The 72,089-nt window shown below is 31.5% G+C and overlaps 3 protein-coding genes across 13 annotated transcripts; 2 read left to right on the forward strand and 1 right to left on the reverse strand.

Annotated features, from left to right (window-relative positions):
- The first annotated feature begins 13,557 nt into the window (after window positions 1–13,557).
- On the forward strand, window positions 13,558–20,107 carry LOC129314327 (protein NCA1-like). 2 transcript variants are annotated; one of them, XM_054957738.1, is made up of 8 exons: window positions 13,558–13,724; window positions 14,376–14,718; window positions 14,814–15,042; window positions 15,443–15,588; window positions 17,335–17,422; window positions 17,527–17,673; window positions 18,865–19,014; window positions 19,699–20,107. In XM_054957738.1, the coding sequence occupies exons 2-8, from the start codon at window positions 14,390–14,392 to the stop codon at window positions 19,768–19,770; spliced, it is 1,161 nt and encodes a 386-aa protein (XP_054813713.1). In that variant the 5' UTR covers window positions 13,558–13,724; window positions 14,376–14,389; the 3' UTR covers window positions 19,771–20,107. The 2 variants fall into 2 exon arrangements, with proteins under 2 accessions (XP_054813713.1, XP_054813714.1); XM_054957739.1 differs by having other exon boundaries at window positions 13,571–13,658.
- Window positions 20,108–28,875: 8,768 nt separating this feature from the next.
- Window positions 28,876–44,535, forward strand: LOC129313057 (CO(2)-response secreted protease-like). The gene is made up of 11 exons (XM_054955887.1): window positions 28,876–29,097; window positions 29,202–29,290; window positions 29,424–29,521; window positions 32,420–32,581; window positions 39,787–39,898; window positions 40,679–41,216; window positions 41,662–41,762; window positions 42,197–42,439; window positions 42,918–43,032; window positions 43,152–43,368; window positions 43,826–44,535. The coding sequence occupies exons 1-11, from the start codon at window positions 29,002–29,004 to the stop codon at window positions 44,374–44,376; spliced, it is 2,322 nt and encodes a 773-aa protein (XP_054811862.1). The 5' UTR covers window positions 28,876–29,001; the 3' UTR covers window positions 44,377–44,535.
- On the reverse strand, window positions 40,533–47,015 carry LOC129313058 (U11/U12 small nuclear ribonucleoprotein 31 kDa protein-like). 10 transcript variants are annotated; one of them, XR_008593846.1, is made up of 5 exons: window positions 45,793–47,015; window positions 43,798–44,103; window positions 42,888–43,304; window positions 42,225–42,517; window positions 40,533–41,746 (listed from the first exon to the last, which is right to left on the reverse strand). XR_008593846.1 is itself a non-coding variant. In XM_054955889.1 (3 exons), the coding sequence occupies exon 2, from the start codon at window positions 46,581–46,583 to the stop codon at window positions 45,825–45,827; it is 759 nt and encodes a 252-aa protein (XP_054811864.1). In that variant the 5' UTR covers window positions 46,584–46,702; window positions 46,782–47,015; the 3' UTR covers window positions 40,533–41,746; window positions 45,793–45,824. The 10 variants fall into 10 exon arrangements, 5 of the variants coding, with proteins under 5 accessions (XP_054811864.1, XP_054811866.1, XP_054811867.1 ...); XR_008593844.1 differs by having other exon boundaries at window positions 42,888–43,335; XR_008593847.1 differs by lacking the exon at window positions 43,798–44,103.
- Window positions 47,016–72,089: the final 25,074 nt, after the last annotated feature.

Raw genomic sequence — 72,089 nt, forward strand, 5'->3', positions numbered from 1 at the left:
TTTGAATTGCTATATTTTTATCTAATCTCTACTCCATTTTATCAACCGTTTTACTGTTGTCATGTTCTTTAAGCCCTGACATGTCGTAATTATATCTCCTTTTACTTTTGGAGGTGTTGCCCATAGAGTAATGATAAGTAAGCAATTTATAGGATTGATAATGATTGATTATGTGAATGTGCGCCTTAGTACAGTTGCTACGGCTGGTAAGTCTTCAAAAATTTTCCCCCAATTGCTGCCACAAAGAAATTGTTTTGCTAATGGCTGTCATGTTTTATACTTACAATTTTCAAGCTTTCTTTCTACCATATTCATTAAGTGCACATTTTTTGTTTTGTTGCTTTGATTTTGATGTCTGTACATATGGGAGCTTAGTAGTTCAGCTTGGTGCTTTACATCAACAAGAAGCGAAATTTTGGTTAGATGCAACTGTTATCTCCTCTTTAGATGCCCACACACAATGTCAATTGGCAAAATTTTACTCATTATCTCTTCTTTAGACTTTCAAACGCAGAATCTAAAGCCTAAGCCACCATATGATTAGACCGACATTATAGCTCACATTGGATATCATGTTCTTGACAACCAGAAGCAAAACACTTGTGGTCTATGGAAGCTGTTACATGTATTTTTATTGATCGATTTGAACAATGTTGTTTGTGAATGTCTGAAAAAAATTATTTTAGGGAGGATTCTGTATTCTTGCCTTCCTGGTATAATTCAATCCCTAGAGTGCTTATTTATGAATAGTTTTGGAGGGACTATTATATTTATCTTTATCAAGAATTTATTGATTTTTCTTCACATCTAAAGAATTTTTTTCAATTTAGTTTTTTATATTCAACAGCATTATGATTACAATAATGTTATTTAGATTTTAGATGCTTGGTACTATTTATAATATATGTTTATAAATCACTCTTTGATTGAATAAAATGTAAGATTATGCTTCTATGAATAACATAGGGAGTAAATGCTTTGCCTACTATAATAATTTATCCAACAATAATACATTTATCACTTTTATTTGCTAGATTAAAATTCTCTTATCAAACATTTTATCACATACTTTGTGTGCATTCGAAATCAAATAATAAAACAATCATCTTAAGTTTTAAATTTCTTTCCCAATAATTTTCCAGTCATCATCACTTAAATTTACTATGCTTTTTAAATTCATTTCTTTGTCAAAATTATATTTAAATCCAACAAGAATAGGATATAAATTCCTCATACACCATGACATGCAGACTAGAAATGAGGGACCAAAAGTGCTACATACATGAACATAACAAAGAGAAAGGAGAAGAGTTTTTGAGCATACCCGCACACCAAATCATGCTAGAGAAAAAGAAGGAAAAAAGCAAAGCTCTCATATCTACACTGGAACAGAGGCGATGTGAAAAGGGGAAAAAGAAGTTGCGAGCTGAATGAAAATTTGAAATGGCAAATAGATGGCAATGAGAAGGAAGAAGAATTGGAGGTCCCTCACTCACACCAAACCAGTAAAAATGTTGAACAAGGTCGGGGAAAGAAAAAGATCTCCAATGTTAGGATTTCATATTTTCATTTCTTCTAGCACATGTATGTTATTTTCATAAGTTAGCATGTTTAATTTTTGAGTCAATTATAGGAATGTGGCATGACCCTAGCATGAGATGAATCAGGTATATGGGAACAAATTGCACCAAAATCCAATATTGAATGAGTACAATCTGATTTTCTTTGCCTCTTTCTCTCTTCCTATAATAATGCTAAATTTTAAATTAAGTAAATTCTCTTTCAATTGATATTTACTTTATTTATTTCAATTCTATGACAAGTGAAGAGTAGAAATCTAGTGAAATTTATACTGATAATTTATATGGGGGGTCTAGAGTTAAATATCATTTAAGTCAAAGGTTTGTTTTAATTTTTTTTTTATATGGGAAACTATTAAAGTGCCCATTGCTTCTAATATATAAACATATTATAAATAGAATATTAATATGATGGGGCCTTAAATGGTAATTTTTTTTTCCAACTAACTTTGGTTTGATTCTGTAATTTTCCTCATAAGCTTTATATTTTATTTCTCCTTTATCTTTGTCGGTCTAATTGGCAGACGAGAATGAGAGAGAGTTCACGAGCATTCTCTATTTTTCTTCTCTTCTCCGTCACTCGAGCTTCATCCTTACTGTTAGTGGATTTGACTCCTCACCATCGCTTGAGCTTCCTCGTTGTTCTCTATTTACTTTTAATTGTTAAAAATTTACTTGTTATTTTTTTAGATAAATGGCTACCCTACTTGAAAAGAATAGTGATGCTCCACCCAGTGAAAAAAAGCATTCAAAGAGGTTAAACGGGGTGAAATTATTATGAAAGCAATGATACAGATTTAAGCAGCTGGTCATAAATTACCAGTAAATTAGAATGATAAGGGCCGACTAGTTAAGTCTTCTCAATTGGTTAGTTATATCAGGGTATTAGCTTGTCATTAAGTATAATGTTGCATAGTAGATTAGAGAAAGAAAAATGACCTGCAACTTGAAGAAGCAAAAAATAATATCTAGAAAGATCTTATAATATCTTTTGACCTGGATGAGAGTCATAGGCATTACATCATGAGAAAAGCAGCATATGCTCATAAAAAATTTTGAGCTACTCGTACAACATATCATCTCAAAGATGCAAATGAAGAATTCAACCCTCATCCTCTTGAAATGTATCCAAAGATCCAGCAAGAGTATTAGGATGAATTTATTAAAATGCGCCAACAGCCTAAATTTCAATAGATAAGCCAAGTCAATCGCTTTAGAGCCATAAATACTCCTTTTCAATATAGAGCAAGAAGAAAGAGCTATCCAAATATTGAACATGGTTTGGTAAGTTTCAATTAATATAATCTATTAATATTACTTATATATATATATATACACATATAAAGGAAATGTTTTTTTAATCATTCTAATATGTTTTTTAAATAAAAGGAAGAAGCTGGACCTAATGCTCCAATTTCTCAAGCTCTTGATAAAGAAGGTAAAATACTTGATGAGTGCACTCACAAAGTCAAAGAGGATTGTGTAAGTACTAATATTTTAGTGTATTATTTTATTTATTTTTTACTTAATAATCAGTATACAATTTGTTCAATAAGAAGCATTATCACAATCAGTATTAAAAGATGACGCAAGTGAACATGTGGATGTCCTTGGTAAGGTATTAGGAGCTCCAGAGGTCTCTGGTCATGTTAGAGGAGTCAGATTCGGCATTTCTCAGGGCACCTACTTTGGACGTCGGTCTAAAATTTTTACCGAAGATGATTTTAATACTAGAAAGGCAGAAATGGAGGCAAGAATGAAAAAAAATGATTCAAGATCATATGGAAAAGAGATTTGAGCAATGATTGGAGTCGTAAATGTGCCACAAGCTAGCCCCAGTGATAAAGATAGCTGCTCATTCCATACTAAAGAAAGTTTTTCTAAAGTTATAATTTTTCTTTATATTATCTTCTCTTTATTTACAAATTATGTTTCATATTCTCTTAAAATATTAATTTTTTGATTTTTAGGTGAGTCTCAATATTAATTATGGTTAGAATCACTACCTTGTCATGTTGTGGCACTCGAATCTGTGTAAAATGATAATAATATTACTATATACTCTAGACCATTGCTTGTTGATCACTTAAAGGTAACCATAACTATTTCAATAAAAAATGATGCTGAGTTGCCAGTGTAAATAGCAGATGAGGACATATTAATGATTTTTATGCCATTGAAACTTTTGTAGCTTGACCTATAAAGCTTATTAAGCTACAGGTACAATAATTAATGATTTTTTTAAAATCATTCATATTTTCTTTTGATCTTATCAATTAATTTTACATTTTATAATCCTTAAAATCTAAAGAAATCATAAAGAAGCCAATCAAAGTAAAAGAAAAACCATCGAAAGGATCTACCTTTATAACTAAGGTAGGGAAGATCGACACAAAATCTACTCGGCTGAAATATCCTCATCAAAACACACTTGAAGTGATTATATGAACAACATTTAAACATAAGATCTAGGAAGTAGAATTTGAAAAGTAGATTTATAGTGAAATGATTAGCAAAAAATTAGCTGCTGAAAATATTAATAAGATTCTGATTAAGGATTGGTTACAAACTATACAAATTAGTTTATATATCAGGTACTCTCTAAATTCTATTGTTTATTGTAATATTTATTTAATATTAATTGCGAATGTTTTTATTTTTTTATTTTAGGTATTTGTATCATACTTTTGTGGAGTGCACTCTAATAACAAAATTTTCATTTATTAGCCCTCACAACACTAGTACCTACAGTGTTGAATATCATTCTCAAAAGAATACTGATGCATTCAAAGCTAAAGGCAAGAAAAAAACGTTTTATTTTTAGCTCCTCACAATATAGGGTAATTTGTTATTGTTATTTATCTTTAAATTTAGTTGACATTTTAGCTAATGAAATATTTTATTTTTTTAGGCAATATTAGGTGCTTGTTTGTATCAATCCACTCCTCTCTGTGATTTATTATCTTGATTCATTAAGAGATAGTGACTTTAAAAACTAGAGATCTATGAGGATATTATTTAATCAGAAAGTTTTTAGTTATATATTCTTTATATATGTTTATTATAACAATTAGTTTTTACTTAGTATGCTTAATTTTTATAAGGCTATAGCACGTTATCGGTGGTAAAGGTCTCCCTCTAAACACTGAAAAACCTGATCCTGTTAAATTTTATACATAGAAAAGAATAAAGATTTGTATTATTTTTTTAATAAGACAAGTTGGTTTGTATTATCTAAATGATTATTTGATTGATATTTTATGTTTGTTATTCTGAATATGCTATTTTGAATTGATTCAGAATTTTTGAAAAATTCTGGAATGTCCAAGTTATAGGGAAGACTTTGTTGGATTTTTACCAGCAAATATTTGTATTATATATATAATTTCACCCCTAAAGTGTTTTAAATTAAGTTGAAATTAGTTTCTACCATATTTTGATAATGACATCTTTTATTATTTTATAGATACCTACACGAATACAAGGTTGGGGGTGTGGATACTATGCTATGAAGTTTATGAGAGAAGTAATCACATAACAAAAGTTGATCATTCCTGAAAATGTAAGCCAAAAGTTTTGAAATTAAATTAATGTAATGTTAATTACTTATATATTGCTTTCATATCTTATGTATTATTTTGTTGGAGCAAGATTCTCGTATTTTACTATAGAGCAAATAGAAGATTTAATTGAAGAATGGTTAGAATATATTATTAATTGTTTGTGATAGGTATTTAGATTTCAATGTTAAAAAACTACCAATAGTTTCATTTGTTACACTTGTTAGAAATTAGACTAGCTAGTTTGGAAATTGAAATTGTTGTTTTAATTTTAAGTTCTTTCCTTATATATAAATTTTTATGTTGATACTTTTTCTGGATTAGTTTTTGATATTGAGATTAGTCATATAAAAAGGAGAAAATTTAAGAAAAAGAAAATTAACAAATAGAAATGGCCTACGGGAATGCTCATTAGGGGTGGCCAGCGCTCCTGTATATGAATATACAGGAGTGCTCCTATATGGCCACCCTTATGGGAGCACTCGTTTAATGAGGGCTCCCGTAGGCCATCTCTAATGCTTTTTTTGTTTATATATATGGGAGCCTTTTTGAAAAGCGCTCCTATATTTAAAACATATAGGAGTATATTCTGGAGCACTTGACACAAGAGTGCTTCAAAAGCGCTTCCTAAGGCTTAAAAAAGTGCTCCTATAAGCTTATTTTATAGTAGTGTCCCTTCGCCACTTTCATATCCCTCCATCACAGACCATCCTCCATCTTTCCTCTCCCTCCATCTCAGCCTCTTCTCCTACTTCCCTCCTTTTTGTCTCAGCCCCCCTCCCTCAACTCCTCTATCACCTCGGCCTCCTCCTTCCAATCCTTCACCTCCCCTCCTCCCTCCCCCCTCTTCCCTTGGCCTCTACCATTACAAGTCGGTCTTCCTCCTCCTCCTCCTTTCCTCTCCATCCAAGTATGATTCGTTTTCCTCTTTTTTTTTAAATTTTAATTTATATATATTAATTACTGTTTAATTTCATTTTAATTTTTAATTTTAGTTTAATTTAATTTTAGTTTCTATTATATATTTTGGTTAATTATTTTTAATTATTTTCTATGTAGAATTACTTATTGGGAGTACCATTAATAGTTGCTTAATGCCTTAGATTGTTGTATATGTGATCAAATTGTTGTTGTTTGAATTGTTTAGGTATAGAATTGTTATTTTTTGCTTATAAAATTTTTGGATGTCTAATTTTTAGGGAAAAATATGCCTAAATTTTTTGAATTTCATTCTTTTCCCTAAATTGCTTCAAATTTAGTTGTTATTGATATTAATTATTACTGGGAGTATTATTAGTGGCTTCATAAAGCCTTTGGTTATTGCATTTTTTATTTGTTTTGTGTAAAATTATGAATTTTCTCTTGTTTTTTAAAATTTTTTGGGAGATATAATGTTTAGGAGAGACTTTGTTGAAATTTTTTAAACTTATTATTTTTCCTAAATTACTTAAAATTTTAGATTAATTAGGAATTTATATTTTTGAAATAGTTTGAAGATGATGAGATGCACAATAGTTTTATTCTCCTTTAAGTAGTGACATATGGATCATAGTTGGATGAATGCTAAACAAACAAACAATGAATATGATAATGGGGTGAAGGAGTTTTTGAAATTTGTTAAGAAAAATGTTGTTAATAATAGTAGAAAGTTCTATTGTCCTTATGTAAATTGCTTAAATGAGAGGAGACTAAGTGTTATCGAAATAAAGGCCAATTTGCGGTTGATAGTTTTTTTTAATGTGGATTTCTTCTAACTCACTCTATTTTGTAAGGACTACTGGTAGCTGATTGTTCTTTTATTGAATAGTAACATAGTCATCTTCTTATACTCCCTCCATTACAAACCAAATAAGGACATAAAGAAAACGATAGATTTGTAAGTATGCTTATACAAAAACTCTTCAATTCAATTTTTTATGGATATATTGAATACAAATCTTGTGATATTGATCATAAGGCAATGAAAACATACCAAAAAATGGTCCTAAAAAAGTATGCACATGAACTCAAGGATCCTACATGGATCGAGCCAAAGGTAAGTGAAACTAACACTTTATTAACCTATTCAATATTAAGAATTATTGTCAATTTCTTATGTATATGTTTTCATATAGAGTTGTAGAAAACTATAAAAGACTAGTTTGTGCAGTGTATATGTGATGAGGCACATGTTCAACATCATCATATTAGAAATGACTAAATTTACTAATGAAGTAAATATATTTTTGAACAGCTAATGTTATTGTTATTTGAATTAGTTAATTAATATTTTAATTATAATTTTATACTTTAATTTAGATGTTTGACATGATAGATCCATTCTCCGAGGAAGAGATTGATGACATCCTCACATGCTAGGCATAATATTTTACGGATGGCATGTGAGGTTTACGTAGTTTTTTAGGAAATTATATAGACAAATTTGAATTTTATGTAATTTCTATAAAATTTTATATTGAAATTTAGATTGTTTAAATGTGTTGCAACTAGCTGGCTGGCAATAAATTATATAGCACATTTTGATCTGCAGGAATTAGGGGAATAAGTAGAAACAAATTTAATTTTTTTAAAAAAATACTTTTAATAGCAGTTATGATTATAACCACTAGTAATAGTGAACTTTTAATAGCAGTTTTTACTATACCTGTTGTTAAAGCAATTGCTATGATACCTATTATTAAAAGTCCCACCTTTTTTCAAAAATTTAAAAATGCACATATTTCAATTACAGACTTGGAATCACTATTGAAAGTTTATTTTTAACAGCGATTGGACAACTGTTATTGAAAGTCACAGACTTTTAACTTCCCTTGAAACAATAGCGGTTATATAATTACTATTAAAAATATTTTTACTCGTTATTAAAAGCCTATTACACTCATCAAAATTTCCATAAGTGTGTATAAAAGAAAAGGACACACGTTTTTATGATGGAATTAGTTGATGACCAAAATGGTGCACCTCTAGTGGAGATTCAATTGTTGGAAGGTGAAACTGACAATTCATCAACCTCATTAACTACTAACAATCCTATTATTTCAATCAATGTTATGGATGGCACGACAAACTACAATATTATGTGCATCACTTGTAAAATTGGTAGAAATAATGTTCATGTGTTGATTGATACTGGTAGTACCTATAACTTTTTGAATGCAAGGTAGCTTGGGAATTTCATGTTCAATGTGACACCATTCTAGCTCTTAAGGTGACTATTACTAGTGGCAGTAATATAATGAGGATTTAATGCTTTCGAGACCTCATTTGGCATACCTATAGCATTGATTTTCATGTTAATGTATCGTTATCGCCTTTAGCAGGTTGTGATATGGTGTTAGTTATGCAATGGCTGCAAGAATTGGGTCTGATTTAGTTGGATTATAAAAATTTGATGATGACTTTCTCGTGGCACGGTCAACTGGTAACTTTAACAATTTGCAACGATGCCTAAGAGTCATTTAGTTATTGAAGATGTGATGATCAAGTTGTCACATGCACCAACTGACATGTGGGGCATGTAATTCATCCCATATTCATCAGGTGTGGGTTTCATACTATTCAGGTGATGCAACTAAATGACTTGCTTTATGTGGTTAATAGTTTACTGTTGCAATTACGTGAGGTGTTTAATAAACCTAAGACTTTGCCTCCTAAGAGAAGGGGCCATGACCACATAATTATATTGAAGGAAGACCAATCCCATTAACTTGAGAGCTTATTAGTATCCATCTTTTTAAAAGGATGTTATTGAGAAGATGATCAAAGACATGCTTTGACTAGGGCATTATATAGCATAGTTCATCATTGTTTGCATCACCAATAATTCTAGTTAAAAAGAAAGATAGGAGCTAGCAGATGTGTGTTGATTATTGTACTTTAAATAATACTATAATATGTGATTGTTTCCTTATTCCTTTAAATAAGGATTTATTGGATGAATTGGTGCAAGCTTGAATTGTCTCCAAAATGGTCCTCTCTTTCCTCTTCATAGCAGCTTGCTTGATGTTTTCATCATCTCAATACACTAATGCATCCTTTGTCTTAGCAACCTTATCACTATTCAATGGAAAGTTTTGAAGAAATATAATCCACAGTGATAGGGTAAAAAAATGTCATATACACAAGGCAATCAATGTATACAAACAGTCAAATTATGCTACCTACCATCAAGAAGGAGAGGCAACCACCAACGTATGATATTTTCTCCTTGTTAGTCAAAGCCTTCTTATAATCCTCAACCTCCCTTATTAACTGCTTAAGAACAAATCTGCTTAAGAACAAATTCACTCTAACTATGTGAAGAGCTGCTTTCTCCTAACAAATCATCTTTACCAATTGTGAACTCACTTCTCTCATAGAAGGACACAATAATGTACCTAATATGTAGAGAACAAGCATAAGCTCAAGCATATCTTCTTCCTTATCTCTAATGATCTTGTTTTTTTTATCTTAGAAAACCTTAATCCAAGAAACTTTCCCTTCAATTCCTTGAACAACTCACTTTATGGATCAACTTCTTCCACCACCTCCCCTCCTTCGTTAGGTAAGCCCATTAGCATGTGCACATCATTGGTATCTACTTGTTGGTTACTTCCATATAGAGCATGATTTATCTACATACACTTAATAGGTAAATAATCTTTCTTCATATGCTTCATTGGATGAAGGCATACATGCTTTGTGCACCCTTTCCTCTTGAGCGATTTTGTTGAAGTGGGTCTTCTCTTGTTGTGACAATTTCTTCCAACCCACTATTGCAACTTCAGCAGGGTTTTACAGTCTCTTCACCTTGCCTTTCTTTTTGAAGTTTTGCACATACAAATGCAATCTACTTAGCCTCAAAGGACCATCAGTACCACCCCCAATCTGGACATACCATCGTCGTCTATCTGTCCAAGGTGGTGGAGCTTCTCAAGTCTCAACATTTCAGGCTAGGGGTATCAAATGTGCCCTTCTTTAGTTCTACTTATAATGTTCCAACTTTTCAATTTTATTTTCTTTTTTCCTTGGATAATTGGTTTTTGCATAAAATAAGAAACATTTTGATATTTTAAAGTCCCCAAATGATGAATATTTGTATTTTCTACCATTTCGAACCCAGCTTAGATTTCTACTAGTTAATTCTATAGCCCATCAATATCAATAATATTATCAATTTTAATATATTATATATATATATATATATATATAATGGTTGCCCTCCCCCCTCCGGATTACCATGTGAATGTGTTCGTTTGGCACAAAACAAGTCATCTCTATTTGTTATTTTCCTTTTGTCAATATAAATACAACCTAAGCTGGTAAAAAAAAATATAAAATGAAACCTAAGGGTATATTGGATTGCAAATAGTTGTAAAACAATATAGAAAAATGATAGAAAAATCCTCCTAAAATATATAAATGATAATAAGGTTATGTAAAATGTGATATTTTTTTCAAGACCTTTGGAAGTTTTGTGACATTGATATATGTTATGAAATGACTATAATGACCCTGATTTAAAATATTAATGATTATTTTGATTTATATAATGACTATTTTACTTTTGATAATAACTAAAATGGGATAGTAAATGACAAGTTATCTTCTAGAAATTTTTTAATTATTAAATTTCAAGTATTATAAATATTAGTAATTATTTTGGTTTAAATAATAATTACTTTTTTTGCAATAATTAAAACAAAACAAGTAATTACATATTCCTTTTTGCAAATCTTTTAATTACTGAAATTTAAATATTATAAATATCAGTAATTACTTTAGTTGAAGTAATGACTATTTTTTTCTGCCAATGACTAGAACAAGATATCAAATGATAAGTTCCATTTTGCAAATTTTCTGATCACTTATCCATTTCTTTTTTTATTTTAAATTGGGAGCATTATATTTATTTAACAAAAGACATAAATGCCACAAAGGTTTAAAAAATAACTTGAGATTGTTTCTTTTTTTTTGTTTTAAAAAATAAAAGTTAAAAATAGTTTTGAAAATAATTAAATAAAAAACACTTTTTCATACAAGTTTTAAAATTTTTCTGTTTCAAAAAATAAAAAAACAGTTTTCATAGAATTTTTTTTAAAATGTAAAAACAAACGGACCCTAACCCTCTATTTGAATGGGAAAAAAGGTTAAAAGGAAAGAAAATGAGAGAAAAGAAAATGGAGAGAAGAGAAAACTGAAAAGAAAATATTAACACTCCTTTTGTTTGGATGGACAGGAGAAAATAGGGAGAAAAAAAATGAACAGATATCATAATAACTATAATGTTCTTATATCAAAATATATCATGTTTTATGTAATTATATTTGTGAAAATAAATTAAAAGAAGAAATTATATTAAAATTAACATAATCAAATTAATTTAAAATCACATTATTTGTTAAAAATATATTTTATATTATATTTTAAAATCAAATAATTAAAATTAAATTAATGTAATTCTAGACACTTGATCTAGCCAATGACTAAATTATTTAATTAATAGTTAAATTAATGTAATTCATAACTATAAAAGTTAAAAATTATAAACCAAACTATTTAATTAAAATTAAATTAATGAAATTAAGTAATCTCCTGAAAATTAGAGCGCGAAATAAATAAGAGAGAGAGAGAGAGGATAGATAATGAAAAAAATTTTACTTCCAAAATCTATTTACTTTTGGAGGGAAAAGTTGAAAGGAAAAAATAGTGAGTCATACACCTTATTTTTCTCTCACTTTTTCTTTTTTCTTATTTTTTCTTTCCTATCCAAATAAGGAAAAATCTGTTTTCTTTTTTGTTTTCTCATCATATTTTCTTTCCTCCCATAATTTCTTCTCAACCAAATGGAGCATAAGTTTCTGACTTTTGAGGCATTTTCCTTCGTGCTGTCTCTCTCAAAATATCTTCATTCATACTACTTTTTTTTTTCCAAATATTATTCAATCAATTAAACTTCCAAAATCTTCAGCTTGGTTCCTTTGGTGGTTTGTTCGATTAAAGTTTCTCATAAATGGTTAAAACAATGAATGCAAATGTTTTGAAAGGGCGACAATGAGAAATGACAACTTTAGTCCGACTATTAACTAATTAACCAATATGAAATAAAAAATGATCATTTCTTTCTTTGTTTTTTTTTGTAAATTTGTAATCTTATCCTATATATATAGTAAAATATGAAGTTTTTTCATTGTCCATGGAACAGTGAAAACAATAATATCATGGATCCGCCATTCTTTTTTTAAAATTCAATTTTTTTTGTTATGCTTATATTTTTTATTTTGTTAAAAATCAAAGCATGTTTGACTATGACTAATAATATCTAAATTTATTTTTATATTATATTTTTGAGATGTAATATTAACATATTTTATATTTATATAATTTTTACATTATTCTTTAGTTTTCTTCACAAGTAATAAGTTCAGAAATAAAATAAGGTGCCTATATTTTTAGCAAGCACAAAAGTAAAAAGAATATTATAAAAGATATAATAAAATTTTTTTATTCAAAAATATCTCCTCTTGAAAAAAAATTTAAAACACGGTTAGATATTCATGTGAGCACTTTTTTAATAGGATTAATTCCTTCTAATCTTCTACTATATCTATCTCTCATTCATAAAAGAATAATAAATTGTTATTAAAATAATTTATTATATGTTTGGCGGCGTGTGGATCATGAATCTTATTGGTGGGGTTCTTTTTTTTTTTTTTAAGATGCAGTAGTTTTTTTCACATTTTTTTTTTTACGATCATAATCATTTTCACTTTGTTTAAAAACAGTTATAATATATTATGACCTATTAAAAATAGACAATATAATACATACAATATAGGACTCAAGTTTTATCAAGTCAGAACTTTACATAAAGATACATATTCATGTGAAGTAATTTTTAGAGACAAATAAAAAAACGAGTGAATTTCTTCTTAACCCTGTGTATCCCACGGGCCATTTTATAGTTTATAAATGAATAAAAAATAATTACTTCGGTTTTGAAAATGGTTATTTTAATTGTACTTAATTGATAAATAAATTTGTCAAAAAATCATTTTTTAATTCCATTTTAATTAATAACTCAATTAAAGTAGTCTTTTTTTCAAAAATAAAATATCATACAAGCCATCTGAAACTAAATAATAATTGTTATATTTTATGATACTTAAATATTATTTATATATTTTATAGGTATTTTTTTATCATTTTCTGAAGTTTTCTTAATCCAAAATTAATATAAAAATTACCAAATATTAATGGAATTGGGTACGTGACTGATTAATATTAAAATTGCCACAAGAGCGGTGTCACATGTACTGGCTTTGCCCTTTGCATGATTAACTGAATATCTGTTTAGAATAAAAAATAAGAAAGATTATAAAACTAAACCAAATTAATTTTATGTTTCTACTTAACTATCTATATCCATTAGAATGATGCACTCCCTTCCGCGTTTCCAAGGATTTTGCGTTTTGCCTGCAGGACGAAGCACAGACGAGAGAGAACGAACAGCCCCAACGCTGTGACGACGTCATTGAACGTGAGAGCATCGGCGATCCATTTCAGGCGAATCTTTCATTTTGAGGGCTTTAAAGTTCTAACTCTGGTTTATCTCTCTCCCTTCCTCACGTTCGGTTCTGTGATTTGATTTTTCTTTTCTTCGACGACTTAAGAAGTTGGTTAATTTACGGTTATGATGCGTATTTTGTATACCCAATAGTGTTCATGTGGTAATTTGGAAGTTATGTATGTCTATTGAAATGATCTTGATGATATAGCTTGTTGATTATTTATTTATTTATTTATTTCAAAAGAGGTAGGAAAGTGACCTATACTTTGCAAGATTTAGATGCAAATATATTTTGTTGTACAATTGGATTCGTGATGATAACACAGTTCAATTCTAAAAAAATTTTGAAGTTCGGAAAGATTGTTGAAAAGCTAGCCTAGTACCCAAATGATTGCTGTCCATTCCACTTTGCCTGATTTATGAAAAGTGATAGACGATGTGGCGCGGTTCTACGGAAGCTTGAGAATCATAAAAAATTTATACAGAATATGATTTGTTGGTAGAAACTCGAAGGATATTGTTTTTGCAGTCGAAAACTATTGAGTTCCTTTTCTTTTTTCCCTTAACGTAAAGTTGATGCGCTTGTTATGGAATTGATCAATGATGCAGTTTTCATAAGCGTTGTAAATTCAATTGTACAGAAAGTTGCTTCAAATTTGAGTAATTAAACTTATTGTTTTTGTGCAGGTTTGCAATCTAAGATGACGCCAGTGTGCCCTTTTGTCAAAGCTGCTCGTCCTGATGATACCTCTTCAAAAAAATCTGGGGAAAATTCAGTTAAGCATCAAGCTGCGTCTGAGAGTAAGGCCAAAAAAGATTCTAACAACTCAGCCGGTGCTTCACCAAAATGCCCTTTTGGATATGACTCCCCAGCAAAAAAAGAGTCTGACAGCTCAGCTAGCGCTTCTCCTAAGTGCCCTTTTGGATATGACTCCCAAACATTTAAGATTGGTCCTCTTAGCTGTATGATATGCCAGGCACTCCTATTTGAAACTAGCAAATGTGTGCCCTGTTGTCATGTTTTCTGCAAGTATGCTTCCCATGGCTTTTCTTGCTTCTTTATTAACATTCTTATAGCTTGTTTCTGATTTTTTTCTCTCATTTTTTTTATATATTTGAAATTAGGGCATGTATATCACGCTTTAAGGACTGTCCGTTATGTGGGGCTGATATTGAGAAAATTGAGCCTGATGCTAATCTTCAAGGTACAGTTGATCGCTTCATTGAAGGTCATGCTAGGATCAAAAGGTCTATTAGTTCAGACAAAGGAGAAGAAACAGAAGAGAATAAGCCAGTTATATACGAGGATGTATCTTTGGAAAGGGGTTCCTTCTTAGTGCAACAGGCCATGCGGGTAATTATGGCTTTTACAAAAATGCTGCTAAGCTGCATACTGTTATATTGCAATGGATAGAATGGAATTGCTCCTTAATTTTTCTTTTTTTTAGCGGCATGAAAGTGAGAAACTTTTCATATTGCTCCTTCCTAGTTTTCATTTATTTATAAGTTATTTATTATCATAATGGTAATGGACAAATGATGACAAAGGTGACAACGAATAATGACCTTAAATTATAATTACTCTTGCTGCATGCTATTCTGATTGCTGTGATTGGATGTTTTGGAAAGCATCATTGTGGGGACATACCATACAGGCAATGGGGGGACATTGCTATGATGAGCTTTTCTGTATGATTTGGGCAATGTTATGCTGCCTGACAATGAGAAGTTTGTTGCTTGATATTCAACTTCAGGCATTCCGTGCTCAGAATATAGAAAGTGCCAAATCAAGGCTCAGCCTCTGTGCAGAAGATATTCGTGGCCAATTAGAAAAGATTGGTAACACATCAGAATTATGCTCACAGCTTGGAGCAGTATTAGGCATGCTTGGTGACTGCTGGTGCGAATTCTATATTTTATCTTTCTGTCTCTTTTTCTTGTCCATATGCTTCTTATATCACTTGATTTTTTTGGCCAAACTCTTATCTTCCTGTTTGTGTACATATCAATCTGCTTTGTTTTCGTTGTATTCTGATTTTCACTTTTCCATTTGTTCTTTACCTGGATTTATTTGTAGGATATTTTCACTTTCTTCCATCGGACTATCTTTCAAAATTGATACCTTAAGAAGGATGAAATTTTGTACGAGTATAAATATCAGGCAGAACTCCCATTGATTGAGGAAAAGGATACAAATAACGATAGTTAGAGGTATGAATGCATGTCTGAAAAATGATGAAATGATTCTAATAAGAATACTTCTTTTTTTAATATAAAAACTCAGCCAAGGCCTGGAAGAAGTTACAAAAGAAATGAACCAAAAATAAACTAAAGCCTAGATAGTGCTTTGCAAATCTGGAAAGAGACTGAGTCATCCTGGGGGAACCTCATCGACCAATTTAATTACATGATCAGACTGATGAGTATTTTTGGCCATAAAATTGGCACAGGAGATACTTTCATGAAAAGCATGGTGTAGTTCCACTTCTCAGTTATTCTAACAGGAATACTGGATGGAATTAGACATAGACCAAAAGTAGTAGTAAGTAGTGCTTCTGTAGTAGTTGGTTCAAGGCTGTGTTATTTTGTTTTTCTCAAGTATCTTTGCAACTAAAGGCCCATGAATAGCTTTATTGAAGTGTGGACATAGTACAAGCTCAATATGCCTTATGTTGAAATTTCATTTGATTATGTATGATTAAAGCACCAAAGATTGAACTCTTAACTACTTGGTTACAACGGCTTCAGTACCATGCCAAGGATTATATCAAGTGAAATCTTAAATTGTTATGTGAAGGCCATGAATAGTTTTAGTTATTTGCTAACAGTTATCATCTTCGCACCTGCCTCTGCCTTCCAAATGAGTTTGCCCCCTTCTTTTTTGGGTTTCATTATTCAAAAAGACAACCACTATTTTAACAATTTATTTGTGATGGTAGCCCAAGAAGATTCCTGTAAACTTCCGCCAGTAATTTGGGATTTTATTATTATTATTATTATTATTTTGTATGAAGAAATGAGGAGAATTTGGCCAAATCAATGAGTGATTTGTAAAAGTCATATTGTTCTATTTTATATTGGTAGGTTAGCATATATCAAGCGCTCTCAAGTTTCAACGTGTTATGTGAACTGCAGAAGGTAGATAATTAAGATAGGAAATTCTGCTGAAAGTAAAGAACAAAGAACAATTTCAAAACTCAGATTAAATGATAAAACCTGCTATTGGACTATAATAATATTTTAAAAGCATCCCCAGTATCTGTGATTGACCATGTGAAATAAATTGAACTGCTTGTTGAGTTCCCAGAAGAGCAGGTAAAGCTTGTTTGAAAAGTTTGGTGAAATTGATCAAGTGGTGTTTGTAGTATCATTGAAAACTATGGCTATTCCTGACCCTTTGCCCAACCACTTACCCTTCTTTGCCAAAAAAAAAAAAAAGCTTGATGACATGGTTTTAAAATTTTTTTAAATGACAGTCATTGTATCTGGAACATGGACAGCACTAGATTATTAAAAAAGCAATGCAAGCCTTCTTTCTGTGTGTAGTGTTTACCTTGCCTTGTAGAAAAAAGGACATTATTCCATGACGTCAAATGCTTATTAGCGGCCAATTGTGAGATGCATGCTGACTTTATATCTTCCGCAGCCGAGCTATGGGGGACGCTAGTTCTGCAGTTGCTTATTTTGAAGAAAGTATTGAATTTCTCTCGAAGTTACCAAAAGATGACTTGGAGGTTATTTCATTAGAACTTTTTTTAAGACCATGTTTGTACGCCACATAATCATCTTTTGTTAATTTTATTTTTTAATTTATATTTTTAAACTCTTCTCCTGACAGATTACGCATACACTTTCTGTTTCTCTGAATAAAATTGGAGATCTTAAATATTATGATGGAGATTTAGAAACTGCAAGATCCTACTATTTTCGGTCTTTGAATGTTCGGCGTGATGTAGTCAAGCATCATTCAGATGTTCCATCCCAGGTTGGTTACTGCTCTGTCTATATTGAAATTGAGCTATGAAAGATTAATACAATGTCTAAATTGCTTTTGGTGCATTCTTGGCTTTGCATTCTATTGACTTGCCAAAATATGTTACATGGATGTTCTTGATTAGAAATTTGCATCATACTTCATAAAAGATAATAATCCCTGGGATTGTGAAGGATTTCTGGATTTCATACACTGCTTTTCAAGGGGTATATGCTGTGCATTTAGCCATTTACTGACAATAAAAATTGAGTTTACATTAGATGTTCATTTCATGGTTGATTTTTTTCCTTTTTTTTTTTGGGGGCCCAAGGCATATGAACGGATGCATTACATTTATTAGGCATTGGCATTGATTTGTGTGTTGCATCCGATACTCTACTGTTATAGAATTAGTGAAGAACTCAGTCTGGAACCTTTTTTCATTATAGGTAGTTATATAGCTTGTCACAGACAATTATGTATTGCGCAAATACCTCTGCAAACAGCAGGTGAAAAAAGCAAAGATATCTGGCAACATTGGCCCTAACAAATATCCCCGAAAGGAGTTTTATTGAGCACGGAGACTTTGCAAATTGAATGTGTTTCAGTTTCATCTTTGCTTCCTTAAATTAAGATATCAGATTCCTGGGTGTTCTCTGCTGGTTTGAATTAGGTTGTTAATTATTTATGGAAGGGAAAGTGTACATGGTCTTAGCAGTCACAAGGGTATAATAAGTTTTTGCTAACTATACTGCGTTTGGTCCCCTAGAAATAGCCAAAGAAGCTCGTGTAATCCCTTTTAAAATAATCATAAAATACATTGGCATGTTTGAATGCTGACCGGCAAAGGTACACTTTCAGCTGAGAAGAGAAGTATAATCCAAAGAATCTCGGATTAATTTTAAAAATATTCTTCTTCTCTGTATCCATATTCTAAAGAAGTTTTGGTGATGGTAATTTTGGTTGGCGGGTCACATTTCCATCATTTCTTTATTCTAAGTTTTATGGTAAGACTGAATATTTAGAAGTTTTATCCCCCCCCCCCAAAAAAAACTGCTAACCAATGTAAAACTGCTCAATTTTTTCAAGTGACCATTCAATTTAATAAAAGGATTACATCCAAACTGTTGTTATAGATATATATGTTTCTGCACCTGAACTGGTTGATGTTGATGTCAACACATTATTTGTTATATCATTCAGGTTCTAGATGTTGCTGTTTCTCTTGCAAAAGTGGCAGATGTGGACAGGAATCTGGGAAACGAAAGTTTGGCAACGGATGGATTTCAAGAAGCTATTGACTTATTGGAGAAGTTGACACTGAAATCTGAAGCCAGTGGCCTTGAGCAACGTGTAAGTTTTTATCTATTTGTCCTGCTATCTTTTATTATTTTGGATAAAACGTTATATTTATATTTTAGCCAAAGAAAGAAATACTTTATCGTATAATTTTTTTTCCATTTACCAATATAATACAAAAGTCTCTTGTCTTCCATCCTTACCCCATTCCACCAAATGATCACATTTATGTTTTTCTATTCTAAAAATAGGGGAGAATGAGAATAAAAAGTCCCAAAATTGAGAATTTATAACAGTTAGATTCCCGATAAAGTTTTTTGAAAAATAAGTTACAAATATTGATTCAAATAGTTACAAACAAGAATCATAATTATAAATTGAGAGTTATATTTAGAATTTAAATGTCTTATTTGCAATTAAAATTCCTAAATTTTTAACTGTCTGAATCAATATTTACAATTGATTTTATAGAAAAAATTTTGGGGACTTAATTGTCATAAATTTATTGTTTTGGGATTTTAATGTCATTGTCCCTCCTAATAGAGAATGACGCCAAAATAAAAAGAATCTCACATCTTGCTAATTATCATTTTTTTCTTTAAATCTCTCTCTAAGAATGCATGTTTATGAATAGAGAGGATCCAGGTTGCTATTTCCTCACTACTAAAGTTCTTTTTCACTCTTATATCTCCATGTTAGATCCTGAAATAACTTACTTTATTCTCTTTTCTTTTATAGCGACTTTCGGTGCTAGAGTTCCTCAGAAGCCAACTTGCAGATAAACAAGAACAAGCCGAGGCAACAGTCTAAGATCATACATACATATATCTTCCCCATGAGAAGGCAGGCTTCAGTTTCGGTTGCATAAATGTGTTTCTGTAAGCCACATGCAAAATCTGTAAAATAAGCTCCACGAAACAGAGAAGATCCTCAATTCTCATCTAGGAAGAAGAGCTTTCAGGGTAAAAGCTATGTATTTCAGGCCATCCCTAAGTCGCTTTATTAGATGCCACTTCTGAGATTCCACTCATCATGTCTATATCCTTCTGTTTCTCACCTTTTTTTTTTTAATCGTTTCTCTTCTTAGTGTACAAGGGACAAATTGTATTTCGATTCTCTGTGGTTAATGTATTAACGTGTTTCTGAAGTGTGGTTGAGTGTGACACACTATGAGAGTTGCTGTGGAGCTCACTTTCTCTCCTTTTTATTCGTATCTCTCTTCTCTTTCACGTTATCGGTATATGTTAGATGCATGTAATCTTAGAGGATCTTCACTTGGACAAGTTATTCTAGTTGGGTTCTTCTCTTCATTACCATGAGTGATTGAGTGAGTAAAATGTAATGTGTAAGTTGCAGTATGCTATTTTGACGTTGAAGCTGGGAACAGAAGTTATAGCTAGTTGGAAGTATATGGAATATTGTATAGTGATCATTGTGCCCTTGATAGTCCTCTTTGGTAAGGATGTTAACATGTTCAGTTTGACTTGATTTTGAAGAAAAGTCAGAGCAAATCAAATCAATTGATTTACTATAGTCTGACCTATTTGGTTTTTTATTTTTTTAATTGGTTTTGATCAATTTATGACAGTTTGGTTTAGTTTGTTTTAGCGTGATCAGTTTGAATTGGTTTAGAACATTCTTACTATTTGGTTAAGGATGTCTCTACAGCTGTTCTCGGGATCCAAATGGAGCATTATGCTACAGATTCCCTTTGAACATTATTCTAAAAGCTTGTTTGGTTTTCTTCGATGTTTTTTTTTTAAATTATTTTATAGATCAATTCTTTAAAATTGTTTTTCAAAAAAAAAAGTAAAATGAAAATTTGTTTGATTTTGTTAATTTAAAAATAATTTTAAAATTAAAAAATGTTGATAATGATAATGTGGTCATTGGTGATTAATGGGGATGATTTAAGATAATTGTTGGTAGGTAATTTATAATAATTAAGTGTAGTGTGTACCTAAAAATGAAAAAGATAAAAAGAATTCTAAGACGTTTTCCTTCTCTTTTTTTTTTATATAAATGAAAAATAAGAATAGTTTAAAAATATTTATATTCAAAATGCTTATTTAAATGATTTTTTTTATTTTTTTAAAATAGAGAATAAATTTTGGAAAATAAAATCAAACAAGACCTCATATTGTAATTTTCTATAAAATTTGTCTATGTTGTTTTATATACTTCATATGCTTATTCTAAAATAATTTCTTTACATGTTTCGATTGCAAGCAATTGCTTATAATTTTATATTCAATCAAGTTATGACAGCCATTCTTTACATGTTTCAATTGTCATTAAACATGTCTTTTCCCTTTTAGAACAATCAATCAGACGGTGAAGAGCAGTAAATTTTTATTTTAACAAACAGTGAAAAAAAATTTACTTACAATACTTTTATAAGAGATTTTGTTAACAAAAATTTTAAAACTATATGCTAGTCTAATCTAACATCAATTGTATTAATATTTTGTTAACTATTTTAAAAAATTTGGCTAAAAAACTATTTTCAAATATTATTTCAGACAAAATTTTTTGCAGAACAACTATACTAAACCTGTAATCTATCAAAGTCGGTATACATAAGTTCATATGAGCATTGTTAATGATATTTTTTAATCAGAGGAGTACCTATAGTCCTTTAGATTTTTAATTTTTTTTAAGAATTTGTATGAGTGATTTGGATTTATCTTTTTGGAGATGCTTTCATTGAAAACCAAAAGTAAAATGCAGAATGCAAATGATCTTTCAATTAAGTTTTTTTCCTTCTTTTTTTTTTAATAACCATTCAAATCAAAAGTTTTAAAAAATTAAAATTTATATCATCTCAAACCAATAGAAATTATCCAAGTTTTTCAATTGATTTTTTTTTTCTGCTACCAAAATTTTCAATTTATCAATTGAACAATAACAAACTTTATTTTGTTAGGTGAGGTCGAATATACGAATTGTATTATATCATTATATTTTATTAGCAAGACTTTAAGAATATTATTAATTGAGAGATCTCTTCTAATTTATCAATTGAACATTTGAATTCCTATTAAAAGAAACATCTATTTAATACCCATTGTACTTCTAATATGATTATTTTTAATAAAAAGATATATCTCAATAAAAAAGATACAAGAATATCTTAAAGGTAGACTTGTCATGTGTGTGTGTTTGTGAGTTAGCCCCAAAGGAGGCCATTGATAAAGTAGATGCCAATTTGATGAAAAGGCACTGAAAAAAAAGGGAATAAAGAATAGAACTTCACATGGGGTTATTTTTATTCGACTATAAAATATATAAATTAGAAACACATTATTTAGGACTAACTAAAATCAATGATGGAACTTCTTATAAATTTATATAAATATATTGTTGGTTCCAAGTCTTTAATTTTTCTTTTTCTTTCTTTCTTTCTTTGTTTTTTTTTTTTTTTGGGGCACTACTCTGTTTGCACGTAAAGAGAATAACTTGGACTTCAAGCATGAGTTTGCTTTATTCATCAATATCCTCTCACTTATTAAAGATAGGGAAAATTTTAGTGGGGTCCTTTTGACAAGCTCCTAAAATTTTAAAATTTCTTTACAAATAAAGGGACAGAAATAAAATTAAAAAATTAATTGAAATAATTTTACTGTTTCCAGTGAAACTAAATGCATAAATAAATCATGTAAAAAAAATTAATAATTGATGTATGAAAAATAAATAATTGATATATTTAGAATTTGTAGCTTTCATTAACAAAATAACATTACTATGAATATAAACAAATAAAACTAAACATATGAATAACTTGTGTGAGGAAAATGAATAATTAATGTATAAAAAATGAACAATTAATATAGATGGAATGAGAGTTGCAAATTTATGGTAGTGTTACTTTATTGATGAGTCGTAAATTTTACCTATATTAGTTATTCATTTTTCATACATCAATTGTTAATTTTTCTATAAGAGTTGTTCATATGTCAAGCTTCACGAGGGACATTCAATCATTTTAGTTAGCTCTTTAATTTTATTTTAATTCTCCACTTGTGTAGTGAAATTTCATAATTTTAGGAGTTTTGATTGAAATTAAGTATGGACAATAGGGTCCTCAATGAAAATTTCCCTTAAAGATAGGGAGAATTACGTATAGATCCCAAATAAAAAAAATTAATTGTTTACCAGTTTTGTTCGCTTACAAATATTGAAATTTTACATGTAAATATAAAAAACTGATTTATAAATGGATTGAAGAAATCATTAAATTTTTTATTTAAGGCCTGATTCTACATCTCTCAAAGATATAGCATCTAACTGCCCATAGTCATTTGGATTCTGTCGTTCACTTCTTTTATTTTAACAACTATTTTTTTTATATCCTTTAGTACTAATTTTTATAAATTATAAAATTATGTGTATGTGTGTGTTTATGTGTATTTATACGAATGCTACGAACTTTTTGGGCGAGTCAAGGTTAGGTTGAATTACCAGCACGATTCTAAATTCATTCACTCATATTCACAAATACAAGAAAAATCAATATAATTGCAAGTTGCTATGAAATATTTGTTTTCTTTTTTTGAAAATATAAAAAAGTTTAGATTACCAGGACCAAAATAGGTATAAAACTCAGCATTTAGAGAGATCAAAAATTCAAATTCACGCTTTTATAGTGTATGACTTGCATAGGCATTATTGGCTAAAAAAATATTTGTTATTCATATTACATCTATATGTATTAATATTTTCTTTTCATAAATTGGAGTTTTAGTAGAAATACAATCTGATAGTAAGTGACACAAATAATTTAAAAATTCATAGGCTTCACACTCCTCTTTCCCCTATATTTTTCTGGGCTTGTTTCTATTTTTTTTTTCTTGTTTTGATTGGGCACTGGTGTAATCTAATACGACTCACAATTGAGTGCTAAATTGAAGACCTCTCTCAACGAGAATTCAAAATTTTGATTTATTACATTGTGAAGAATTAGTGGTGTTTTTATTTTTTTTTCTAATATACTGTTTTTACTTTAATTTGTAACGGAGAACGTAAAATTAATACCGATGAATAAGCGCATAGGACTATATCTATGTAGAATGTGGAACAAATCGACTCAAATGTTTAGTCTAGATGCCGAATGAATAATTCAAGTGACAAATAAAGAATAACCACTAAAACGAACCCCTAATATTAGAAAAAATTATCATTCAAAAAGAAGAATAAAATTTTGCTTATAAAATTTAAATTATAATCAATCGGGGTTTGGTATTAATACATGTTGTTAAAACCGGTTAATTGATATATATATATATATATATATATAGGGTTAAAAGGCAAAAATACTCTAGAATTTTTTCTTTAGGAGCGTGTGACATTCTGAACTTTTTTTTGAAATATTTTTGCCCCATAAGTGTAAAAAATAGAGCATTTTCGCTTCATTATTAAAAATTCCTAACATTAACTGTTAAACTCAAGTTTGACCAATGATATTTCTACCCTGGTTTCTTCTGTGTTTAGTCTTCCATTTCATTTTTTGGTGAATGCTTTAACTTTTTTTCTTCTAATGAATAAAAATAAAGACCAAAAAACACAATAAGGAAGGAAGGCAAAATTGTAAAATATCCTAATCAAACTTTAGTTAATGATCAACGTTAGGGATTTTTAACGGTGGGACAAAAATGCTTTATTTTTTAAACTTTTAAGACAAAAATTCTCTCAAGAAAATATAAGATGTCAGGCACTACTAGGAAAAAAAATTTCAAAGATTTTTTTCATTTAATCCAAATATATATATATATAAGTTTTAAAAATATTTTTCAATAAAAAAGAATTAAATTGTGTAATATGTTAAATTGTGTAATATGTTATTATTAAGAGTAAAATACAGTAATCTCTTTCAACAAAAAAAAAAATACAGTAATCTCTGCTGGTTAAAATTAAAAAAAAACAATAATCTCCTTTTTGTTTTACTGAAGTTATGGAGACTTCTCCTCTATTTTCAAAACGTACACTTTAGTTTAATTATTAACATCGTTAAAAAAAATTGTTAAAAATTGTAAGGTAAAGAAACAAATTTATCCATAAATTACATTTCAAATAATTACTAGAAATCATAAAGTAAACTAGTACAAAAAAATGCGTCGAACAATTAAAACATGGCAATGTTTTAAATTTCAAATTTCATATTTTCACTCTCTCTCCCTCACTCACTCCTCCACCGTATGTCTCTATCGTCTCTCATGGGGCTTTAGTTTCTGTCCTCCTGAGCTTACATCAACAGCCTCCATCTTCTCCTTTCCCTTGTTTCCCCTACTTCCCTTCCCAAGTATGTCCTTGAATCCCTTCCCTCCCATGACGCCTCCACCGTGAAATGCAAGTCTGCAACTCCTTCCCCATCTATTTGCCCACAATGACGGAGTCAGGACCTAATGTCAGAAGGTGCAAGATAATTTTATTTAAAAATTAATAATTTTTTTAAAAATAATAATTATATTATGATTAAAATTGTAACAGCATAAGTACATTGATTATCATTTTTCTTTTTAGAAAATTATATTGAATATCTTAATATGATCTTTTATGTAAATATATTATTTTTATTTTATTTCAATCATTAAAATATTACATATTTAATAAGCTTTTGAACTTAACTTTTTTTAATTAATTTAAAGGGTACAAAATATTAAGAGTCCCCCATGGCCACTCCCCTAGGACAATCTTCAATATTCATATGTTTAAGTGTTTTTGCTCGCTTGAATCAACCTCAATAGCTTGTGGAAATGAAAATTTCTGGCTCAAATATGTGCAGAATTTTAAGAACAATGTTCTTGAATGAATTTGTGTTGTTGCAATATGAAGACATTGTCTAGATGAAATGGCTTTCGAACTTTGTGGAGGACTTGCTCACTTGTGCACAGGACGTTGACACGTCGTCTTCATCGTGGTGCTGTGAGCACTGCCATGAAATGCCAAGCTCAATCACTAGATGCAGCTATTTGTGAAAATACAATTGAGAGGGTGTGGGTGTATGGAACATGGTTAGATGGGATTGGAATTCAAAAGTGTGTGAGAGGTGAGACAGTGGCTTTAGGAAAATTAGAATGATTTAAAAATCAGATTGAATAGGATGGTCGAGTTGATTAATTTAAATTTTGATTCGATCAATATATAAAAATCATTTTAAGAGTTAAACTGGGTTGGACCCTTTTGGATTGATAGTTGAATTAGGAATCAGGATCAAGCCATGAATTGGCCAGATTCAGTTTTCAAAAATCAAACTATTCAAAAAATCTTTTTTTATTGTTATTAAATTTTTTTTTATCATCTGACTTGATAAATCATGATAAACTTAAAATATTTTATTCTACTTTTAAATTAAGTAGTAATCTCATACTTATTTTTTATATTTAAAAATATGCATATAATTTTTTTAATTTAATTATTATGTTGTTGATTTAACTATTAATTCAATCTAATTAAATTATATGAATTGTAAACTGTTGATCATTTTGGTTTAATAGTCAATCTGGTTCTCAAAACATTGGAAAATTAAAGGGGATGTGTGATGAGTGATCAATGATGACGGGGATATATTTCACAGACTAGATTCTTTTCCTTAGTCCTCATCTCCTTTTATTGTTTGGCACGTGGACACATTTTCAGTCAAAGCATTTGTTGACAGTCAAAGCTAGCAACTATGTGCTTGTGGGTAAAATTGCTAGGTTTAATTTGGTTGAGGGATTTTTTTGTACCACCTTCTAGTTTAGAACACTATTGATCTTTGAAAAATAATTCCTGAATAAATTTGGTCATTTATCTAAATTCTAAAATACATCATTTTTTTATTTCTAATTATGTTGAGAATTTTAAAATTATTAATTTGTCCTTATAATTTAATTGTCTACTCTTTCCTAATTTTAAAAATTTACAAATAATTAAGTATGTCAATATTTAAATAAATAACTTAAAAATTTTATGGTAAAATTAATGAATTTTTTTTAAAAAAATAATGTGTTGTTTGGCACACTTGGTGTGTATTGGGCACACCAGGGCCTACTTGGCTTATTTTGTCCAGTCCCATTTTAGCCCTCCAAAACACTTCCAAATTTGATGATCCAAAGACTGTAAATATATTTAATATACTCATTTGCATTCCAAACCATCCTTACATAAATTGATACTAAATTTTTATTTAATTAACCTTTATTTGTCCTCATAATCTAGGAATTAAAATCCAAAACGTTACATGGTCTAAAATTAGCTTTTCTAATAGTCCTCATAACCTTGAACATATATATATATATATACACACATATATGTATGCATGCATGCATGCATGTATATTAATTTTATTTTATACATAATAAACTTATTTTATTTGGTGTAAAATTAGCTTTTCTAATAGTTCATTACTTGTGATTTATAGTTGTTTATTTGTTTTAAACTTGAAAAAGTTATGTAATTTGATAAGTAAATATTGACATTAAGTTATGTTTTTTTTATTGTGATTATGTTAGTTTTATTGCTCCTTTATAAAATTCATGTTTGCTATTAGTTGCTTATCAAGCATATTTCAACTTGTACTTTAGGGCCTACTTATTTAAGATTAAAGAATGAGTAATTTTTAGATAGTTTCAAGATTTTATAAAAAAATTATTCTGTAGAAATTTTATAAAAAACAAATATTATATTATGTTTGGTTAGTTATTTTAAATTTTATAATTCCTTCTTTGATTTTTTATTACAAAAATAATTTATTTTTTAATTATTTTAAAAATTTATAATATTTTCCTATATCCTGCTTTTTTTAAAAAAATTCCCTCTCATCTACTGCATCATATATTTTCAAAAATTACTTAAAATAACTTCTTAAAATAATCACACACACACACGCATATTAGATTTTGATTATTTTTAAAAGTTTAACAAATATCATATTTTTTTATAAAAAACTGAAACAAACAAGCCCTTCAGGTCATTTATTAATTTTTGAGTTTACAATATATTTTATTTAGATTTAAAAGAGTTTTCGTTATTTTATATTTTGATGAAATTATATTGTTTAATGATGATACTTTAAAACAGATTTTTATTGGAGAAAAGTGAAAAAAAGTGCAGTTGAATACCTAGAACAAGGTGAAGATATAAATATTTTGGCCAAAAAAAATTATTATCAAAAAGACAAGTTCGTTAGTTCTTAATTTTCTATCTCTTCTATTTTTCCATATCTTTTTTGCCTGGATTTTTCAATACCATCTTGTCCCATCCCCTAAACAAGATGAAACCATTTTTAAAATAGTAGTATACATTAATAAATTTTATCATATTTATTATGAGAGAGAATGATGATTTAGGGCTTATTTTGAAATTATTTTTGTTTTATCATTCTAAGATTTGGTGTTTCGTACAATATGTTCTAAGAAAAAATAATGAAATGAGTGTTTTTCTTATTTTTTTTTATTTTTCAAAACAATAATCACATAATATCAAAAAAAATATCTGCGTTTTTTAGTTTTTAAAATAATATTTTTCTTTTTCCTTTAAAACACTTTTTAAAAATATATCATCAAATAGATTTTTTGTTTGTTCTAGAAAATATAAAACTATTTTCAGAACAGGTTATCAAATAGGTTTTTAATTCATTTTTGTATTAATTCTTCAATTCATTTCTAATCAAACAGGACCTTAAATTGTTATGAAAAAATATTTATTTTCCCAATAAGATATTTAAAGAAACATATATAAATATAGATATTTTAGTAGTTATTTATTGCAAAAACTAGATATCTTCCAACAGAATAGATATAAAAAGTGTGACCATATAAATTTCATATTTTCTTATTAATTATGAAATACCCCACCCAACAAAATGTGGTTTCTTACAGCAATACACACACGCAGAAGAATTGAAAGATGCTTTCACATGCTTCATGGTTCTCTCTTGTTATACACAACACTGATACTCTGTCGCTTGGCCTTTATAATGGAAGCTTGACGATTGCATGAGAGAAGCATTTTCTTCATTCAGTTGCAGAGAATCAATCACTTATCTCATCTTCTTCTTCTTCAATGGCTTCGGTTCTACGATTCTTCCTCTATATCGTCTCCCTAGTTGCTCTAGTAATTTTCGCCGCCACGGAAACTACTTCAGATCAGATTCCCAAGGTTCGACGATCGTGGATCTCTCTCTCTCTCTCCCCCTCTGTTTCTTCAATCCATTTTGCTATGGTTGAATCGCTCTTGATTGATCGATTTTCTTTTCTCTGCAGTCTTATGTTGTTTATTTGGGAAAATCGGCATGGAACAGAGACGGAGCAGATTCAGATCATGCGCAGCTCTTGTCTTCCATTATTCCAAGGTTGGTCGTCGTTGTCATCGTTATTATCATTATCTGATTGAACATTTACGAGGTTCGATTTCATTATGGAATTGCAGTGAACTTCAAAATTGGACTGATTAACTATTATTATTTGTCTCGTTTTTTCCATCAGAAAAGAGAGTGACAGAATTGCTCTGATCCACCATTACAATCATGCTTTCAGTGGCTTCTCTGCCATGCTCAAACAGAGTGAAGCTTCTGCATTGTCTGGTACTGATTTTGTTTGCCATCTCCTTCTTCAGTTCTTCTCCTTCTTCTCTCTCTCTCTATCCTGCCATACTCCTCTGCTTCTCCTTCATCATTTCACTTTCCTTTGCTCCATCAATAGCCATTGATAGAACTGATAGATTTTATTTTAATAATAAATCTCGCAATACAAGACAACGAGTATCTTGCTGCTCGTAAGAAAAGCGATAGAAATTTGATTTATGCAAGAGCAGTCAGGTTTTGATTCAAATAGTTTAGATTTTTTATTTTTACCGTCAATTTTTATATTTTGAAAAAATGTAAAATATAGAGTAAAAATTGCGGTTTAAATCAAATTTATTTTTAAAAAATAATTATTATGAAAAATAGAAAAAAAGATATTCATCTGAAAGTAAAACTTCAGAATCAAACAACTCTGTAGTCTCTACTATTGGAAAGAACAACAGAACACTACTCTTGGCAATCACGATTACACGAGTCTCCCGCCCTGTAGTGTTTTTTTCTCTTTTAAATTAATATGCCAATATATTGATAAATCAAAAACATTAAAAGTTAATTAGTATAGGTTCCATGTGTTACCCACAAAGTTATTAAACTTGTGAGTTTAAGCAAATTTATAATAGAGATATAAACTCAAAACATAAACTAAAATTATAACTCTATTAATAAATAATTTTTAAAAGTATATGCTTAAAAAATTAAAATATAAAATATGATCATAATTTAATTTAAATATGTTTTAAATATAAATAATTAAAATTAAATTTATCTACATTAATAAATTATTATACTTAATATAAACATTTTAAAATAGAGTAACTTATTTTTAGTATTTTTTGTTTTCTTTTTTTTTATTAATATTAGGTTTTGTCTTTTTGAGTTTTATTTTTCATTGACCGGAATCATACTGTTTCTATAAATTAAATTCTACACAGCATATATCTATCTTACTTAATGAGTTTATGAGTAAATTGATATAATTTTATGAATTAAAAACATAAAAATAACAAACTCGAAAAGTTAACTCACGAGTTTAATCAAGTTTTATCTAATTTAAATTTATGAATAAGTTAATATAATTTTATAAGTTAAAAATATAAAAATAATAAAATGTAGAGTCAATTTAAGAATTTGACAACAATAATTACGCATGAAATAATAAAATTAAATTGTAATATTCACGATATATAAATTTTGTAATAACTTTTTAAAACTTTATAGTATATATAGATCTGGGTGAAATAGCTAGTTATTATATTTTAATAAATAACATCTATTCTCTCTGGGAATTAAACAGACATAAATATTGTAATTTGAATATAAATAGCTTGGGAAGGGAATTAAATTGTGATGTCCACCAGTCAGTCTGTACAAATTATTTTCCTCACCAACCTTGGTTTGATGAGCAAAATGATATAAAAGGACAAACTACACCTAACTATACAATACAAATGACATAAAAATGAAAAGAACATTACTTTTTATGAGTGGAAATAAATGTATAATCAGTGTAACTTTGCTTTTGTCTCAATACTAGGGAAAATATAATAAATATAAATATTAAACGAAAATCATAATATGAATCATGTATAATTATTATGCAACTTTACATGATTTCATTCATTTTTCACGCACGCACGCACACAACCTCATCTTACATTCATCGTTTCATTATTAACTATCATTATGCTTTATTTCTTTATACTAAATCAATGTATTACTACTTTAAAAAAAAAACAAAATGACTAAATAGTGGTGTTAAAAAAGTGCAAAGTAAGGTTACATTTTATTTTGAGTGAAGTTTTGAAGTCAACATGTAGAATACTATAGTAAGCTAGTGTTATCTTTCTTATCTCATTCTAATTTGCTACTTAATGTTTTATGGAATTGTATTAATTAACGAAGTCAACATGTTTTATGATATAATGAATTAATAAGTTTATTTCATTCTTTATCTTGTGTTGTTTTAATTTGTACAATAAGTTCCCAAAAACCACCCAAAAATTTATCTTCTAATATTGAATATAAAAATTGTATGTTTCATCTATATATAGGTAAAAATAAAATCGTAAGTAAAATTAAAGTTAACCGAAAAAAATTTAATTAAACTTTATAAAATTTAAGCTTAAAGTGATAGTTGGAATAAAGTTAACAGGTTAACTGATTGAAACTAAATATATTTAAAAGATGACAATAAAATTCAAAAAAAAATAGAAACAAAATAAAACTGAGGAAATAAATTGAAAGTTAACCATTTTTAAAAGAAAATAAATTATGCTAGTATCCTATACATTACACTGATTTTTTTTTTTTGGCCACATACATTACACTGAGTTTAAAGCATAAGTTGCACAATCTACGATTTCTAAATATAGTATGATTCAATATAAATTTTATATTTCATATTAAACCAGCTGTTTAATATATTAATATTAAATATTGATGATTTTTTTTCACCTCAAATTAACATTAATCAAGAATCAAGATTGTACTTAAATATCATTAGATCGCATTCACTTCAATCGCCCTCCCATAAGACACAACATAAAGTCATAAATTCAATAAAATATAATTTTATTATTTCACAAAAACAGATATAATGTTAATTACTCCCCCCTCTCTCAAAATATTTATTAATTTTAAAACCTTAATAAAATATTAAGTACCGTCTTAAAACTTTGTTTCTTATTAACTTTTAATTTCATACAGTTCACATGTTCTATATTTTATATTTCTAATAACTTTCTTAATTTCTCGATACCACGACTCAATTTATTTAGTTAAATGTTTAATAAGAATTCAATTTTCAAAGAGTAGATTACGCATACAGTGTTCAGAATCAGAAATTTAAAAAAAAAAAAAGGATACTGTGTTGTTTGATTTTGTGAATAATGAACACAGGTCTAGAAGGCGTGGTATCGGTGTTCCCAGATCCAGTTCTTCACCTCCACACCACCCGATCTTGGGATTTCTTGGAGTCAGTGTCCCCCGTCCATCAACGTGTCGATCCCACATGCCAACACGTGTCCTGTGATGACGTTATCGTTGGAGTCATAGACACAGGTAACAGCTCATTTCCGCTCATGCTGCTCGGACACTCACCAAACACTAATTGCTAACACTAAATAGGTATGGGAGAATGGCAAAGAAATTTTAAAAAAATTAATTAATTAAAGTTAGGTTTTAAGTATTAAATTTTAAAAATTTAAAAATTTATTTTTTTATTTTGTAATTATATTGTGATGAATTTATAATTTATTTTTTAAATTTTAACATCATTAAAAAATAAAAAAATTGTTTTTTCTTGTTAAAATTTAGAATATAAGTTGTAAATTCATCATAATAGAATTGTAAAATTGAGAGATTAAGTTGTAAATTTTTAAAATTTAATACTTAAAATCTAACTTGAATTAATTAATCTTTTTGAAATCTCTTTGTCATTCTTCCAATAGTTATAGACATGTTTTATCATAGAGCTACACAAAGAACTAGATAGGATTAGATTTTAATCTAATTTAAAGTTTGGTCTCTTTTATGAAAAAAATTAGGTTAGTCAATCTGTAGTTCAATTTGTTCTAGTTATAATCCAAAGATTAATAAGATCTGACTTGATCCATGGGATAAAAGATTGATTCTAATAGTCTAGTACTCAATTAGTTTTTTTTCCCTTTTTTCTTATATGAAAGGTAATAATTTATTTTATTTTAATAAACTCAATTAAGAAAATAAAAATACTTATAATCATAAAAATTCATTGTAATCTCCAATAGCAACAACAACAAAAAATGTTTTATTACAATCTAAATGATTCAAATTCATTATTTCAACAATAGCAACAACAACATTGAACAAACTTCAATAACATATCTAATACACATTGCAATAATAATTTAGCATCAAACTAAATTAAAATTACATTAAATAGAAAGGTGAATTGTGAATAAAGAAAACATTGAGTTTAAACTTCAAACTATTCAAATATATTAAAAATAATTAAAATTATATTAAAAAAATTTCATAGAATTGGATTGGACTAAGTGGTTTAAGAGTTTGGTCTCTTATCCCAACCAACCTAAAAAATTAATTTAATATTTTTGATAGGGCCGTGGTAGCCTCAAGGCAATTAAGACAATTGCTTAGGGCCCAAAAATGTCATTAATATCCCCAATATGAAGGAATATGTATTTGTATAATTTTGTAATAAATGCTAAATGAAAAAATAAAGCCCCCACTTTTTCTCCCCATTGAAGAATGAAAACATTTCCACATTCTTAAAATAATATTTAATTATTAGGTTAGCCTTAATTTAGTCATTAATTATTATTTATTCTCTTTCTATAGACTACAATTCTCTATATTTTGTAAGATTCTTCAGTCTATAGATATGCATATAGATATTGCTATAAATCATTTAAAAGGCTTTATTACTTATTTAAAGAATTATAGAGAATGGTTTTGCATCTACTTTGAAATTTATAAAAAAATATAGCTACTAAAATGAACATAAATCCTAATTTTTGTGAAAAAAATATAATCATAGGAAAAAATATTTTAATGAAAATATTATTGATGAGATCATACATTCAACTGAAGATTCTTTTTATATTGGACATTTTTTATACATTTTAGATCAATCAATTTCTTCTATTGAGAGTCTATTTGAACAATTTTTAAAATATGAAATCATTTTTAGTTTTTTATTTGAATCCAAAAAATTTAAAACTTTGGATGATGATGAATTGAAAATTTTTTGTATTGATATTGTTCTGAAGTTTTAATGATAATTATGATATTGATGGTTTCGATTTATTTCACAATTAAAATTTTTGAGAAAAATATTAATAAAAAAATTAACACACCAGTTGAAATATTAAACTATGTCAAAAGATTAGATACTTTTTCAAATGTATGTATTGCTTATAAAATATTATTAATAATACCTATAATAGTTGCTACTGTAGAAAGAAAATTTTTTAAAATTAAAGTTACTCAAATCCTATTTGAAATCAAATATGTTACAAAATCGATTGAAATGAACTAGCCTTATTATTTATTAAGAGTGAAATGTTAGAATTACTCAATTACAAAACTTTGTTATTTAATTTTGCAACTCAAAAAGCTAGAAAAAAATAATATAAGGATCAATAATTTATTATATTTTAAACCTCTTTACTTATTTTGTCTTAGGCCTTACAATCCTTTGACATGGCCCTGCTTTTTGATTTCTTTAATTTTTTGAACCAATTTTTTTTACTAGACTAGACTTGTTCGGGTTAGATTGAGTTAGACAAAACAATTAGACTTTTGCATTGCCCTACTTTACCCAATTTGATTAAAATGAAATTGTTTAGCTAGTTTACTTTAAATGATTCAAATTTATCTAAAGTAATTTTTATTTTTCCTAATAAACTAATTTTAGATCATTCAAATCAATTAACAATCAAAATTTGATTTAAAATGAGTTACATTTTATCGAAAGGTAAGAGTTTTTTTTTTTAAAAAATCAATCTTGCCTTTCTAGTTTGAAATGTTTAGTGTGTTTTTGTGTTTTGTTTTTATAATTTTAAAAACTTTTAGTGACGGATGTATATAAGTAATTTTTGAATAAATATTTTATACTAAAAATGTATTAATTATGAAAATGTAACTGCCACTTTCTGAATTATAAAGTTGATTGCTATCCACCAAAAAAAAAAAAAAACTAATGTCATAAAAGCATATGTCCTTGTTTTGGAGAAAAAAGTGATTAACTGTTTCACAAAAAATATATTAAATTTAATATAAATTTATGACACCTAATAACCTAAATTCTTGAAGGTAAAAAAAAAACCAAAATTCTTTCTGCCCAACAAACAAAGGTAAATTTTGAGACTTGTTTATTAATTCTAAATTTCTTTTTTTTCCTGCCAACTTATAGTTCTAAATTACATCCAATAACATAAAATAAAAAATTATATACTTAATCTTATTTATATGTATATTTTTTTAATTAAATTAAGAAATATGAATTTTTATAAATTATTTTTTATTATAAATTCTTGTTATTAATTTAACTGATACATTAAAATTTATTTATCATAATTTAATTAGGTATAAATATATTAACTATATAAAATTAAATACGTGAGTTTTATCCTAACATAAAATTAATAATTTTAAAATAAAATATTTATAATTAACATATGTCCGCAATCATTTGCTATGTGACATATTTTAATGACATTAAATGCCTTGAGGGTCAAATAATGTATTCTCACAAATTATAAAATATTTTTAAATAAAATTATATATATTAATAAATTTTATTAAATACATTTTATAACTTTAATTTTTTAAAATAAAAATAAAAATTTAAAAAAATATATTTTATTTTGAAAAGAATATTAAATAAAAAATATATTGAAAAGTGTAATATTAAAAAAATATTATTAATAAAATATTATTTTTGTTAAAGTATTTTATATTTTAAAATGTTAATTTTTTTTAAAATATTTTTTAATTTAAAATAAAAAGGAGCAGTAGAGAAGCTAACTATAGTTAAACTCCACCGACTTGCCTGAATAAATTTGAAAAATTTAGGTTTGGGATTGAGAAAAGTGTGCACTTTTTACATTTTATTTGCCTCGAATAGGTTTCAAAAAGATTACGATTAGGCTCAGGCAAGGCTGAAGTACATGATTCTTTCACTGTTTTTTTTTAAAAATCAAGTTAAATATTAATTTATTTTTGTTAAAAGTAATCAATAAAATGTCATCTGCTTCTGTTCGTCACACGAGTTAAAAGTACATGTATCTTAAAATAATCTTAAAAAATATATTTTATATTAATTTTTAAACTTTTACACCCCAATTTTTATTAAAAAAATAATTGAGTCTTCTGTAATTTTTTAAATATCTCTTAAAAATATATTTTATATTTTTATAATAATAACAATATTAAGTCATAAAATAAAAATTTAAATTGTTTAAAAAATAAGAAAACATAGAAAAGTATCTAACATTTAACAATTTAGACATTTAGGCTAGCTTAAATAAACTAAAAAACCTAATTTGTTAGAGCATGATCTAGTTATGAGTCCGACTTAAATAAGTTTGCGTATCATATGCTATGCACAAAAGCATATTGTAAATTAATATATTTAGAAAATAAACTATAAAAACTTTAATTTATTTAAAATAGTAATTTTTTCTCTTTTTTAAATATACAATTTTCACCAAAAATGTATTGCATTTTATTTTAATTTTATTATTATAATAATCTCTGAACTAAATTAAACATAGTTTCCCCAGAAACTAAACTAAACTAAAAGTTAATGAATAAATAACATTTTATTTAATTTTTTCACATCCATTCGTAGATAAATAAGCCAAGCTGGCACATGATACATTCCTACCCTTGATAGCGAGCAGCATGTCTTAGGAACGCATTTACCAACGTCTTTACTGTTTTAATTATGTGACTAAAAAAAATAACACTGATTTTTTTTATAAATTAAAATAAAATATGTAATTTTAGTCATCAACAATTTAAAATAAAATATAAGTTGTTTTAATGAAAGGTTTCATTTAGTATTATTGCCACGGAGAAGATAGTGATGTTGGAACAACCCAAATAGATACGGGTAAGGGCCAGTGGGATGAGTTTCAACATGCTCCTCACATGGCCTGCCTTCAACTCTCCCAATATCATCTGCTACCAGTCCCCCATCAGAGATTTTTCACAATTATAAAGTGAGGTTTATAAATATAAAAAGAGAGCTCGATCCAAAAAACCGTTTAAAAGCTGACATCTTCAGTAGCCCCACTTCACGACATTTAACTTGAACCCTTGCTAGTCAAGGCCTTGTTAGAATGGAAAATCCTTTGAGCTTATATAACACCTTCCTCTCATTGAACCCACAGACATTGAAATAATGAACTGTGATCATTATGGAGTTGTGACAGCAGCATATGCTCTCAAGCTTAAGTTATTGGTGGAAGACAGCAATTGTCAAGAGAGATGATTGGGTACAATTCATAATGATTATATGACGCACCCTTGAGATTAAGTACACCTCATAATGATTATATGACTCACCCTTAAACTTCATAACCATGCATCAATTTCTCCTGAAATAAAGATCTAGTATGGTCATTCTTATAGTGAGCACAAGCCAACTAGGCAAGGAAAACTAGACCTCAAGTTGTTTGGTTGGGTCGGCTGACCAAGTCCGAAGTTCAATAAAGCCGAAATGTTGGCTTATCATTGCTAATGAAATTCCAAAAGGAAGGCAAGGTGAAAATTGATAAAATAATAATTGAAAATCTTGAAATAGCTCAAGTGAAGTTTAAAGGAAGAGCTTTCACTTCACAGTGCCGTATACCCTTTTTATGAAACTGACCTTTTAATTGTACCAATGTCATGAACATAATTTTAAAGCAAAAGCTCATCAAAAGATTTAACTTGTTGAGTGAAAGGATCCCCCACACTTATAAATTTTACTCAATTTGTTAGACCCTCTAATGTGACAGTCATGACAGAGCAATGAGGCAGGCACGAAGGGGATCATGAGAGTCTCTTAGGAATATCCTGTTTGGATATGTCTGCTGGACCATGTGGATTACTAGATGTGACTTCCTTTCCGTTGAGGGAAAATGTTAGATGAGAACAAGTGGATGAACTCATGACATAGAAAGCACGTGGGTCTGCCAAGTGGAGATGACTAGATTGGATATTGGTTTCGTAAACGCTCGAGGGTCTGCCACATGGGCGGGTGTTTTGAGGAACTGTATGAGTGAGTGGATTTTGGGATTCCCCAAACAGAATTGATAGCTCACATCATGATGCTGATCTAATGGGAATTACAAAGAGATTGATGCTAATTTAGAATTTAGGGTGCCGAGACGCCAGAATTTTTTTAAGGTGTGATGAGGCAATTAGGGTCACTTTCTAAATAGATCTATGAGGAATGATCCACTCCGATGAAAGCTAATTTCAATGAGTTTAAAAAGCATATCTTTCAATTGCATGCATAGAGGTTTCTTTATTTATTTATTTATTTTTTTTGGGCCAGGCATAGAGGATTCTATACAAACAAATATATGCAGACAAATAGAGTTACGAGAACCTAGTCTTTTGTTCGCAGCAAATACACAAAAGATGAGGGAAGCAAGAAAGCCAGAAAGGTGTTTAGTGCTTCTGAATTCAGAGTGAACGAGTCAGTTTTCACTATGGCCTCCCACACCCATGTAGCTCCCATGCACTTCTTAATTCGATAGTTTTCGGGTGTCCATGTTTCTGAAAACTGTTCCCACGCATTTCGTAAAAAACCGTTTTCATTAACATCCGGAAAAGTCCCCATCTAACAATGTGGGCTTGGACTTGGGTTAAAGCTTGATCCACCGAAGGTGAACTTGCTTAATCCAACACAACCCTTTTAAGTGACTTTCCCAAAGTAAAATGAGAAATAGATAGATCAGACTGATGAGGCTCACATGTCAAAATATATAAGACCCCACTATATTATATGTCTACCTTTCTCCTACATTAGAGGGAAGGATACACTCATGAATGTTAAAAAAAAAATGTTGAATTGGCTTCTAATGTGTTTATTGAATTGGTATAAAGAGGTCAATAAATGAGCAAATCAATAGCTAGGTATGCACATCATTTTTTGGTCGAACTGTGCATTTAGATTTTTTTTTTGTCAGAACTGTGCATTTAGTTTGATAAACCATCAGTGTTCAATCACGATTTCTTTTTTCTTTTTCTTTTTTTTTTTGAAGCTGACATGTTTGGAGGAAATGTTCCTAAGCAAGTGTAAAGACCTCTTGTTGAATATAATCTTTGATTCCCAAAAAAAAAAAAAATTAACAAAATAATTTGTACTATTTATCCTCAGCACCTAATATGCACGAAAACTAAAAATATGCATTTCATATTTAAAATAACAATTGAAACCCATCCTCAACATTCATAATTACTCGAATAAGTGGAGATTTTGAAGTTTCTCATGCATTCTACATTCCTACATTGTTGAAATATGTATCCTTAGGAAGTTGATCGTACTGACACATCAAGCGCCGACAAATCCCAGTAATGTGAATAACACCAGACTTCCCGTTAGTAGAAGTTTCTGTATTTTAAAGTTTGAACTTTGAACCTTCCATCCATTTTCCGTTGAAGCTTAACACAGACTATAAAATTTCATCAATTTCTAGCTAACATGCTATTTTATATTCATTGAATATTTATTATTCACCCATGCCTATATTTGATCTCTTCTCAAGGGATTTGGCCTGAGTCTCCAAGTTTCAACGATGAAGATATCGGGAAGATTCCCTCGAGATGGAAAGGAACTTGCATGGAGGGTCATGATTTCATGAAATCCAGCTGCAACAGGTGATCATATCCTTCTAATTTATAATTTTTCAATCATTATCTACTTGGAATATCGCAGTTACAAAATAGTTTATCTGTGATTCAAAATCTTGAATCAACTCCTTATGGTTCAGACCCAAAAAAAAACGAAAGCTTCTTTATGGTCTTATTTATTCCCTTACATTTTGTGAGCTTAAAAAAATGACGAGGGGAGAGAGAGAGAGAGAGAGAGAGAGAGAGAGTTTTGTTCAAAATATGTTGCTTCCATACTTTAGACAGTTTCTTTCTGCCCAAAAAAGAAGACGACAATTTCAATATTATGACTTATACTTGTTCTATTTTAATCTTAGCACTGACTAAAAAACATTATGAAATCATCCAAACTAATTTTAAACAATAATGAATTGTTTCATTGTCCATGTTCACACACACACTGGAAAAAATTTAGATCCAAATCTATTCTTCCATACAATTCACATCACAAATTGAGTTTATCAACCATTATAATTCTCAAGAGTGTCGCAGTATAATTGCAGGAAACTGATAAGAGCAAGATATTATGATCTTCAATATGATGACTTTATACTTGTGCCATCTTAATCCTAGCAATGACTTCAAAACATTATGAAATTATCCAAACTAATGTTAAACATAATTTAATAATGAAACTTTTCATTCATTTGATATCCACACTCCCTTTGGATAAAATTTAGATCCAAATCTATTCTTCCATACAATTCACGTTACATATTGAGTCTATCATCCATTATAATTCTCAAGAGTGTGACAGTATAATCGCAGGAAACTGATAGGAGCAAGATATTATGATCTAGAAATTACACTGGATGGTAACAAGACTCACCACCTAAAAGGCAGAGGGTCCCCTAGAGACTCTGTTGGTCATGGCACTCACACTGCATCAACAGCAGCAGGCAGCAGCGTTGAAAATGCTAATTATTATGGCTTAGCAAAGGGAACTGCAAGAGGGGGCTCGCCTTCTACCAGGATTGCTGCCTACAAGGCATGCTCAGAAGATGGCTGCCTTGGCTCCACCATTCTGAAGGCTATTGATGATGCTATAAAAGATGGAGTGGACATAATCTCCATCTCCATTGGGCTCAGCTCACTCTTTCAATCAGACTTTTTGAATGATCCCATAGCCATTGGAGCATTTCATGCTGAAGAAATGGGGGTCATGGTGGTGTGCTCTGCAGGGAATGATGGCCCTGATTCTTACTCTGTTGTCAATACAGCTCCATGGGTATTCACTGTTGCGGCTTCTAATATTGACAGGACCTTCCAGTCAGCTATTGTCCTTGGGAATGGGAAAACTTTCCAAGTATGTCTCTTGCTTATCAAAAAAAATTGGGAGGATATCAATGAAAGACCTTGAAAGAATTTAATATCTAACAAGAATTTCTAATGAGTAAACATTAATAAATAACAAGTGAAATTATTATTTTAACAAGTATCCAATCTGTCTAGGATCCTTGTCAAATATTACATTTTTTAAGGGGTCCTTCATTGATACTCTCCCAAATTCTAACGTATACCCACGTGTGCACACACCCACAGAGCCAATGCAAACGGACATAATGATACACTAAAAGTAGGTTTCACCAAACGTCCATATTCCCTTTACCTATTGTATACAAAATGAATCTATTTCTAGACTCGTGTCCCCTTCAAAACGGGGGAAATAAACTGTACAGGTAGATAGGTTCAGAGACTTTCTTTGAAGTGCTGGAAATATAATACATTGTGACCTTTGTTTTCTATGCCAGGGTTCCGGCGTCCACTTTTCAAACCTAACTCGTTCAGAGATGTATCCTCTTGTCTTCGGAAAGGACATTGCTGCCAAATTTACCCCTGTATCAGAAGCAAGGTACCTTAGAAGTGTCATCCATATGAATCTGGTAGTTTCACTAGCAAATATCATTTCATGCCTCATATTTTTCAGGCCACTTTCTTTAAACATGCCAATGGAAGTCCACTCAACTTATTAAAGATAAATTACAAAATTAATTATAAACAGGCAAGGCACAGGCACAATGCATCAGGGTTTGGTCCACTTATCATTTGTTAACCAAAACTACTTTAGAATTTCTCTCCATTCAAAGCTTACATTCCCTGCTACTTAGTTTTATATAGGAAGCAGTATTCCCATAGGCAGTTAGTAGCATTAGTACCAGTAACATACGACTCATGATTGTAAAGTTCATAAATCAAGTACTAAGTTGCTCATACTAGCATATCTCACAGTTACAAGTCCGAAAACTTCCCCTCAAAATTTAGTTCTCTATTTTCATTGAAATGCAGGAATTGTTTTCCTCGATCAGTAGATTACACAAAAGTTGCTGGCAGCATTGTTGTTTGTGTTGCTGATGATCCAACTGTTTCAAGGCGAATCAAGAAGCTAGTTTTACAAGATGCAAAGGCCATGGGGTTGATACTTATTGATGAGGACAAGAAAGATGTTCCTTATGACGCAGGTGTCTTCCCCTTTACAGAAGTTGGTAATCTTGAAGGGTATCAGATCCTTGAGTACATAAACTCTACCAAGTAAGCACAACCAACTTCAAAATGCTTATCATTTCTCATGCTGCAGGCTGCACCATCTTCGTACTCATAGCGATTCTTCTGCATTTTTTAGAAAAATAAAGAACATGCTCTCATTTTCTTTCATCTGAATTCCAGGCTGCTAATACAACATGAAAATCTCTAGTTATCTGAATGTTCTTAGAAGTTATCACCTTGATATCAATATATACATACACATATATTAGCATAGCACCTTGCTTCACATCTACAGTTTTGGATAATTGAGTTTACTATCAAACTAGTTCAAGAATCTGCTCACAAGCTATAAGTGGAAGGAAGAAGGTGGAGACATAAATAATAAAGGTTAAACAGCTAATGAAAAATCATGCATGCGTGCTAAATGATGATTGTCTGAACAGTTGAGTAAAGGGTTAAATAATTAATACATAGATTGCAAAGGTATGCTAACCCAAAATCATTATTTATGCCTCTATGGCAGGAATCCAACTGCAACAATCCTTCCAACAACAGAAGCTCCAAGATATAGACCTTCACCAGTTGTTGCATCTTTCTCATCTAGAGGTCCTTCAAGCCTAACAGAAAACATTCTGAAGGTATTTTTCCATCGCATGTCCCTATATGCAAACTAACCTATAGATGGATATACAATTGTACAAGACCATGACATTTACAAGGCTTTTCTTATACTAACTACAAAAACTCCATTGGTCAGCCTGATATTATGGCTCCAGGAATTGGAATTCTAGCTGCAGTGGTTCCCCAAAATTCTGAACCAGGAAGTGTTCCAGTTGGGAAGAAACCGTCCCTATATAGCATAAAATCTGGTACATCTATGGCTTGCCCCCACGTGACAGGTGCTGCAGCACTGATAAAATCAGTTCATCATAGTTGGAGTCCTTCAATGATAAAATCAGCTCTAATGACAACAGGTTCCATAAACTATTCCGTAACTTTTATAGTTAAATCATATTTTGGCAACCAACACATAGATGGATTATCAATTTCATCTCACGTTTTTTTTTTCTTTTAATTTAGTCCCTCAATCATAAAAATGCTTTCAATGTTGCCATTCTAACCTATCACCATCCTCAAAAATTAACACAAAAGCTAACAAATTGCTGACTTGGAGTGGGGGACCTGAGATGTGAGTTCACAAATCAAGGTAAATCATAAATGTCCAAGCCAAAAATTGAACGAATTTATGGATGGAAAGAGGGTGGAAAGAAACATTGAAAACAATTTAAAGGTTCGATGGCTAAATTGAAAGAATTGATTTGTAAGTGGACCAATTTAGAGATTTTCTCTATAATTTTATCAATATGCTCTACAGTGTACAGAAAAAGGAAAGTTACACTCACCCTGTTTTGTTTCATTTCCAACTTTCAGCAACAATTTACAACAACATGAGGAAGCCTTTAACCAATAGCTCAAGCTACATTGCCAATCCACATGAAATGGGAGTTGGAGAAGTTAACCCACTTAGGGCTCTCGACCCTGGTTTGGTCTTTGAAACAAATTTGAGAGACTATGTCCAATTCCTTTGTTATTATGGTTATTCACAGAAAAACATAAGGTCTATGTCAAAGACAAACTTCGGCTGTCCAGAAAAGTCCAGCGAAGGCCTTATCTCCAATATCAATTACCCATCAATCTCCATAAGAACTCTGAGTAGGCATCAGAAAGCACAAGTAATAAGAAGAACAGTCACCAATGTGGGTCCCCCTAACGCCACATATATCGCAAAGGTGCATGCACCTGAGGGATTGGCTGTCAAGGTTGTCCCCAACAAACTTATTTTTGCTGAAGGTGTAAAGATGATGTCCTATAAAGTCTCATTCAATGGGAAGGCAGCTCGTGGTGGCTACCATTTTGGCTCTATAAGATGGCTTGATGGTCAACATCATGTCCACACAGTTTTTGCAGTCAATGTTAAATAATTTGATATTATAAAGGTTCAGCAGATTATAAGGCATCAAAACCCACACAAACAAGCGCACACACTGATATAGATAAACAGAATACAAAGAAAATCATATATGACTGTGTTCATTATTTTCTACTTTAATTTATGAGTGGGAATAGCCTTATTTTATTCACTAGTCTCTCAGACTTCATAATCAATATCCTAATTTCTTGGGCAGACACAGCCATAACTGCTGATTCAGGTCATTGCTATGTTGTTAGTTGAAAAGTGACTCTGCAATACACTATTGTGCTTTTTACTACTTAAGAAAACTATATGACAAATTGGGAGCATTTAATGAGGCTATTTGGTTAAGACGACTGGTTAGCAATCTGGATTTAAGACACACATAATGATTGCTTAATGCTTTAGCTAAAGGACAATGCTTTTAGCAAAAATCAAATGTATAAAAAAAGAACCAAACATTCATGTCATTTCTAACTTCATTCAGGAGATTATATTTCAAGGTACCATTATGGTTTAAAAGACAGGAACTACAGAAACAGATATAATGGCCATGCCGATTACCATATGAGTTCAATCACTTCTTGGACTAAATTAGCATTTGCAATCTGAGTTGCACAATTGGGTATTGGAGAAAGATACTTAAGAATACACTAAAAATTTGTGCAGCCTGTTAAAAATCAAGCCTAGGTAAAGATTTTTCATGTGATTGTGCTTAGTTACAATCCTTGACTATATAACAAAGGATAAAATCCAGATCTCTAACTACAATTTAGAGCATGAAAAGGAAGCCACATTGCTTCATGTGAACTAATTCGAAGCTACATGGACATTCTTTTGTCAGTGATACAGTTTGGACAAACACAGCAGCATAAAGGAGACAAATATCATGAGATATTGGTGGATGTAAGCCAAGCCACTTTTGTATTATTCTCCATTTTTTTCATCTATCAAGATCTCAGACAATTTTGCCCAGCAGGCATAGACTACAGTTGGAATCACCTAATTTCCTATGTTATTATACTTCACCATTAATCAGTAGCCGTTTCCACCAATTCCAGCAAAAACAATTATTTTCCCTTTATAATCAAATAAAGATATCTTACAGATAATATAGTAAGTAAAATAAACTTGCAACAACTATACAACTCACTGCTACTACCATTACAGTGCAAAGCAGAAAGCAGACTGAGAATTTGGCTCAGAGGGTATAGAAATCTTCAACACCATTATTGTTGCTTCTTTTACAAATTTAGAAGACTGAGTCAGAATTTCAGAAACAAAGGCCATCCTCTATATTCATATTTTTAAGTGTGTATGTATTATTTCTCAAAATCTTCATAAGCATAATAATACCAAACGTTATTTCAATTACAAGCTCAATCATATAAGTTCATTTCTATCAAAGATCAATACTACACCATACCTTCAATTGCTCACTTCGTTTCTAACAAAAGATCAATCATCTTCGTCACCACTCTCATCACTGAAATAGCTTGCTTTCTTCGCCTTCTTCTTCTCCACAACCTTGTCATTGCCAGTCAGCAACCTTTCATCCGCCCCATTATCCACAATAGAAGCCCAATTATCATCCGCAAACCGGTCCCCACCGTCGGATCCATCGTCATCATCCTCCTCGGTCCGCCGGTACCCGCCCCCACCACCGCCTCCGCCCCCACCACGTCGTTCACGCTTCGGAATCGGACGTTCCCTGGGCCCCAGTTGATTCCTGGGACACTCATAAGACAAATGTCCTGATTCCCCACACTCATAACACCGACTCTTATCCTTATAAACCCTTTTCTTTATAAATTCCGGAGCTCGGCCGTTATCGGCGGCGATGGAAGCAGTCAAGGTCCTACCGTTGAGGATTTTGCGGTTCATCTCGCGCACGGCTTTTTGTGCATCATCGCGAGAAACGTATTGGATGAAAGCAACGCCACGGCTCTGGCGAGTGACTCGGTCCTTGAGAACAGTGACTCGGGCGATCTTGCCGAAGGTAGAGAAGAGGGTATGGAGGTCGGAGTTAGTGAGGGAGAAGTCGAGGTTGGAGACGTAGAGGGTAGATTTAGAGGGAGCTAGGCCGCCGGAGCCACCGTGAGTCTTGAGGGTTCTGTTGGGGTTTGAAGACGGTGCGGAAGAAGCTGAAGAGGAAGCATAGCGGTAATAGAAGATGTCTTCTTCTTCGTCACTGTCGCTGTGCTTCTTCTTCGGCATCGTTTACTGAATCACAGGTGAGGCGCTCCCACCCAGGCCTAAATGCCGTAGTCCAGCGCGGGCAAAACTAGCAGCCCTTGCCTTAGCATGACTCCTTATCAACGTGCATCCGTATCATCCTAAAAATCGTTAGTAGAGGGTAATTAGAAAAATTCAATCATAAATGAGTTGGGGGATGCTTAGAGGGAGTTGACAGACTTATTTGTCTACAGCATTTGGATTCGGTTCGGTGTTGTATCGGGTAATCTGTGTCTAGTTAGAAAATAAATCTGGGGCAACCTTCTCAATGCTATCCACTGCGGCAGCCGCTGCATGTGTCACGGCAAATGTCCAAATTTTTTATATAATAACGAGAGCTCTAGTTTGAAAATCAGAAAGGGGAAACAAAGAAGAATGAAGAAGCATGCGCCCGGCTCTACTAGGGCTTCCATCTACTGGTGTTTAGAGTGTTTTAAAACTTTCAACCACTTCTAATAAGTTCCCTTCACCTCATCCTTCCCTCCTCTTCGTCTTTAGCTGGACTTTGAGTTAGAATTTGTCATGAGAAAGTGATTTTTAGACTTAAAGGCTTTAAGTCTAAACTCATTAGCTAAAATGAAGGTAATGGAAAATTGTTTAAGCTTTTTAAATCTAGAAATGAGGGTTTTATGTGTCCATAAACTTGGCTTCTCATTTATGGACAAAAATGAGTAGTTAAAGAGTAATGAATGTGAGTTGAGATTGTTGGAAACTATTAATGGTGATTGTTGGTGTAGTGAAATTAAATAGTACTAATGGGAGTTAATGCACCTAATGGTTATGATTAAACTCAAGAGGTTGAGGCCTTTGGATGGTTAAAGTGTTGAATTGAGATTTTTTTTTTTGGTTGAAAGGGAGGGGAAAATATCATTAATGGATAAAAAAACAGAGTTTTAGCCATAAGCCAAAGACAAAGGTATACATAGAAACAAATCAAAACAATAAATCAACCAATCCCCTCGTGGTCTTGTTCAACAATTGAATTCTGTAGCTGATCATCTTGGAAAGCCTTAACATCTCTATCCAAAATAACAAAAAGAGAGGGTAAGTTTCAAAGACCCAACTCGAAGGTTCTAATACCCTTTTTAAAGCAGTGGTTGCAAGGTGATCTATGGCAGAGTTTCCTAATCGCTTAACTAGGGAGAAGTGCAAGTTATATAAAGAGGTAGAGGCATCTAAAAGGTCTAATAGTAAGTTGCGATAAGACTATTTTCAATTAAACAAGCTTCTAGTGGTTAAAGCCTTAAATGGCTCTTGGAAGTCTACTTCAAGAACAAAACGTTGATGGGCCAGCTCAGAAGCTAAGGTTGTGATATAAAGAGGTAGAGGCATCTAAAAGGTTTGATGGTAAGCTGTGATAAAACCATTTACAATTAAACAAGCTTTTAGTGATCAAAGCCATGAATGGCTCTTGGAAGTCCACTTTAAGAACAAAACGTTGATGGGCCAACTCAAAAGCTAAGGTAAAAATCAATTCAATAGCCTTTTTACAAGCAAGTAGTTCAACCATGAAACTAGAATCAGTAGCAACTAGTTTACACCATCCCTGGATGAAATTACAAGAATGATCTCTCAAAATAATACCAATACCTACTTGACCCGAGGAACTAATATAGGAGCCATCACATTTCACTTTATGAGGCAACCATATAGATGGTTGTGTTGACACTGCATTAGTTAATGATTTTCAACAACATTAGCATTCTAAAACTTAATAGCACCTGCATTTGTGATTGAAACAACCTTGAAAGGGTCAATTTCAGCAGTAGAAAAAATAATGGCTGACCTCATCTTCCATATATTCTAGCAAAGATTAACAATATACATTTTGTCATAATCATCAAGTAAGCTATTTACTAAGGTCAAGTTAGAGCACCATCTATCAAAAGTAGTAATATCATTAGCTTTGATTCTAAAGGATAAATAATAGCTATACCAAGCTTGCTTAGCCCAATTATAAAGCAATAGAAGATGCTTGATTCTTTCATATTGCTTAAAAAAATAAGGCAAAGTAGATTAATGGCACATTTTCTTTTGTAAAGAGCCTCTTCAGTTTCCAAAGACTTGTTAGAGGTCTCCATAAAAAAAATGTTTAATCTTTGGTTGTAGTTTAAGGTGGCAAGTACCTTTCCAAAAATCATGTGGAATAAAAATAGATGAGCTTAAGGCCTTGCTAACACCAGCAATCAAATCAGTCATAGCTTTCTTGTAACTCAACTTAGCCACATAGTAGCCATTATATGCAGCAGCCCAAACAACAAAATCAACAATAGAATTTCTAAGAATTGGAATTTTCAAGATATTAGTAATAATATTGTTGGAAAATAGGTTAGATAAAGATGAAAGTTCCCATTTATTATTAACCATCAAATATGAGACAAGTAACCCTTCATTTTTATCAACTCTATTATTTCCAATAGCTTTAAAGGAGGGCATGTTGAGGATCCAAGGATACTTTTAAGCCATAATGTTTAAGCCAGAGCCTACCCTCTAACAAAGGTCCTTAGCAAGAAAATATCTCCCTGCAAGGAGGTTGCTCTAAGCCTAAGATGCTTTAAATCCATGCTTAGCCTCAAGAAAAGATACAACAGGAAAATAAACACTCTTTAGTACTTTCACCCATAATTGGTCATAATTATGAAGAACCTGCCGTGGCGATTTAGCAAGAAGTGCATCAGTAAAGTTCATGAAGTCTTGAAAACCAAGGCCCCTATCATTTTTTGCATTACAAAGCTTAGATCAAGCTTTTAGTGAATGTTATTTCTATCATTAGATTGACCCCAAAAGAAATTAGCTACCATGCTATTAAGTTCTTTGTATGTTCTTTTTGGAAATTTGAAACAGAGCATTAGGTAGATAAGAATAGCATTAATGATAGCTTTTATCATTATCTCTCAGCTAGCAAAAAGGAGATGTTTGCTTCTCCATCCCTGAATTTTTGTACCAACCTTATTCCTCATATAAGCAAGTGCTGCTACTTTAGATCTACCCTAAAAGATAAGCAATCCTAGATAAGATCCAAGATGATCAACAGTAGGAATGTGAAGGAAATGATAATTAAACTTCATTTCTAACATCAGTAAGAGTGTTTGTAGAGAAAAACAAGGATGACTTATCTAATTGATTCATTGCTCTAAGGCCTTATAATAAATCTAGAGTAATTCCTTCACAATGCTACAATTTTGTCTTGAACCTTCAAGGAAAGGATAGTGTCATTTGAAATAAATAATGTGTAAGCATGGGACAATCATCAATGAGTTTAATGCTATATAGGTCACCATTAGTAGTATGGAAGTTTAGCATTCAAGAGAGCATATCATTAGCTAGGATGAATAGGTAAGGTGAGAGAGGATCACCTTGTCTAATACCTCTTCTAGGTATTACTTAAGGCATGATTTTCTATGCTATTTGAATATTAAAATTTGTGCATCTCATAGCATATAATTCATTTGATCCACAATTCACAAAAACCTAATTTTTGCATAACTTCCTTAAGAAACTTCAATTCAAGCCTATCAAATACCTTATTCATATCCGTTTTTAAAGTAAAGGCATAATCTCTAATAGTTTTCTTTCTTTTTAAATGAAGAAAGACTTCTTACACTAGAAAGATATTATCATGTATAAGGCGATTAGGCACAAAAGCACACTGTTAGGGGGAAGTGCACACATCTAAGATAGATATGACTCTATTGGCAAGGGTTTTCTATATGACTTTATAGGCAAAATTGCACAAACTACTTGGTCTAAATTGAGTGATTGACTTTAGCCTATCAACTTTAAGGATCAAGATAAGATTCATTTAACTTGTTTAGTTGAGTGCCACCAAATAGGAAGTTATTAATAAGAGCATGAAGGGAGTTATTTACCTCATTCCATGTACTTTGATAAAAGTGACTAGTATAACCATCTGACCCTAGAGCGTTTATAGCTCCAAGTTGGAAAGCTGCTTATTTGATCTCTTCATTAGTAACTGGTACAGTGAGTAATTGATTTTAAGAATCCAAGATACATGGACATAACTCATCGCCGAGAAAACATCATATACTTGCCCCTTAGCAAATAAGTCTTCACAGAAGTGAGTAACTATTGTTGCAATATCATCTTTAGTATCAGCCCATAGGCTATTAGATTTTTTGAGCTTCACAATCTAATTTCTTTATCTTCTAATTATGGTTGATATGTGAAAAATATGTGTATTGAAGTCGCCAGAGGTCAACTAGTTCACACGTGAACATTGCGACTAACATAAGATTCCTTACCTTGCTAAAGGTGCACAAGTTCCTTAAATAGAAATTGAACTCGTTCTTAGCTTTCACTGGTAAATCTGCCACTTTTGATTAGATTAATTTCTTTTAGTGTTTTAATCAATAGTTTTTTTAAAGTTCAAGAAAGCTTTCTTGCTCTGAATAGAAAAAAGCATCACCACAATGATAAGTACAAGAGATAAATTGTGAAATAATAGCAGTATCAGTCGGGTTATTAAGAAACTAGTTATTTCATACAATATTTATAAAATCTATATTTTAGGCCCACAGTGTAACATCTTAACATTTTAGAACTTGAATTTAAGGAGTTAATAAGGATAAATTGGTAAATTAGTGTATTTAATAAATTGATCCCATTTTTAGATCCCTAATATGCTTGTTGGAACTTTAGACAATCTTATAAGTGGCTTAGGATAAAGTTTAGGCCAACCGAGCTTAAGAGCAAGGCTAAAATTTGGGCTTGCCTTACTGTGCCATTTGCCATAATTGAAGCACCATGCATAGTGATAGATAGGATAGATTTTGGATAAATCTATCACAAGGTAGTTTAAAAAACAAAGGAAATAAGGAAAGAAACACAAAAGGCAATGGAGAGGGAGCTTTGGGTTGCTAGGGCTTTAATCTTATACCTATTTGGAGACACTTTAAGCTAGAGAATCACTTGGGTAAGCTTCTTATCCTTCCTCCCTCTTCCCTTTTTAAATCCATAGGTGTTGTATCCATGAACACTTGCGTTATGGCTAAATCCATTAAGTTCTTTGAGTCTCTAGGGTGTTAATTTAAACTTTTATGCTTAGGTTTAGTAATTTTGGAATTTTAAGCTAGGGTTTGAAAGAACCCTAAGCTCGATTTGGAGGTTTGGGAGTAAAGTAGGTTGTAATTTAGTATTGTATAAGTTTATTTATGAATGCTAAATGGAGCTAATGGATTGTGGTTAGAGTGTTGCTTAGGGTAATGATAAATTTTGGATAGTAAGGGTAACCTATCTTAGCCTAAAAGTTTATTTATTAGAATTGTAATTTGATTATTAGTGTGTAATCTTATAAATTAATTGTTGTTTGGATCCCTTAGAGCTAGTGGAGGTTGCGGGAGTAGATAGTTGCCACAGGTAACCCTTTTGGAGGTAATTGAATGAACTGATCCTTTTACTTGCTTATTGGATGGTAGTGAGTTCTTGTGAAATGATATTCTTGTTTTACTATGTAGTGCATAATTATAAATGTGAGTTTATGATTTCATAAATATATGTGAAGTGTGAATTATTTGAAAGCATGTCTTTATGTCAAATATACATATATATGTATGTATACTTTTGAAAATGGTTTTCAACTTGGAAATGTTAATACGTGGTTTTGAACATTATGAGATGATGCAAATATGTTGATTTGGAATTTTGTATATGCCCTGTTGAGACATATTGTGTGAGCATGATCATTGTGGGAGGATGAGAGTTCACCTTAGAGGAGTACAATTGTATGAAATTCATATAGTACTTATTGAGATCTTAGGTAGCTTCATTTTTTAGTCTTTCTTGTTTAGAAGTCCCAGTACTATCATTGAAGTAGATTGGGTATACGACACTCTAAATATTCATAAAAAGGAGAATTTATAGTCCAAGAATGGGTGAAGATGCCTTTGGTTAGGTTGCCTCCTATAATTGATGAGCTTGGGCTAGTCTAATAATATAACTTGACTTTATTGAATTTTTAGCCTACAGATTTAGTCAGAGGTAATAAAGAGGATATATAAGGTGGAGTGATTGTATATGAAATATTCTTAATATGCTTCTTGATCACCTGTTTTATCTATCACTTCACATGTTTATGAACTTTTTTAAGTTGTTGTAGATAGATTAGATTATTTGGTTATTGAAATATTCTTACCTCATGGTTATAATTTTAAAGGTGAACACTATGCTAAAGGCAGAGGAAACGAAGAAGCTGCCAAGGAATATGAGTGCTATTAGTTGTATAGCCTCTTCTTTAGGTTGTACTTAAAGGGTGAGGGAGGGAGGGAGACATTACCAACTTAGGACATGCATTCTTTTTAGTTGCACTTGCATAGAGTTTTTATTGTTATATTGGTGAATTTTAGCCTATAATGACATGAATGTTATGAAAATTGTTATAAGAGGCTGAAATACTAGAACAAATGTGAACATTGCTTTAATTATGTATTTGTTACTGGCCATAGAGATATTAAGGAAAATTATACTTTTACCCCTTGATTAATGTTGATTTAGGGTTTTGGTGTCCATATTGTATTTGATATGTTTGTATGAGTATTTATTTGTTCAGTTAGGTGTATTGTGGTCTGTATGAGTTAGTTTAAGTGGTCCTTAAGCTATTGGCACTTGGTTTGTAGTTTTGGGCCCTTTTATGGTTGTTTTAAAGTGAAAATGTAGTTTTCTTACACTTACGTGTCCAATTTGTAAATGGTAACGTGTTTTTTATGTGAAACTTGTGCCAATAGTTAGATGGCTTAATTAGCTACATGTGGATACTTGAATCGCTCAAAATGGACGTCGGATGATGAAATAATGTACTTTAAAAGTTGGAAAAATCACTTTAAGGTCTCATGAAAGCACTTAAAATATGCTGAGGTCTTATGAATTCAAGAAATAGCTGCCAGGTCCCTAGGGACCTAAGGGTGAATAAGTTTGAAAATGAAATTACCTATTTACCCTCTATTTGAAATAGTTGAAAATTAGTCTACTTCCCCTAACCCACGAAACTAAAAATAGTTCTATCTTCCTCATTCTACCATGTTCCAGAGCTCATCGCCAACCATTGTTCTCGCAGTCGCATTTTGTCGAAGAAGACTATTGCATGTCAGAGTCGAAGACTTGAAGGACTAAACAAAGAAAGTAGTTTGCTCATGCTTCTGTGACTCAGATCTACCCTAATCGCCATTATCAGACTATCTCTGCCATCCTCTCGTGCCATCTCGCCACCACAGATTCAACTGCCGTTGGTTCTCCCTTTTCTTCTCTCGTTATTCCTTTCTTTGTTCTTTATTTTTTTTGCTCATATCTCCATTCTCACTGTAATATTTTGCATAACTCTATTTCCACCCTCTTTTCATGTGTTAAATAATTATCAAATGTAGAATTAAATAGCTATCTATTGACTCTCCCATACCCATAGATTGTTATTTTTGCTAGCGCTTGACCTTGGTTTAGATGAAATTAGGTGATATGGTCCTTTCATATGATATTGTCAATTTTTTTAATCCAATCAAGTTGATCAATTCTGTGGGGATTGTATGAGAATTAGTGAAAAGCAATAAAAGGAAATTGTGAGAATTTATAGATTGTCAAATAATTATCGACTCTAGAATTAAATAGCTTCCCACTAACTCTCCCGTACCCATACATCATAATCCTATTGTCTCTGGTGTTATTTATCATGCTAAGATACTGATAGAGTATGTACACAATTAGCTCTACATGAAGAGGTTGTAGTTGATCAATGTTATCACTAGTGTTGTTTGGATTGAACTGTTTTGAAAAAGGAGTAATGCATGATAAAGATATAAAAGGAGTAATGCATATAAAAGAGATAGCTAACTCTAAATCAACCAACTAATCTCAAAAATCAATGAGTAAATAAGGAAATAAATATGTGATAAAGATATCATGATAGACATAGAAACAGGGAAAGAAATAAGTTGACTATGATGCTAAAATCTTACATGAAAAGGATCATTTGAAAAGAATAAGAGTATAGTAATCATGAAATTTCAACAGATATAGTAATAAGAGTATAGGGTTCTTCAAACGTGTAGTTGTTAGGACATTATTTTTGATAGTTAACTTCATTTTTATTTAATAATAATATATACTTAAGATTTTCTATATTTTTATTCTTTTGCTATATAAGATTTGAGCAGTGTATTGTTTCTTTCTTTTTCTATATAAGATTCACAAGGCAACTAAAAAGCCTAGGCTTACACAAGACCAAACAAATCACACGTCTTTTTTGTTATAGTTACTAGTGGTAAGACTACAGTTCTGAACATATAGATGGATGATATGATAGTGATAGAAATAATGATGAAGAGGTCATTAATCTTAATAAAGTCTTGAGTAAGGAATTTGAGATTAAAGACTTGTGTTCTTTAAAATATTTCCTGGGAATTAAAGTAGTCTAGCCTGGAAACAAATTCCTAGATCTCAAAGAAGATCTACTGTTAACTTGCTTAAGGATATTGGTATAATCATTGGTAAGCAAAAAGAAGAAAGGAGATAATGATCAGTTGTATAATGACTAAGGTTATGTGAACAATTTTTGAAACTATTGCTAAAGTTTCCATTTTCAGGGACGGTAAATAATCAAGTATATTTCTGATATGTTGCGGAAGTGTAGTTGTGCATGAGATTTTTGTAATTACTTAAGGCACCTATTTGCATGTTTCAACTTTTAACTACTCATCTTGCATTTTATATTTTTATTCTGATATGTTTAACTTTCAATTTTGCTTAAAAATATGTAATTTTAAATACGTACGAATTTCTCCATTGACGAAAACTACTTTCTTTGTTGACAACAACCATATGTTCTATTGACAAAAATCATTTATTCCATGAATGAAAACTAATTACTCCAATGACTACAACCATAAACTCTATTGATAACAACAGTATGCTCCATTGACTAGTGAACTGTCATGACTAGTGAACCATTTTCCTTGTGACTTGTGTTTTTTTTCTTCCTTATATTAATAAAAAATGTCAATATAGAAATCTCTGAGTTGGAACTTAGTATTAATGACTAGTATGCAGAAATCTCTTTTCAACATATCTAATTAAACTTTTCTATTTGTTTTCCAGATAAAGGAAGATGGAAGATAAAGCAAAGACAACAGCAAAGAGATATACTGTACCATTTCATATGCGCTGCTCTCCTAACCAATTTGGTGAAGTAGCAAAGTATGTTAAGAGAAATGAGAAATTTCAGAAAAGGGTTGAGAAGCTAGGATTCCATAGACTTCTTGATGTGTTTTGTAAAAAAATCCAAAGAGATATTTGTGGAGAGTTGATTTATGCCTTTGACCCCCCCAACTCGTGAAATATGCATAAAGGGGAAAATCAAGCAAATGAAGGCCAAGGATATGAATGACTTGATAGGCTTACGTAGTGAGGGTAAGCAGATTACTGGGGATGTCAATGTGAATGATAGAGCTTTCAAGAATTTGAGAAATACTTACTATAAAATACCTTACAAGGAAATAGCTAAAATGATTACATCTAGAAAGGAGGTAGCTAAATTTGAGTTACTTTTCATAACGTATGCATTGGGAACCTTGCTATTGCCGACCGTAAGTCTTGAGGTTAGCGACCATATATTGAAGGTCACTTATGAGACACAAAAGAAATCAAGCGCATATGATTAGGCTATGTTCATTTTCAATGAACTTTGTAAGGAGGTAGAAGACAATAAGAAATAGTTGAGCAAAAGGAAGGAAAGGACGAGGAAGAATATTAAGGGATCGATATACTTTTTAATGGTATGTGTGTGTTTAATTTACATTAATCCAAAGTGATAGCCTTTCAAAGTTTTCTATGTAAAATTTTATGTTTATACTGATTTGTCAAGGTTTTAGATATGGGGCTTCTAAAGTTTTCTAGCTGGCTAAGGTTGTCCAAAAGCCATAGATGCTCTGAAATATTAGGATGATAATAAAGTAAATGCAGGAGTAAAGTTGGAGAAAAAGAGCAACTAAGGCATCTTATATGAGCCAACTACTATAGATGGTAGTTCATCTACCAAGGTGTATCAAGAATTAACATTTGTTCACCCGGTATGTATAAAATGGAGTATAATGGATAGATATATGTGGTCTTGTTTATGCACTGAGTTAAAAATTGTCTTATAAGAAGTAAGGAGGCTGTATAGAAAAGTGTTGTCATTTGTGTCTGGCATTGGAGGGGAGCTAATGAGCTTGCAATCAGCACTGCTTGGATAAAGGTTAAGAGAGGAAGAAGGTGAAAAATCATAAGAGGAAGAAAGTGGTGATGAAGGGATAGGTTCTGAGGGAAAGAATGAAGATGAAAAAATAGAAGAAGAAGGAGATAAAAAACCTGTTAATGAGGGGACAGCTTTTAAGGAAAAAAATGAAGATGACATATTTGAAGAGAAAGAATATAACAAAGAAGGAGTTGAATGGAAAGGTTTGAGGAGAGAATGGAGATGAACAATCAAAAGAGGAGGAGAATAAGAAGAAAAATTAGAAGGGGAAGAAGATAAAGAAAAATATGCTAAATGGAAAGGTTCTCCCAAAAAAAAGGTGATGATGACAATTCAGAAGAGGAAGAGGACAAGGAGAAAGGTGTAGGAGGGAAAGATTCTGATGAGGATGAGGAAGGGAAAGGAGAAGAATAAGTAAGTAAACATCCTAAAAGATCAAAAAGAGATAAAGACCTGTTGTTAAATCTCCATGGGTTAGAATTAATGTTGGAAAGAAGAGAAAAATGGATGATAAGGAGTGATTATTTTAAATATGCACAACACTATGTGAGGAAGATGAGGGACACAAGTCAGTCCCTATACTGCCTAAAAATTGACTGACTAAAATATTATTGACAATCTATTTATTTTTTCCTTTTTCTTCAACAGGATCATTGTAGATTTATATGGCTACTACTTGACTCGTGTAGAGTTATAATATTTTGGTGGAAAGAGATGGATTAGTAATAGGGTGATGTCAATGGTTTCCTAAAATTTGGTAGGTGACCAAAATAAAAATGAAGAGAAAGTCTGGAGACATATTTTTAGTTTTGAGTTCATGCTAAAAATGATCAACAAACCTTTGAAATGGACGGTAGATGACAACAAGGGAGAAATATTTCTTGAGTTTGTTGGATATAACATTACTGATTGTGATTTCATTTTTGGCCCAACTCTTTTTCATAATCATTGGTTTTGCTATGTCTTCGAGACTAAGACCAAGAACTTCTATGTGTTAGATTCATTGGTCAGTAATAGGGAGTATTTCTAAAGATAGTAAGAAGAGGAAGAAGAAGAGAATGTTGAGAAGAAAGGTAAGGAAAACGAGAAGAAGAAGAAGAAGAAAGGACAATTGGATCCCAAAGAAATAATGGCAAGAGGATGTGTATGTCTATACTTGTCACTCAACATTACTAACATCTATTTTTGTCATTATCTTGTTGCCTAGTTGTAAATCAACATTGCTAACATTGCAAGTTTTGAGTTTGCAGAGGAATTGATTTCACTCTCTACTTCATGTAATCAAGCCATAATTGTTTGAGGATGACCTTAACATGGACATTATATGGGCTAAAGTTCATGTGCAAACTGATATGTGAGTTTTTTTTCTATTTATATATCATTAAGCTTATATTTACATGTGGAAACTGAATTCTACATTATGTTTTTTATTTTATTTGTAGCCATACTTATAGAGTGCATGTTATGATATAGTTACAATTGTGGAACAACACTGCGGACAAGAATGGGTACGATGCCAAAATACTCCCACGTATGCATTTTTCGCTTTACATTTTCACTCTTCCATGTACTGTATATTTGTTATTGTACCTTATAAGACTTACTTGTGGTGCAGGATGACCTATATAAGAAGAAGGTAGAACTCTTGTGGTGGCTATTGAGTCATCGTAACAACATGGAGCCTGAAGCCATGTCCTTGTTAGAAGGATCCTAAGCAACGAAGAAGAGGAAATAGAAGATTTTTGATAGAACTTTAGGATCTAATTTTATTGGTAATCATATCCTTTTGTATAGTTAGCCCATTTTGTGTAGTTAACTTAGATAATACAGTTATGAATGCTAATTACAAGTTTGTAAATGTGGCAAACAGTTTGTTTTATTAATTGAATATTGACAAGTGGTTATCACTTTATTGATAAGTGGCTAGAAGTATATTAACAAGATAGTAATTCACTATTAACAAGTGCTAAAGCACTAGGTGCTGTCTGTAACATCCCGAAATTTTAAAACTCAGATTTATAAAAATAAAATAAAATATCTATAATTAAATTAAAATTTAGAATAATTTGATAGAGGTCTAGAGTTTGAATTTTACTAAGCAAAAGTTTGGTTTTATTTGATTTTTTAACTATGGGAAAAATTACCAAAGTTGACCCGGGCTTTTGTGCAATAATAAAAAATGTTGGGCCCTTTCTTGTAATTTTCCCCAAACTTTTTGACCAGCATTTTAAGAGGCAAACTGGACACAGAAAACACAGAAAGGAAAGAAGAACAAAACGCACGAGAGAGAGAGAGAGAGAGAGAAGAGAGGAGAAAGGGAGGGAGTTAGGCTTGGATTTAGGAGTCTTTGCGACCGTTGCGAGCTCGGCTACACGATAGGTAAACTCCCTACTTCAATCCTCTTCCCTTTCTCTTGATTTTCTTCAATTTTTGGAAGAGGAAATTTTTAGATTTTGATCCCAAAGGCTTTATTCTTGTAAGCTTTTGTTTCTTTGGATCTTAGGGAGCATGTTTTGAGTTTCTATATAGTGATCTAATGTTTTGAGTGGATAATTGGATAAAAAGAGATGTTTTGGGCATAAAATAAATCTTGAGAAATTGGGTTTTTGCTCTTCAATGGTTTAAGCTTATTGATTTAGTTATAATTTTGCTATTTGAGCCCAATAAGATTTAAATTAAGGTTTGGTTTTCATTATAAGGGCTAATGGTGAAAGTTGGTGACACTAAGTAAAGGTTTTTAATTGATTAAAAATTTTATATAAATGAAAATTTAGCCTAGTGATGGCTAATAAATGGTTTTGGTGATTAAGTGATACTATGTGAATGGTTGGTTAAATATATGGACCATTGGGATGGATTATGGCTCATAGATCCAAGTTGTGTGGTATGAGTTATAGTCTTCATTAATGCTATTTGACATGATAAGTGATGTGGATCACTTATATGTTGTAGGGATTGTTGGTGGAATTTGTTCGGAAGTTAAGGAACAAGTCAAGTTCTATTTTGTACAAAAGAAACCCTTTTGGTACCAAAGGGTTGAGGTAACAGGAAAAATTTATATTTTTTTATTACTTTGTTTTAGCTATTTTTGAATAAATATTACTAGCTATCATGCATTACATGTTTTAAAAGATTAAATATGCTTTATAAGGGGTTATGGGGTACTAATTTGATTATAATGCAAATATGTTTTCTAATTGTTTAACAACAATGTTTTTATAGAAATGAGATTTGTTAACATGTATTTTAATCATAAGGAATAGAAGTTGCACTTAAGGAAGTGTAACTAAGGTACCTTAGATAGGCTAAGGAACCATTTAAGGGAATTTATAAATGTTATACTACCTTAGAGTGTTGAAGTGGTCAATACTCGGGAAAGGTAGACACGAATAAAAGGCATGATCTCGGTGGGAGTTCACTAATGAGAAGGTGTGTACTTTTGATATTCTATGGCATACTGCCAGTACTCAGTGTTGCCTTACATATTATGGGCTCAGTGCACTAAAGTGGTTAGTGTATTGAGTGTTGACACCTCTCAATGGGGGAGAGAATCCGACATATGAAGTGTGAGGTTGAGTGCCTAGGCCAAGGTAGCCCTCACATGGAGAGTAAGTCGGGCTGGCTCTGGGAGGGAGTTAGCTTTGACTGCTCAGGATTCACGTCGAAGGGGCATAGGCGGTTCGGTGGATTAGATCATGCCTTAGATTATGTTTTATGCTTGTGGAGGTATAAGTAGGTATAAGGTTTACCTGTGAGTTAAAGAGTATCAGGGGGCATTCTGTTGGTCATGAAAGGCTATAAACCGGCCTAGGTCATGTATTCATACATTTTAAATAGCTAAATTATATACTATGTTGAATTTATTATTCGCTTATTTGATTATGGCTTGCTTTGTAATAATAAATGTAGATTTCTCTGTTACTGAGACTGTGGTTGTCTCACCCCTTTCTTTTCAATATTCTAGGTCCAGGCGAAGGATCTAGTGGTGGACGGGGAAAGGAGCAAAGCTAGGGGTTTGCTTGTGATTTGTAAAGAACTGCAACCCCTTTCTTTTGAGCAAATATATTGTAATGTATTTAGGATTAGGGTGCCAGTAGGATATGATTATGTATGTGTATGTGAATATATGTGGATTGTGTGCTTGTGTATGAATTTTTGTTTGTTTGCAGACTTGTGGCTAGGAAACTTATTTATAGTGTGTGGTTTTGATGGATTTACTTAGTAGACCAAGTTTTTATTACAAGCAGATATTTATTTTGATATATATGTGATTTTATAAGCAAATGCAAAGTGGTTGCATTGCAAATGATGTGCTATAGGCAAACATACACCTTGGATAGAGAGAGCGGGTGTGTGGGCCCTACAAGGAGCTCTGAGCCAAGTGAAAATGTTTAGCATATGTATTTATATAAATACATGATATTTAGATTGATTTGTGACTACTCTTGTATGATTTGTGCATTTTGGGGGTTTAGGGTCCATTTTGGGAAATGGCACCCGGGTGGTCAAATTTTGATGTAAGGGGGTTTTCCATCATTTGAATGTTTTATTAGGTTTTTTTAGTCTTATTTGACATGTCCAAAGTGTTCCCAAAGGGTTTGTGACCATTAGGATGAGATTTGGACAATTTTGAAAATGGTTTTTACCAAAAAGCTGTACTTTTGCATCCGGGTGTCCAAATCTTAATCCGACCGTTGGATTTCTCTAAAATTTGGGTCACAAGTAAAACCTTTTATAAGCTTCGTGTAGGATTTGGAATCATGTCGATCGGATATCAGATGGAGAAACGGAACACTCCAGAATTTGGTCTGGAGGTGCTGTCATGATAGCATTTCATTGTTGTCATGACAGCTACAGTAGTTATATTGTAACCTGCACAAAATTCAATCCGTCCGTTGGATCTTTTCAAAATTTGGTATGCTAATAGTATTCTTAAAAAGTGACATGTGGGCTTTGGAATCACTCTGACCGGAGGTCGGATGATGAAATGGTGCACTTCAGAAGTTGGTCCAGAAGTGCTGTCATGACAGCTTTTTAGCTATCGTGACAGCAAAATTGACCAAATTTGTAACATGTCCAATTTTTAATCCGACCGTTTGATATTTTTAAATTTGGTACACTTATAGTACCCTTTGAATGAGACTTGTGAGCTTTAAAATTTCTTCGATCGGAGATCGGAAGACAGAACGGTGCCTCCTTGAAGTTGACTCGGGAGGGTAATGCTGTCATGACAGTATATTTTTACCCTTCTTTCGCCTAACTTGCTTTCGTGCTATAGGTAGAACCTATAAATTTTTTTTAAAGGCTTTAAATGTTTACTTTACAATTGTGTATTTGTTTAGTGATTTAATGGTTTGTTTCCTAAGTTAGTTTTAGGATTAATTCCTTAACCACACTTAGTTTATTTGAATTGTGTGATTTTTGGATAACACTCGGGGCAAGTGTTACACTGTCATTCCCTTAAAAAATTAGCCAGTTAAAAGAACACATTGACTAATTGTCATTGGAAATTGACAAGTAGTAATAATTATATTGACAAGGTAGTAATTTGCCATTGACAAGTGCTGAGGTACTAGGTGTTGTTATTCCCTTCAAAAATCAACAAGGTGCAAGAAGTTGTTGACTACTTGGTGTTGACGATTGATAAGTAGTAATAACTATATTGACAAGGTAGTAATTCACCATTGATAAGTAATGAAGTAGTAGGTGCTGTTATTCCCTTTAAAAATCTACAAGGTGTAAGAACCTGTTGATTACTTGTCATTGGTGATTGACAAGTGGTTATAATTATATTGACAAGCTACTTATTCATCATTGACAAGTTCTGACATACTTGGTTCTATTGTTCCTTTGAAAAATCAACCACGTGCAAGAACCTGTCGACTACTTACCATTAGCTATTGACAAGTGACTATAACTATATTGACAAGGTAGTAATTCTTCATTGACAAGTGCTGACACACTTGGTTCTATTATTCCCTTCAAAAATCAACCAAGTGCAAGAACCTATTGACTACTTGCTGTTGGCGATTGACAAGTGGCTATAACTATATTGACAAGGTAGTAATTCTCCATTGATAAGTGCTGATGCACTTAGTGCTGTTATTCCCTTCAAAAATCAACCAGGTGTAAGAACCTGTTGACTACTTGCCATTAGTCATTGACTACAAGGTATCACTTCATTTGTAAGTCATGTATTTGCTATTGACAAGTGCCAATACATTAGGTGCATAAACCAAAAAGTAAATAAAAACAAATTCCATATACATAAACTAAAAAATACACTTGTTTGTAATATTTTCTAGCATGGATTAGGATTCTTGCAAGTCTTGTAGGTATGACCAATCTCATGGCATCTTCTACAGTGATATTTTGGAATTGAAATTCTCTTCTTTTACTCTTTGGTCTACCCGGATGCCTTCTAGTCATTGGTAGCTCTAAGAAGGTTTAGGTTATTAAATTTGTCACCATTAATGCTTCTAAACGTGGACAGTCATGTGTGGCTACTGGCTTCATGCTACTGGCATATATCTTCTGTTAAACAGTAAACTTGTAACATTCATCCATAAAATTGTACACATTTCCATGAACTAGCTTGATTGCTGTACAAGCATATGCATAAGGTATTCCACTCATTTACCATGCTAAAAAAGAGCATGTATGTGTTGCAAGATCAACATTCAAATGTATTAGTCCATTAAGTGATATAGTTTGCACAGAGATCAAATTTTCTCCACAAAATTGTGCATGTAAATTTTCAGCTCTCGCAACTTGCTCCATAACTTTTGCCTCAACATTAGGCCCAACACTATGTTTTCAATTTCCCATAGCTGATTTGCTAGTAACCATCTTCTTTGCCAATTTCTCTCTATGCTCATGTATCAAGACATCAATATTGTGTTTTCTCTCTTTCACAATCCAAGCATTAAAGGATTCTACAAGATTAGTTATGATGTTATCCCATCATTTATACCCAAACTTACATTGAGCCCATTGATCTACATCCCCTTGGGTTTCAACCCATTATGCTAACTGTGGACAAAACATTCTTAGATTCCCCATTGCAACATTAAATTTAGCCTTATGCCTTGCATAAGCAATTGCATCAAGCAATTTCAATGCATCATCTTTCATGTTGCTTAAGGTACGCCTCTTACCTCTATTGATTTTCATAAATGCTATGCTAAAATTTTCCTTCACATGACGGTAGCAAAATGCATGACTCTCACCACCACCAAATATAGCTTGCACAGCACTAATAATCACATTATTCTGATAAAAAACAATTATTAACTCCACTGATATTATGATGTCCTTAACATTTTGAAGAAACCAAGACCAATCTTCTAATGTTTTTCCCACTAATAATGGCATATGCTACCGAAAATAAGTCATTATCTGCGTCATATGTACATGCTGATAGCATTGTTCCCTATATGGCCTACTTAGATGACATTTGCCTATATAAAGTATAGCTCGGCAACCTCCTAAAAAATTGAATATAGAGTATTCGTAAGCAATGAATAGCCTGTCAAATTTATTATTTGAGGTATTTTATTTTGCAACTGTCATCAGATCAGTTTCCATTAATCAATCACAAATCTAAGGGATTGCGCTATTATAATCTTCTGCACGACCATGTATTTCCCGCAATGCTTTTTCTCTTCCCTTATAGGCTTAACTATAGCTCAATCGCACACCATACTCTCTATATAAGTCTCTTACAAGTTCATTGGCACTTTTATCTATATTAGACCTTAGAGCATCAACCATGATTGATGATGTTAATTTTAACCTTGTCAGGTGTGACGTACTTAGGTTGTCTTGCACATTGTGGATGTGATCATTATTGAATTTTGCAAGCCTTAAAATCTCATCATCTTTCGCTATTGAACATGCTGCAATGTTCCATTCATAGCCCTCCACCTTGTAATATGTAATGATCTTGTCTTTTTTATTCTTCTTAAACTTGTATGAAAACTTATGGGAGATGCTATACTTGTATAATGCTTTTCTAAAGGCATCAACATTAGGAAAAAATTGCCCTTTACTTACTAACAAATCTTTCCATTTCATAGAATTCATTTCAGGTATTGGTATAGGTACCATTTGTATAGCGCATGCCAATTTCAAGTCTTTAATCTCAGGATAGATACTTGGTGGAGACAAAGAGCATCTATTTGAAACTCTCAATAAATTATCAATCTTGCATTCAATGACAATATTAGAATTGTACTTTTCAACATTATTTACATTAACAAAAAAATTTACACAACTTACATATGTTGGTTCTCTAATGGGCAATCTGTTGATGCTTCAACTGTGTCATTCCCATTTACAACTACATACACATGTCTACTTTGTTTGTTATACTTGATCAGATGTTTAACTCCATCATCATCAACTAGATCTGCAAGTGTGCTTGCATCAACATTGACTATGAATTTTAACTGGATTATATGCTTTCATTCCTATAATTGATGATATCATTCTTGTTAACTCTTCATATGTTGTCCCTTCCTTTATTGTTCTTGTTCTAATACTCCCCCTAACATATTGCATACTTCCTTGGTTGTCATTTTGAAAATGCCCCTTATATGAAAACAACATAATATATGTTCTCTAGATGAACTTGCCATCTTACAGGTCAACTTGCACCATATACAATGTATTGACAACTAGACACAGTGTATTGACAATACATTTATTAACTATTGACAAGACACAGGTTGTTGAATAGCATAGATTTTTCAACAAAATAAGCTTACCTTAAATACTTGAGAATAATATATAAAATGTCCTATATGAAAAAAAAACATAACATAATACATGTTTTCTAATAGTACTTGTATTCTTATAGGTTATCTTGTACAGCACAATGTATTGACAACTATTCCTACATATTGATAACAAAATAAAACATTATTGACAGCATGTAGAGTTATTCATATAAGATATTTGTCAACGTATCAGTGTTGTACCAGATTATTCCATATATTAGCTATGCAAACTGAATAATTGTAGGTATACCCAGAAAGCATTATCCTACCCTTAAAAAATAATGAAATCATTAATGCATGAGAAATCATTTACCCAGCCAACAATGGATATGCTGCTGTCAATTGGTAATTTACATAATCGTTTACAGCCAACAATCGTTTACCTAGAAAAATTATTTTCTATCAATGAAATGCTGCTGTCGCAGAAGAAACACTCCTAACTCACTTAGATAAAGACAAGGGCTGTAATCATGGATATGAGGAACTGAAAATAATCCTACCATGATTGACAATCATGGATATACAGCAACCTTCAGTATTGTTGATCATGGGTTTCGTGAGATGTGTGTGCAAGCAAAATCTCCTTTTTAATGTCAGAGGGCAAATGGGTAATTATTTTTAGACTTATTTACCCTTAGGTTCCTAAGGATCTGGCAGCTATTTCTTGAATTTATGGAACCTCAGTGTATTTTAAGTACTTCCATAGGACCTTAGAGTGATTTTCCCTAAAAGTTAGCTCGGATGCTGTCTGATAGGAAATTAGTCGCTTATCCTCAAAATTACACTAAAGCTAACCCTAATGCAATATAGGGCCAACCCTAGGTCATCTCCCAAGGAATGGTTTTAAGTCTAATTGAAAGTTATCTAGTGAAATAAATCAACCAAAGTTTGTAGGAATTTAGTTATCTTGCTAATTATCTAAACTAATTACCTAATATGCAAGTAATTAAAATGCTAGTGAAAGTGAGTGAAATGAACTTCCCTTTTTACAATAATGGAACCCTAGAGATTAGTTGATTTTGGACTCATTATCTTCTCATGATTAGGCTAAGTTTAGCTTCCCTTTCCTCTTGACTAAAGCTGTCATGACTTAAGAAAATTATCCTAAGCCAATTAACCTAATTAGCTAACCTCCCTAGGTCTTAGATTAAAGTCCCTAGTTCAATTAACCAATTGGTGAAGACATTAGCCAAGTGATTCACTCAAAATCCTCTCTCAACAGCCATGGTCAAACACATAAATTGAGCAACCACAAGATTATGTCAAGCTACTCAACAACACAAGCATTAACACCACAAGATTATGTCAAGCTACTCAACAACACAAGCATTAACACCACAAGATTATGCAATATTAACACAAGAAATTCACTAATTGAAAAACACAAGATTATGTGCCAAACAAAGAGTGGCAAAATTCAGTCATGGCTGTCCAAGGAAGAAATTAAATGAAACAATCCTCTCTCTTTACATCAACATCAAATTCAAATTAGAATTTATAAGCTAAGATGATTAAACCCTAGATTAAGGAATCTAACCATCTAGTAAAAAGAGAAGAGGATAGGAAACAAAAGAACTTAGCCAATTTGAAGCTCAAGACTCATCCTCCATCTTCATCTCTCTAGGATTCCACAAAAAACTTAGCCAATCTTCATCTTCAAGAACCCTAGTGATTGCTTGTGAAGGCCAAACTCCATAGCTCTTGAATGATGGAAATGAGCTTCAATCCTTGTGAAAATGGAAGGGATGGAACGAAAATGAAGAGAGGAGAAGAATGGTATGAGTTTTGTGGAGGTTTGGTGGCTGAAAATGGAGGTTAGGGTGCTGGAAAATGAAGAACAAAAGAGAGAAAATGAAGAACACTATGAACAAGAGAGAGAGAATGTGGAAGATGAATGAGATATGTGTTGGATCCCATTTGGGACTTAAAATGGCGTGCTCCTTGGTGTCTCCCATCAGCTGAAGCTTAATTAAAATAAGGAAAAAGAAATTAAAATGTAAATGGGAGCCTTGTCACACTTGCAAGGTGGCAACTTCCTATTGGTTTGTAGATGATTCCAATGTGTGCCTAATTTCCCATGTGTCATCCACATCATTTTAGCTGATCTAATCCCTCAAAATAATCATAATTCACGTGCAAACCATCAGCCATTGTCCTCAAGGAGTGTTGACCTCAATTGCCCAATTGATGCACAAGTCACATGCCACCTATGTCACATAAATCACATAATTCAATTAAATAGCATATGATATAATAAAATCTAATTCATGTCCAGAATTAAATTCATAATTAGAAGGGAGAATTTATTAAATTAACCAAGTTTAGGCTGCACAAAATTATATAAAAATTTTCACACAAAGGCAAACCAAAAACTAGGACAAACTAAGACACTAAGAAAGTGTTGACTTTTTTATTTAATTACTCCCAAACTAAAATGAATTTTAAAAATATAATTTCACCATTCATCAACTGGACATAAAATGCACTTTGTCAATTTTTCTTGTACATTTTCTCAAAAGTTCATTTTTTGGACCAAAATGCCCCTAGTGCACTGATCTTAGAAACTTAGGCAAAGTTCCAAATCTAATGCAATGTGTGCACTTGAAGGTGATAAATCATTAATAAAATGGTCCTAATTGACAAATAAAAGTGGGTAACAAATGTGTTCTATCAATTCCCCCACACTTAGCTTTTGCACTCCGGACAAAATCAAGTGAAAAAGGTCCCAAAAGAAACTATAAGACAAAGAAATAAGAAAAAACATTGTTTCAAGTCACTAAAATACTAGCTCATGAACTTCTACAAATTATCAATCAATGTGGAAATAATTACGAAAGAATTATGCACATCACAAACAAACCCTTACCAAGAATCAATGTCAAAGAGTAAGCCTCTCTAGGTTAAGTGTTTGCTCTCATCACTCAAAGTGTATAAGGTATTAAATTTCACTCAAAATTTCTTAGGATAAACCCTACTATGAATTTGTAACCCTTCTACTCTCCATCACTAAATAGCACTTGCAATCAAGAATCAAATGGACTTTATTAGGTTGTGATATAGGTAATGAAAGGATGTCTAAGAAATGCATGTATATAAAAAAATAGGGTTAGCATCAAAATAATGCTAAATCAAGATATATCCCCTTAATATGCAAAGCATAACCTAACTCAATTGAGTGAACACCTTAACACAATGAGGATGGAAAGAAATGATAAGAAATAATAAAACAAATGGAATGGATGAGCTAGGCAACTTTTTATTTTTATTTTTTATTTTTTTTTTCTTTCTTTCTTTTTTTTTCTTCTTTTTTTTTCTTTTTCTAGCAACTTTATTTCTTTTCTTTTTGACTATATTTTTTTTTCAAATCTATCTTTGTTGTTTTTTTTTGGTTGCCCCTAACTCTTTGAAAACAATGGAAGTAATGGATAGAGAAATGATAATAGGCATCCACTCATTTGATCTAGGACATGCAATGAATATTAAAAAGACATATAAAAGTGTAACATGCATTCCTTGGGGAAAAATAGGGTGAATATTTTTTTTTTTTTGAATCAAACCAAAGGCTCAAAGTGGCTAACAAAGGATAATAATAATAATAGGTTGGCTATTTGGCTCTTGGCTATTTTTTATGAATGCCATCTCTCATCTCCTATCAAACAAGTGCAAGATATATGGTCTTAATTAAGAAGTGAAACAAATTCTAGAGGGTAACATCACTAAGGAATTAATCACACATGAGTGTTTAGCCTCTTCCATGAATGGGTAATATGCCACTCTAATCCATTAATTCAAGGTAAAAGAATGTTCACTTCACACCTATTCAATCCTAAAAATTACCACATCTCAAGAATCAAAATATCCATTCAAGAGCTAGGTAATTAAGTAACCTCAAACAAAACAAAACAAAGAAAAATTTTTTTTTTGAATTTTTTTTTTGCAAAACCAAACAAAACCAAACAAACAAAACAAAATGTTTATTTCTCTCCCCCACACTTAAATCATGCATTGTCCTCAATGTATGTATAGACTAGTGATAAAATAAGGTGAGATCAATAATGAATGCATAACAAAAGTGTGGTGCAGATTTTTTTTTTTCAAACTAAAACACAAAACAAAGAAGTCAAATAAAGCAAATAAACTCTAATTTTCCTACTAGGTTCATCTCCCCCACACTTGAACTATACCTATCATTAAATATATCATTAAAGGAAGGTAAAAGCTCAAGGTTAGAGAGATACAACCTTATCATGGTGGTTCAAAAACATGTTGAGAGAAGTCCTCCTCCTTTTGAAGTGATTTGGCATCTTTGTAGAGCTTGCATAGGTGACCATTGATTTGCATAGTGGAACCCGTGGCTTTATTCAAGAGTTGCAAAACCCCATAGGGAAACACCTTGGTCACTAGATATGGTCCCTCCCACTTAGACTTCAACTTGGCATGCTTATGAATAAACCTTGTTTGGAACAAGAGGACTTGATCTCCTTCTTGGAACTTTTTCCTCAAGATTAGCTTGTCATGAAGGATCCTTGTTTTCTCCTTATAGATTCTAGAAGACTCATAGGCATCCAACCTAAGCTCCTCAAGTTCTTGCATTTGAAGAAATCTCTCCTTAGCCGAAAGATGGAAATCCAAGTTTAGTTTTCTTGATGGCCCAATAGGCCCTATGCTCTATCTCCACAGGGAGGTGGCAAGCCTTTCCATACACCAATCGAAAAGGAGACATGCCAATGGGAGTCTTATAAGCGGTCCGATAAGCCCACAAAGCATCCTCCAAGTGTAAAGACCAATCCTTCCTATTTGTGTTCACCACCTTGGTTAGGATTTTCTTGACTTCTCTATTTGATACTACTTCGGCTTGGCCATTAGTTTGGGGATGATATGGTGTAGAGATTTTGTGATGCACCCATATTTAGCCAAGAGAGCCTTCATCATCTTATTGCAAAAGTGGGATCCTTGGTCACTTACCAAGGCCTTAGGAACTCCATACCTACAAAAAATATTAGATTTGAGAAACTTCAAAACAATCTTAGCATCACAAGTTCTAGTAGGAATGGCTTCAATCCACTTTGAAACATAATCAACACCCAAGTAATATGTACTCAAAACTAAAGGATGGTGGAAAGGGACCCATGAAGTCAATGCCCCAAACATCAAAAATCTCACAAAATAAAATGGGTTGTTGAGGCATTTCATGTCTCTTACCCCAACTACTAACCTTTTGACATTTCAAGCATGCTTTACAAAATTCATAAGAGTCTTTAAACAAGCTAGGCCAATACAATCCACAATCTAAAACCTTCCTAGCTGTCTTATTTGAGCTAAAATGACCACCACATGCATGAGAGTGACAAAATTCAAGAACAGAAGGCACATCAACATCATCAACACACCTCCTAATCACTTTATCACTACAAATCTTCCACATCAAAGGTGGTTCCCAAATGTAAAATCTAGACTCTCTTTTCAATTTTTCAATGGCAAAACGTGAAGCACAAGGAGGCAAGACTCTACACTCAATATAGTTAGCAAAAGAGGCATACCATGGAGGCTTAGATGAAATGGCACACAATGCCTCATCAGGAAATGAATCACAAGGAATAGTAGGGTTAGAGTTTACCATAGTAGCTTTTAAATGAGGTAGTCTAGACAAATGATCCGCTACTTGATTGGTAGAACCACTCCTATCCCTTATCTCCACATCAAATTCTTGCATTAAGATCACCCATCGAATCAAGCGAGGCTTAGAATCTGTCTTCTTAAACAAGTACCTCACAGCAGCATGGTCAGTGTACACAACAACTTTAGAGTTAAGAAGATATGATCTAAATTTATCAAGTGCAAAAACAATAGCAAACAACTCTTTCTCAGTTGTGGTGTAATTAACCTGAGCTGAATCTAGGGTCCTAGATGCATAAGCAATCACATATGATAACTTGCCCTCTCTTTGACCAAGCATAGCTCCCACAGCAAAATTAGAAGCATCACATGACAACTCAAAAGGCAAAGACCAATTTGGGGCTTTAAGAATGGGAGGGGAAATGAGCATGCTTTTCAAAGTGTCAAAACTCCTTTTGCAAGCATCATCAAAAACAAAATCAACATCTTTTTGTAAGAGTTTAGACATAGGCAAAGCAATTTCACTAAACCCCTTTATAAATCTCCTATAAAAGCCTGCATGTCCCAAAATGATCTCAAATCTTTCAAACAAACAGGATATGGCAAAGAAGCAATCACATCTACTTTGGCCTTATCCACCTCTATGCCATTGGAAGAAATCAAATGGCCTAAAACAATTCCTTTATCTACCATGAAATGGCATTTTTCAAAGTTAAGCACAAGCTTCTTTTCAATGCACCTACCAAGCACTTTATCTAAAGAATGCAAGCATGAATCAAAGGACTCACCATACACAGTAAAATCATCCATAAAGACTTCCATGCAATGTTCAATAAAATCACAAAATATGGACAT

This window comes from Prosopis cineraria, unplaced genomic scaffold (genome assembly GCF_029017545.1).
Source record: "Prosopis cineraria cultivar Desert tree isolate PC_DT_omini unplaced genomic scaffold, ASM2901754v1 PC6, whole genome shotgun sequence".
Taxonomy (NCBI): domain Eukaryota; kingdom Viridiplantae; phylum Streptophyta; class Magnoliopsida; order Fabales; family Fabaceae; genus Prosopis; species Prosopis cineraria.

Bases quoted from the DNA above. Each gene is read 5' to 3' on its own strand.
- LOC129314327 (XM_054957738.1), top strand. From the start codon at position 14,390: ATGACGCCAGTGTGCCCTTTTGTCAAAGCTGCTCGTCCTGATGATACC. The intron at 17,674-18,864 runs GTTGGTTACTGC...TATATCATTCAG, and splicing joins ATTCAGATGTTCCATCCCAG to GTTCTAGATGTTGCTGTTTC. The intron at 19,015-19,698 runs GTAAGTTTTTAT...TTTCTTTTATAG, and splicing joins CCAGTGGCCTTGAGCAACGT to CGACTTTCGGTGCTAGAGTT.
- LOC129313058 (XM_054955889.1), bottom strand. From the start codon at position 46,583: ATGCCGAAGAAGAAGCACAGCGACAGTGACGAAGAAGAAGACATCTTC.
- LOC129313057 (XM_054955887.1), top strand. From the start codon at position 29,002: ATGGCTTCGGTTCTACGATTCTTCCTCTATATCGTCTCCCTAGTTGCT. The intron at 41,217-41,661 runs GTATGTCTCTTG...TTTCTATGCCAG, and splicing joins GGAATGGGAAAACTTTCCAA to GGTTCCGGCGTCCACTTTTC. The intron at 41,763-42,196 runs GTACCTTAGAAG...ATTGAAATGCAG, and splicing joins ACCCCTGTATCAGAAGCAAG to GAATTGTTTTCCTCGATCAG.